A 72089-nucleotide genomic window follows, 5' to 3' on the forward strand; every position below is an offset into this window, starting at 1 on the left:
CAAGTTTGCCAAACAACGCACCATATAGATTGACACCTGCAGAGAATAAAGAACTTAATAGACAAGTGCATGAGTTGTTGCAGAAAGGTTTAATCAGAGAAAGCTTGAGTCCATGTGCTCTACCTGCTATATTAGCATCTAAAAAAATGGAGAATGGAGAATGCGTATTGATTCCAGAGCCATTAACAAGATAACAGTGAAATATAGGTTTCCTATGCCAAGGATGGATGACATAATGGATTGTTTAAGTGGAGCAAAGCATTTTACCAAGATTGATTTGAAGAGTGGCTATCATTAGATCAGAATCAGAGAAGGTGATGAATTGAAGATTGCTTTCAAGACAAAAGATGGTTTGTATGAATGGTTGGTTATGCCTTTTGGTTTGACTAATGCACCTAGTACTTTCATGAGGTTAATAAATGAAGTTCTGAAAAGATTTTTGGGTAAGTTTGTGATTGTTTATTTGGATGATATTCTGATATTCAGTAAGACTAAGGAAGAACATCTTGAGCATATTAGACAAGTATTGCAGAGGTTGAAAGAGGAAAAGTTGCTGATTAATCTGAAAAAGTGTTCTTTTATGCAAGAGGAGATTGTGTATCTGGGATTTGTGATTTCAGCTGATGGTTTGAAGATGGATCCTCAGAAGGTTAAAGCAATTTTGGAATGGCCTACACTTGAGAATGTGAGTGAGGTAAGATCATTTCATGGTTTAGCTAGTTTTTATAGAAAGTTTATAAAGAATTTTAGTGCTATTTGCAATGCTATGTCTGAGACAATGAGGGGAGATAAAAAGGAATTCAAGTGGACACATGGAGCTGATAAGAGTTTTGAGATTGTGAAACAAAAGGTTGCAGAATTACTCATATTGTCTTTGCCTGATTTCAACAAAGTATTTCAAGTTGAATGTGATGCAAGTGGTAATGCAATAGGAGCTGTATTAAGTCAAGAAAGTAAGCCAGTTGCTTTCTTTAGTGAAAAGTTGAATGATGCGAGAAGGAAATATTTTGTGTATGATCAAGAGTTTTATGCTATTGTTCAAGCATTGAAGAAGTGGAGACATTACTTGATGCCTAAGGAGTTTGTGTTGTATACTGATCATAAAGCTTTACAATACTTGGGAAGTCAACATAAATTGAATCAAAGACATATGAAGTGGGTTGAATATTTGCAGAGTTTTACATTTGTGATTAAGCATAAGAGTGGAGTTACTAACAAAGTTGTTGCTGCATTGAGTAGAAGAAATTCTTTGTTGACTGAAATGAAAGTTGAAGTTCTTGGTTTTGATGAGATGAAAGAGTTATATGATGTTGATCTTGATTTTTTTGAGGCATGGAGAGAGTGCAGAGCACCAAATCTGACAGATCACATAAGTAAGTATGATGAGTATTTCATTCAGGAAGGTATGTTGTTCAAAGGCATTCAGTTGTGTATTCCTAGAAGTTCTATGAGGTTGAATCTAATTAAGGAAAAGCATAGTGGTGGATTAGCTGGACATTTTGGAATTGATAAGACATTGGGTTTGCTGAAAGAAAAATATTATTGGCCACAAATGTATAAGGATGTTCAAAAATTTGTAAAGAATTGTGGAGTTTTTCAAGTTGCAAAAGGAGTGAGTCAAAATACTGGTTTGTGTACACCTATTACTGTTCCTGAGAAACCTTAGACTGACATTAGTATGGATTTTGTTCTTGGATTGCCTAAGACAATGAAAGGGTATGATTCCATATTTGTGGTAGTGGACAGATTTTCTAAGATGGCTCATTTTATACCATGTAAGAAGACATCAGATGCTGAGCATGTTGTTGAACTTTTTTTTAAAGAGATTGTGAAATTGCATGGATTACCAAGAAGTATTATTTCTGACAGAGACAATAAGTTTGTTAGATATTTTTGGAAGACTTTGTGGAAGAAGATGGGTACTGAGTTGAAGTTTAGTTCTACATTCCATCCACAAACAGATGGACAGATAGAGGTTGTGAATAGAAGCTTGGGTAATTTGCTAAGATATTTGGTTGGGAATAAGCCAAGTAATTGGGAGATGGTATTGGCACAAGCTAAATTTGCATATAACAATTCTGTGAATAGAAGTACATGGAAGAAACCTTTTGAGATTGTTACTGGAATGCATCCTAGAGGCATATCAGATTTGAGAGATGTTGTTGGTGAAGAAAAGAGAAGTGCTGTAGGAGAAGAATTTGCTGATTTTATGGAGTCTTTGCATAAGGAAGTGAAGTTGAGATTGGAACAAAGTAATCAGAAGTATAAAGAGAAAGCTGATCAGTCTAGAAGACACCATGATTTTCAGGTTGGTGATGAGGTGATGGTTCATCTGAAGAAATGAAGATTCCCAGCTAGAACATACAGTAAGCTGAAGATGAAGAAATTTGGACCTTGTAAGATCTTGAAGAAGTTTGATAGTGGTAATGCTTATGAAGTTGAGTTACTTGATGCCATGGATATATCTCCTATATTCAATATTGCTGATTTGTATAAGTATCATGAGTCAGAGGATGAAATTGTTGTACCTGATGATTATCCTAAGAAGCAAATTGAAGAGGTTGAACAGATATTAGATCAAAGAGTTGGTAAGAGCACAAGAGGAAAAGATTACTATGAATATTTGGTGAAGTGGAAGAATAGACCAGTTGAAGATGCTACATGGATTTCTCAGTCTGAGTTGGATTCAGCTTAGGGTGTGACACTTGCATGATTTAGGAGAATCATTTTTTTCCCAACCCTAGTTGTCTGATGCGGGAGCATCCTGGGTTTCTTTGTAATCCTGCACATTAGTTCATTTTGCCTAGTTCCAATTTGGCCAACTTTGCTCACATTTAATTTTGGTATAGTTAATTATATTTGATGAGGGCCGACTTGTGGTTTCTCTATGTTCTAGAATTATCCATAAGCCATTTTGGCAAGTATAAGTAGGGTGTTTAGGTTTAGGGTTAGGGCAGATTTTTGGTGGGAGAGTTCAAAAGAAAAGAGATATGTGGATTTAAAAAGCTGATTTGGAGATCTGGAAGTTGTACATTTGTAATTGGCCGTAACCCAGAAGGCCTTACAGCTGGGCATGTCTGCTGAATATTTGATGAATCAATAAATATATCCTTGTTCTCTCTTTCCTTGGTGCTGCTCCTCATGTTTGCTTCCGTTGTGTTAACTCTTGTAGGGTGGTTTGGATAGCTGGGTGTGCCTTTGGCCTAGTTATTCATCCCTTGCCTGCATCACTAAATATAGCTATAAAACCATCAATTTTAATCACTCTAGAAATAAATGAGAGATCTTGAAATTAAAATTAGTGATGAGCATAAAATCTTTCTTGGTTGGAATGTTTAATGATTAACTTACCTTAAAATTACAATCAATGCTTGACAAAAAAGAAAACTCTTTAATAATTAAGATTAACAAAAAAAACTGTTTAATGATCTATGTAAATCTTATTTCCTTTGATGATCCCCATTAATAAAATATTAAATAGGACTATACAACCATCAAATTCAATGGCATTAGAAATTTTTTTTTCAAATTACAAAGTTTAATTATCAACTAGTGATGAAATTATAATCAAATGGTTGCAAAAAAAGCTTTGTTTATCATTTTTTTTTATAGATCCACATATCGAAAAAAATTACATAAAGATAACCATACAACCATCAAATTTAGTCCTTAATACAATCTTTTTAGATAACCATACAACCATCAAATTTAGTCCTTAATACAATCTTCTTCACAATAGCTTGCAATTTCTTCTTTTATAAATAGAACTGTACAGCCATCAGATTTAATCCTGCACTCAACCTTGAGAATAATTTACTAAAAAAATACATAAATATAACTATACAACCATCAAATTTAGTCCCCTCATAAAAGGTTTGCCTCACACCTTTGTATGGAAGATTATTCAAAGGAAGAAAAATGCGAACATTGTCAGAGCGAATGAACATGAGTTAGCCTAGGTATTCAAAAAGAAAACAGAAACAATGGTAGATGAGATCTTATTTTGACTCCACAAGCCAAGAGTAGAGTAGGAAAACCAAAATATATATAGCGATTTCAATCAAAATCCACGGTTCAAGACATGTTATGCTTTACTTGTAAAGCAAATTGCAATCGGATGGTGGGAATACAAAATCCGCCATAATCAGGAGGGGGAAGAAATTGACTGGTTCACTTTAATTTGAAAAATGAAAAGAGGTCAACCATAGCTTGTCTTTCACTTTACTTAAACTGTTCGAAGTTCCGAGTGGGACAATCTTTCTCTGACAACTCCACAGCAACTTGCGTTGACGTTCTTCGTCTGGCGTCAATTTCGAGCGAATTGCATTTCCCCCATATTTACGAGCAATTTGGGTTTCATTTGGGTAGTTTGGGCTTCATCGAATTCGGGGGTGAATGCCAAGGGAAATGGGTGGAGTTGCAGAGGCAGCGGCCTGATTTCCGTGCCGCTTTTCATCCACAATGACCCCGTGTGTCTAGCTCTGCTTTCTCGGAATTGCTCTATTTTTGGGCAGTTGTGCACAGGTAAGTAGGATATAAACGGGCGTTTGATTCCAGTCCAGGGATTTGTGGTTTGTTGGATTGAATTGTTTTTCAGGGAGAATGAAGCGGCAAAGATCGTACAGCGATGATTTGATGGAGGGAGATGGGAGCGGGAATAGTAAGGAATGGGGGCGCAGAGAACAGGAGGGTACCAAGATGCGATCGCTCAAGGGTTTGGACTCCACGGCGAGTACTTGTTATAAGAAGAGTTACAGCAGCCGGGGGTTCAACTATGAGAAAGATGAAGCGAGGGTGTCGTCGAGGAAGAGAATGGAAGTCGAGGCCGAGGGTTTTGAGAGAGCGAGAGATGGGTATGCTAGGGTTTCATCCAGGAGGGATTCAAACCCTAGAAGGACAGAGGTTCCGCGATCGAGCCGTGAGAGCGGCGGCGGGTATAGGGATGGTGGGGATTCTAGTAAGGGGAGGCTTGAGCGCAGTCGTAGATCTAGCAGCTTTTCGGCGGGTTCAGGGTCTAAGAGAGAGAGTTACGAGAATCTGAAGTTTGGGGCTAAGGGGTTTAGGTCGGAAAGGGAGAGGCCTAAGCGGGATGATCTACGGTCTTATGGAATCGAGGGGTCTGGTAGCCTATGGAAGAGAACTAGTGAGGATTATTACCATAGGAGAGGGAACGGGACTGGGAATGAGACAAGCGGCGAGGATAGAAGCAACGGGTGGTCACATGGTGTTGGGCTTGCGAAGTCGCCGCAGGGGTCTAAGGAGACCGTGGATTCGTTTAAGGAGTCAAGGAAAGGTGAACGGGCTATCAGTCAGAGTAATAGTAATAGTACTAGTGAGATGGAGGAAGGGGAACTGGAGCCAGAATTGGAACCCGAGCCAGAGTCTAGTGGCTGGCAACACCATCAACACGAACAAGAGCAACAAACTGGACAACTTAAACCAGAGACAGAGACAGAGGGAGAGGCAGAGGCAGAGGCAGAGGGAGAGGCAGAGGTGGAGCAGCACCATGAAGAGCTAAGCTCCAAGGGGATCCAGGAAGAACACGGCAATATATCTGCTGCTGAGGCAGATGAGGGGATGGCCACACAAATGGATGCCTCTAAGCATGCAGATGGGAAAGTGGACAAAAGAGATGCCTTGTTTGGAAATGGTATCCGAGACGGGAACAGAGAAGAAGTAGGAAACAGAGAGGAGGTGAAGCCATTGCTGGACCTCGATAAGACCAATGAAGACGGCGGGGAAACAAATGATTTGGAGATTTCCCCGAGAGTGGATATTTGTTCGGATTCAGTAGTGCGGCATCCAGATTCGGCAGGGAACAATGTGACCGTTGATGAGGTACCGCAAGAACTTAACCAGAAGGAGATAGAGCAGCAACCTGCAGCACGGTGGGGGATCGAAGAGAGAAAGGGTGTAGATCTTGAAGTAGAAGTGAAGATGGAAACAATGGAAGATGCTTCGGATGAGATTGAGAAAGCTGAAGAGAAATCAAATCGCAAGGAATTGACTTTCAGTTTTATGTGCGACACACCAAAGGCTCTTGGGGATGTTCAGGATAAGACAGATGCAGGATCTAGAGGAGATCCTACATTGAAATCTTTGAACAGCCTATTGCCGCAGGTAGGAGAAGAAATGGGCAAAGATAAAGATCAGAGATTGTCTCTTTCTCTCTCAAATGGTCCTGATGTCTATAGCAAGTGGGATGAAAGAGCTTTGCTGTTGAGCAGTGAGAGGAAGAAAAAGGCCCCTTTGGAAGAGGACCTTGGCGTTGGAGGTAGCAGCAGATTTCCGAAGGAACCCCAAAGCAGCACTAAAATAGAGGAAGGCAGGTCGGAACTATCCAACGAAAAACAAAGACAAAAGAAGGCTAAGCTGGAGCCACTGCAGCTCTCTCTGGGTTTGCCAGATGTTTCACTGACTCTGGCTTCTCCTAGCATAAATGTGGCTCCAGCTTCTCCTTCTCGGGGAAGAAGCTACCAGTCCTTAAGTCATACAGCCCATACAATTCATACAGCTCACACGCAAACGGGTTCAGATGCATTCACTACGTCCATATCGTTCTCAGGTTCTCATCCATTTGTTCATAATCCGAGCTGCTCTCTTACTCAAAACTCCATGGAGAATTATGAGTTTTCTGTTGGTAGTCATCCTGCTTTTCAAGCAAGTAGTGATCAGGTATCCCATGGCAATTGGAATGGAACTTATCCGAATGAGCAGACTTCCTATGACAATAATAGTTTAACTGGGGTTGCATCTCAGGATGTGTTAAAACAACGTAGGGAAGCACCTCTGTATCAGAGGATATTACAGAATGGGAACTTGCAGGCTTCTCAATTTTCTCAAGGCATGTTTGGGGGAAATAGCAGAGGACAGCCTTCAAAAGACAGGGATCCGGCAGCATATGAAAGAGGTGCAACTGATACTAACTTTCAAGGAACCTTTGCAATGACACAAATACAGCATGGAAGAAGCTCAGAAGGAAGCCTAGGTAAAAGCAACAGTATAGAAAGGCACGCTAAATTTTTAATGGCTCAAGGCAAGCAAGCAAGGAGTTCAGATGGAAATTTAGGCAGATTCAGTAATGGCCCTGAAAAAAATGCTATATTCCCAAGGGAATTACCAGAACAGTGGAGAGAGGTCAAGTCCTCTCCTACACAGAGTGTGGGTTCACGAGACAAAGGATCTGACCAGTGGAAGCAAATTATAAGGGATGGCAATAAGTCGGACAGAGAGAGGGCATCTATGCCTCAAAGAGGCTTTACTGGACGGGGTATGGAGCATTCGATTCCGGGAGCTGTTCCAAGTATCGAGAGGGTTCTCTTTGACATTATTTCTGAACCTATTCCAGTTATGTGTCAAAAACTCAAGGGAATGCCAGCCAAAGCTTTAGATCATTTGAGGCAGTGCTCGGGGGAATTGATTGGTAAGAATGAAAAGGCTGAAGAGTTTTTCACTTTGCAGAAAATGTTGCAGAATAGGACAGATCTAACATCGGAGATACTAATGCAAGCTCATAAGGTTCAGCTGGAGATCTTAGTTGCTGTAAAGACTGGGATAAAGGGATTTATACTAAATAACCTTCCACCTTCGGAGCTTGTTGAAGTCTTTTTACAAGTAAGATGCAGAAATATAGCATGTAAAAGTGCTCTTCCTGTGGATGACTGTGAATGTAAAATTTGTTCCCAGAGGAATGGGTTTTGCAGTGCGTGCATGTGTCTTGTTTGCTCAAAATTTGACTTTGCTAACAATACTTGCAGCTGGATTGGCTGTGATGTTTGCTTGCACTGGTGTCATACAGATTGTGGCATACGCATGTCATATGTTAGAAATGGTCCAAGTGTAAATGGTGCGCCAGGGACAACAGAGATGCAGTTCCACTGCATTGGTTGTGAGCATGCTTCTGAGATGTTTGGTTTTGTTAAGGAGGTATTCAGGACTTGTGTTGAGGGTTGGGATGTCGAAACTCTTGCAAAAGAGTTGGATTGTGTGAGGAGGATTTTCCAAAGAAGTGAGGACTCAAGAGGAAAGCAATTATGGAACAAGGCAGGGCAGATGTTAGGAAAGCTGGAAAGTAAGGCTGATCCAGCAGAGGTCTGTAACAGCTTCATGCTATTTTTGTCTGGTAAGCATTCATTATTTATTCTGTTCAATTTTGACGCATTTTTGTTTGTAAATATTTACCAAGTTGCAAACCTTGGTCTCTAACAATGTTAAGCTGAGATATAGGGGGTATTTGAATTCTTTGATTACTGTTTGTTCACCATTTCATTATTACACTGTCATTATAGTAGGAATTTGTTGGACATTGATTTCAAGTTGCTTCAGATTGCATGTGAAGACACCACTCCCATTTCAGCTTCGTCCTGATGATTGAGCACAGGATGTGATCTGATGAAATACCGATGTAAACAAAACCTACACACTAAAATTTAAAAGCAGTTCGATCAGGCATGGTCTGTGGGAAAATCATACTTGCTATCAATCTCTTTTGTTTTTGACATAATATATTTTTTTTCCCAAAAATCATAGTTGTTATCATTTTGGTTCTTCTGTATGAACAACTCTTGTTATTGTTTGCGCTCTTGTACCTGTGTAAGATTTTTGCGTCAATGTTTCAGATCACATGGCCCAATCCATAGCATTTATGCAAAAAATCTTACAATGTTACAACCAGAAGTATTGACCTGTCTAGTGTTTCCAATTCATCATGATGTCTGATAGAAGATTCTGGTGGCATTTTTCTAATACCATAGAATACAAGAGCCACAAGTAGGTGGCCAATGTAATACTCAGTTATGGTTCCCTAGCATCTTATCTTTTAGCTAATTCAGAATAAGTAGAATTTCAAGGACAAGTTCCAGCAACTGCCACATCTATTTTATTAAATTCACTATAACAAAGCTTGATTATCCATCATACTTCAATGAAAGTTTAATTGATTAACCGACCAACCAAAGTAGAGAGGTGGATAGGGGATGGGTGATCAACTGATAGTTCTTTAATTCCTCTAAGCTGCTGGTTGAGTAATTCTGTCACTATTTCAGAAGCATGGTCATACTGTTTCATGCTAAGATTAGCATTCAAAGAAGAAGACGAAGAAGAAGAAGAAGATGAGGAAGAAGAAGAATCACAACTGCCAGAAAATCCAAGAGGAATGGTAGTGGTATGGAAGGGGTTTCAAATACATCAAGTATGAAATAAAAACAAGGGGAAAAACATAAGATGTATATAATCAGAAGCATGGTCATACTGTTTCATGCTAAGATTAGGATTCATCCTCCTGAAATGTGTATTCATGTATTCTAGCAAACACATTCCTTGTTAAGTAATTTGCAACAAGTCTACTCTTTGCCTGGTACTTCTTGGAATGACAGAAACTAGTTTCAACAACATGAAATGGATACAAAATTACAAATACAATTAATGAAAATGGAAAGCTTACTCATTGATTGTATGTAAGGCCTAGGAAGCATCTGTTGGCTGTTTTATGAATGTTTCTAAGTTCAATCTCAATATTTTGTGCAGTTGTTTTCGCCATTGCACACCACTCAATTACCTGATTTGTTCCAAGTCAGGTCTCAAACTTGTGCAGATATTGCCTTCATTCGTGTTCAACATCTGTAAAAAACAGAATCTTGAATGAATATACAAGGTGAGAGAGTCAAATATGCCAATGAAATATAAATACTAGATATATTTAGTTAAAAAAGAAAAATCCATTGCAATTGTCATCTTTTAGTTTAGATGGATTGTTATCGAAGTGCTTCCTGTATCTCTGGAGAGGAAACACCTTAAGCATCCAAGTTCATTAAAGAACCTGGCCAGCATTTTATTTTTGGCTGATCAATGAGGGCTCATCAGTAAATCTGTCAGCCTCAGAGACACAAATGTCAGTCCCCAGTTCTTGCGTATGTGGAACACACTTTTAAGAAGGCCTACACTTTTGTTGAGATGGTCCATTGGTTCTTAGACGAGTTTTGAATCTTTGTCTCAATTGTAGTAATTTTCCACTGGACAATCTGATTGTCACTTCATGCTATCCCATTATATGTTTTTATTTATAACAGTATGTTATGTGCTCTTGTCAAATTTGTAACTGTTAAATCTAAGTGGCACTTGAGTTTTCTAACTACTTGGTAGTTTCTTTAGATCAGTATTTCTTATGAAGGGTGGCAGCATGCTAGGAGAGGCTGGACCTCCGTATAGAGATCAAACTCTTCTCATGACTGATTTTTTAATAATTAGTAAATACTGGACTAAATTTCTACTTTTCAAGCTTCTTTTGTCTTCTTTGAACTGTTATTTTTGTTTCTGGATTTACTATCTTGTTCTGCCAATAGCTCGGATTATTTTCAGTTTCTATTCTGCACAGCAACCAGGTTTGTTACTTCAGATAGGAACTCAAAATATTATTTTTATTCTTTGTGGTATTAATTCACACGCTTTTGACTTTTGGTTCTTTTTTAAGGTTTTTGCTTGGTACCGACGATACTTATATTGCTGCATAAGTACTGTTGATGCGAGTTTTGTATCACTTACATAACATATTAGTAATTGAATATCCGATACGGAGTATCAAACATACAATTCCTAGGTTTTTGCTTGGTACCAACGATACTTATATTGCTGCATAAGTACGGTTGATGCGAGTTTTGTATCACTTACATAACATATTAGTAATTGAATATCCGATACGAAGTATCAAACATACAATTCCTCTCTTGAAAAGTTATTGCTCATGGGATATGAGAACAACTTCAATGTTCCTTACTCTTGTGGATACTCGCTCAGTTTTATTGATGTGATTTGCAGGTAATCACGTAGGCAGCCTTACGCAAATTGTTGAGGATGACTTGGAATTTGGTGGGATGATGGAGATGGTGGTTTGGTGTGAATGCTAGAGGATGTTGATGGAAAGTGATGGTGGTGGAGGGTGAATGATTCTTACGACTAGTGTTTTTCTAACTCTCTTCTCCTAAATTCCAAGTCCTAAATTACTTGCTACCTTACTCCTACTCCTATGGATGGAAGACGAGCAAATGGACTGGGATCGAACTTAATGAAAGTTAACCAGCGGCCTCACTTCCACAGGTGCAATGATTTAAAGGAAAAATACACTAGTTTGCCACGCAAGGCTTCCTAACAAGCCACTAGGATGCTAGTGGTCTAGTATTGATCCCTATCAAACATCTACTACTGCTACCATACAACTATCCATCTACTTTACTCCTACTTAGCAAATTAATTTGCTTCAACAACTTGAAAAGAAATCTACTCTTAACTTTTTGGAAGTAGAAACCATGCAATAATACCAAAGGCCCTTAATCACCATGTAAGTCACAACAATGAGAAAGAAATAGTGAATTTTGGTATTATCTTATGCAACAATTTTCTTCAACCCTTACAAATGAGAGCAAATGGCCTTTTATAGGTGCCAAAATTACAACCAACGGTGGAGATCAAATGCAAAACCGACAATCCAGATTGAATTCTAGAAACCCTAATTAGGGTTGCTACCCCATTGGCCAATGAGAAGACGCCACCTCGTCAATGGACCAATAAAAAAGTGTAAAAGTGGCAACCAATTAGAAGGCACCAAAATGGCGGCCATTCAGAAAGCGACACTTGTCTTATCTTTAGAAGAAAGAGAAATTGCCACTTGGGCTTACATTAAATGATCGTCTAATATAACTCTTCCTTTTTCTTTCATTCTTTTAGCTAAGGCAATGAACCTAGCTAGCCTTTCATTGACTTCTTCAATAGGAGAAGAAGGTGTATGCTTTATGTTGAGCTCAACCGATTTTATCATGCTGCTTACTACCTGTAGTGTCTTCTTATGGTCCTTCTCATACTCTTTTGCAAATCCGATGAAAGCATTTAAGGAGGAAAGGGTGTTCAAATGTTTCTTCTTGATGGCAACCCTTCCTAGCTCATCCAATCTCGATCGAAGTCTTGTCTCATTGATGTCCTCTTCTCTGATGTTTTCAAAATCAAGTGCCACACCAGCGTCGCTCATCATGGTTGAAATGAAAGTGTCGACGCTTGGTTTGTGATGTGCAATTGCCTTCTGCATATCTTCTTTGCCAAGAGGGATTGTCCTTCCTTTAGTCTGTCCATTAGCTGTATCCTGTTTATTGTACCGACATTGGTATCGGTTATTCGTCTCATTTTCGAGAAGAAAGTTGTTTTGGGCATCATATCCTCTTTGTCTTTCTTAGTGTTTGTTCCCTTAAGATTCTTGCTTGTACCAACATCTTCCATCTCGTCGACCTATTACGGGATGGTAAAGTGGTGGACAATTAGACAAGTGGAACCAAGGGAGGCAATCTTTAGACTAGAACGAAAGAAGGAAGTCAGCTTAAGGACCCCTTTCAACTCTAAATGATCAAAAGTCACCTCTACCTATAATCGGATCTTGACTCTTCTGGAATTTAGGATCAGACTTTGAGAATTTCAAATCCCTTGAAAATCAGATTTTTACTCCTTTGGAATTGTCCACCTTTGGCTTCAAAAATTAGACTTTCACCATGTATCTCCTCTCCAACAAAAATTGCCCAAAAGAAAGAGCCAATCTGCCCTAGGAAAATCGCTTATGAAGGAGAAATCTGCACTTGCAAGAAAAATCGCCCAACAATGGAGAGCTGCTCCAAGAAAAAAATTCGCCCAAAACAAGAGAAGATTGCCCTTGCCAAAAATCACCAAACACCAAAGAGGAGAAGATGAGAAGTGAGGAGAAAATGGGAGAGAGGCCTCCTCTTATACCCAACTTTCCTACTCCCTCCAAGCTGGCCGACTTGGACCCTAGGAGCAAAAAAAAAAGCAGCAATAATTATTGCAAAATTATGGCCCACAATTAAATACTTTGCTAAAAATTAACTTTGCCAAAATGAAAATTGCTTTTTTAAATTGCTAATTAGTTTCAAATTGCAAAAAGAAATTAAACAATGCCTTGGGGGTGTTAAATATTTCCATTTAATGAGGATTTAGTAATTAATACATCACTAAAAATGGATTTTGGCTATCCAAAAGCCATTTTTCAATATTAAATTACCAATTTCATTAAAGGCTAAAAAGTTTTCAATGCAATTTTAATCCATTAAAGCCAATTTTTTGCAATTTTTTTTGTCGAAATTGATTTTGCTATGCCATTAAATTTTTTTTTTTTTGACAAAAATAAAACCGCTTCTAGTGTCTAAAATCGATTTTGTAATTTGACTTCATCTCCACAAAATTAATTATTTTTGACCAAAGAAAAATTTAAGGTTTTCCAAAACTCAAGTCTAACAAAATTTCCCTTTTGGAAATTATTCAAATTTACACAGGTATATCCATATTTTCAAAAGAAAACGTCGAAGTACAAATTTACAATTTTATCGTGCCAAATGTTGCCTCTTGAATTTTGTTTGGCATTGAGGATGAAATTGGTTGCTTTGGAAAATAAGTGAAATTAGGTGAAAATAAGCCAAGTCTCTTGCACCAGACTAAAGGTGTCTAAGACTCAAAATTTTCAAAAAAATCAAAATTGTTGGACAATCCAAAAATTTGCCAAGGCGATTGAAAAAAAGGGGTGTCCCCATAATTTTGGGGCGATGGTGTGAGAACCTCACAACATCTGGCGACTCCATGGGTGAAATGTTCCTGAATGTTTCAAGAATAAGATAACTTAGAACAAAATTCTCAGGATGGCCTATCTGCAAATCTTCTTAAGGACGAGCACTCAACAAGGGCAAAACTCTCAAGTTGAAACTGAGCATCCTGACCATAAGTTACTCACGTGTGTGCAAATGATTTATTCGCTGCTCGACAAGGACTTGTTAATCTTTCAGATCCATTAAACTTAGTTATTATAATATCCTTACTTCAAAAGCAACTTGGATAGAGCCTCGCTGCCAGTCAGGCGTCTATAGCCTGGATGGAGTTATCGTTGTGGCACCACAATCATGATTCTACCTTTAGTGATTATTTTTTATAGCACCAGTAGAGATGATTGCACACCCTTGAACCAAATCTCATCTTTATTTTCACTTTGATATAGCTTTTTCTCTTTTTTGATGATATTTTCTCTTTTTCTCTTCTTTTCAATCTTTTGTTTGGTTTGCAAGCAATGAAGCTTGCAGAGGGTTTGGAAGACCACAGTGGCGCTGAAGCAGGTGTATGATTTTTACTAAGTCCAACTTCTCTTCGAGACACCAAGAACTCAGAGCAATTAAGTGTGAGTAGAATGTTGTAAACATGCCAGAGATAACTCAAGAACCTCTATCGAGTTAAACCCAAATTTAGTACAAGTCTTACCATAGACCAACGACTAAACACATCCTTTAGCCTTTGAACCTCGTCAAATGTATTCGAGAAATGAACAAGACAGACTCCGTTTTGTTACCAAAAATGTAAAATCTACACACCTCGCCCATGAGTGATAACATGGACCCCCCTTTTGCACTTGCAAAGGCCCAAAACCAAACTTGCCACTGACTGAGGGAAACTAAAAGATCTCAAGTCAAAAGACTTGATGCAAATCAAACTCAAGCTCACTCACAAACCTAAACTAAACAACTGCAAGAAAACTACTCTAGCAAATTGAAAGGGAAACTTTAATATATCCAACTGAAAGGGAAACTACTCTAAACTTTGGGCCAAATGGTCCAAAACAAACTCTACTCTAAAGAACAGAAAAACAAACTAACTACTGACTGAAAGCAAACCTACTCTAGCTATGTACAAAAGGGCTCCGAGTGGAGTCCTAGGCTTGGAAATAATGCTTGAGGAATTGCCCATTGACAGGCAATGGGACATCCTCGCCAGTGAGTGTCTTAAGTCTAAATGCATTATCTCCGATGATCTCAGATATCTGGAAAGGACCTTTCCATAGTTTATCAAATTTGTCATGTTGTCCTTTCCTCTCATGGGCTTTGTCCCAATATAAGAACATGTTAGAGATCGTGAAGGCCTTACTTTGTGCTCTCGTATCGAACCAACGTTTCACTACCCCTTGGTGTTTTGCAAATTTATCTAGGGCTTCATCTCTTTTCTCATTCAATTGCATCAGTTGAGCCAACCTAACTTCTACTCGGTCTTCGTTCTCATCATAGTATTCCTATATAAACCTCAAGGTTGGAATTTTCAATTGAATTGGGAATATAGGATCTTGTCCATAAACCAAATGATAAGGTGTGATTCCTATGGACTCTTTCACTCTAGTTTTGTTCACCTACAAGACGTATCTCAGTTGTGTGTGGGCAATCTCTTGGGTTCCTATCTAAGAGTTTTCCAATCACGGTCAAAAGGTTCTTTTTTGTAGATTCTGCTAGGCCATTTCCTTGGGGATAGTATCTTGATGAAAATTTTAAAATAATCCCGTGGTCAAATGCCCAAGTATGCAATTTCAAAGAAGTGAAAGCAAAACCATTATCACATACAAAAGCCGAAGGACAACCAAACCTGGTGGTGATCTTTTCTTCTAAGAACTTAATGACAATCTCAGCAGTGTAATTCTTGAAAGCTTGGGCTTTTGACCGTCGAGTACAGTAGTCAGTTGCGGTTAGAATATATTTGTGTTGTATTGAGGAAGGTAGGTTGATGGGACCGATGAAGTCTAGCCCCCACATTGCGAAAGGTCTCACCTCAATAATTGGCCGCAAAGGCATTGTTGGGTTCCTTTGTCTCTTAGCCGCAGTTTGGCAAACATGACAAGTCTTTACATGCTCATGAGTGTCTTTGAACAAAGTTGGCCAGTAGTATCCGGTTCTTAGTATCCAGTGTGCTGTGGCCAAATCTGATCCATGCCCTGTTCCCCATTTATCATGAAAATGCTCCAAAATGTTCCTGGCTTCTTCCTTTCCAACGCATCGCAAATAAACCCCTTCATGATTTTGCTTGTACAACACTGCTCCTTGTAGCATATATCTTCTACTCTTGAATCTCAGTGCTCGCTTTTGCATTGGGTTCAAATGTGAAGGACATTGGTGCTTTAAAAGATAGTTGATTATGTCCTGATACCATTCATTAGGATGTACCTCTTCCAATTTATAAACCTGCTGTGCAAGTCCGAGTCCCTCTGATGCCATGGTCTGCGCCAATTGTTGTCTCTGACCAATTTCATCAGTTGGATCTCTATGTCATATTCTTGAATAGTGGCAACCCACTTGCCTCTTCTTTCTCCAAGCTCACTTTGCATCAAGAGAGTCTTCACTGCTATGTCAGGCACAATTGCATGTACTTTGCTTCTCAAGATATAATGCTTGAATTTCTTTATCGCTTTCACCAAGGCATATGCTTGTTTCTCCACATTTGGGTGGTTCAATTCGGCCTCCCTGAAAGGTGCACTTATGAATGCAATCGAATGTTCTTCACCTTCCTTATTCTTCTGTGTTAGAATGCCCGCACACGCATGATCAGAGGCAAAAGAATATATGTTGAATGGCCTTTCATAATCCGGGTTTAGTAGGACTATTGCATTGATGATGGCATGTTTTATCTCCTCAAATGCCCTTTTTGCTGCTGGAGTCCAATCCACTTTTGCATCCTTCTTTAGCATTTCATTCATTGGTTTCACAATCTCAACAAATGCTGATATGAACTTCCTTACAAAGTTGATTTTTCCAAAGAATGATTTGAGCTTCTTTTTGCTACTTGGTATGCCAATATGGAAATTGCTTTCACTCTCTCTGGATCTATCATTATACCCTTCGCTGAAATCACATGTCCTAGACGCTATCCTTTGGTAACTCCAAACATACATTTCTTTGGATTCAAAGAGACTTCGAACCTTCTACATCTTGTGAAAACTTTCCTCAAGTCCGTTATGTGATCCTCTTTGTTCTTTGAAAATATCGTTATGTCATCCATGTAAACGATAATGCATTTGTCTTTTGAGTCCTTGAAAGCATAATCCATGGCCCTTTGAAATGTTGCACCTGCATTGATCAAGCCAAAAGGCATCCTTCTGTATGCAAAAGTTCCCCACTTTGTGGTGAAGGCCGTTTTCAATCTGTCTTCTTCTTCGACCATCACTTGATTGTATCTCGAGTATCCATCCATAAATGACATCATTTTAGCTCCATTTACATTTTGCAAAACCTCGTCCGATGATGGCAATGGGTAATTGTCCTTTTCTAATGCTCTATTCAGATTTCTGAAATCAACACACAACCTTATCTCTCCGTTCTTCTTCTTGACTGGGACAAGATTGACGACCCACGTTGAGTGTCTTACTGGGAAGATGATTCGCGCATCGAGCAGTTTCTTCACTTCTTGACATATCAATGGTTCTAAAAAAGGGTTGACTGGCCTTTGTCGCTACCTGAATGGCTTACTCCCTTTAGCAGAATTGTGTGTGTAATGATGGCAGGATCATCATCCTCATGTCCCCAAGCAATCACATCAGGGAATTCCCTCATCAAATTCAATATGTCTGCCTTCTCTTTAGGTGTACAAACTTTCTCAATGTGGACAATCTTGGGACAATCCTCTGTTCCCAAATTAACTTTTTCACACTCATCGCCTCTTGTAGCTTGATACTATGTTTTGTGGAATTGGTCCATGTTGAATATTCTTTCCAATCCAATCATTCCCTTTGGAATAGTGTTGGTCTTTAGGCTCATCACTCCTTCTATGTCGATTTCTACTTCTTCATCCACTTCACCATCAATGATTTGTGCAATGAAGACATTTGAGTTAGTCAAGAACTTGAGGATATGTCTATCGTATTCGAACACCTGGAAGTTCTTGACATTGTCTGGTACTGATGGGATCGATGCCAATTCAACTCTAAACTTCTTTAAGCCATCCAACTTAATTGGTGCTAGTGAGCTTGCAGTCTATGCGAGGGCATTTGCCACTTGATTGTTTGCTCTATAGTTGAACTTGATATATAAGGCATCAAAGCTCTCTATCAAATCCTAGACTCGGTTTCTATATCTCTTCAACCTTTTGTCATGGCAAGCGAACTTTTGCTTTATCTGCTCAATTACTAGATATGAGTCCTCAAGCACATGAAGTATTTTGGCACCTTTCTTGATAGCACACAACAAGCTTAGAATTAACGCTTCATACTCTGCCATGTTGTTGGTGCATGGGAATTTTAATCTGTGTGCCTCCAAATATGTTGCCCTTGTTGGGTTGATTAACTTAAATCCGGCTTTGGCTCCTTGCTTAGTTTCGGAGCCATCGAACCTTAGAGTCCATACTCCATTGCTTTCTTGATACTTCTCGTGGAAATTCTTCGACTCATTTGTTTCATCATCTTCTTTTATTTTCGCATTAGCTGGTGTAATTTGGTTCTTCGTTTCACCCATCATGCTACTTTCTGCTTCATCGACTTTTTGAATCTTAACCTTCTGTTTTCCATGTTGATCTTCTTGTTCTAGGGCCCTTGGGATTCTCTTTTCAACTTGTTCTAAGGCCATTGTACACAAGGAGCAAGATAACTCCGAATGGAAAGCATTGTGAATTTTGCACCAGCTGTGTAATAATAAGTTCTTCACTGGTGTTCGGTTACTCGACTCCTTTCCTTGTTGCACAGTTGTAATCACAAAGTTCTTGAAGCTCTCAAACATGCCTTCACCCTCATTGGATGAAGCATCTAGATCTGACTCAATTAGGATCTCAGTGGAATCCTTTCCTTTGCTTATGATGTTCATAGTCAACACTTCTGCCTTCTTGGGTTTGTAGGTGCCCATATTCATTTCTACAAACAATACTTAGTTTGGTTTCCCCTTTTCTGTGATTGTCAATCTTAATCTTGGGGTGCTGTCGATTCTGATTTGATTGGCTAGTCCTTTCCATGGGAGCCACATGTGAGAGAAGTCCGTTGCCATATATCCATTCAGTCTTTTAGCCCAATCTCGACCTAGGATCAACCCATAAGTATTGGCCACATCTACTACTGAAATGTCTACCATATGCTCCATTCTTGGATCGGATGCCAGAGGCATGTGTATATTGTGTAGCTCACCCACTACCGACACTTTTGTCTTATCCAGTTGAGTAACCCTTCTGTTTGATCCCAAATGCATGATTCCTAATCTTCTGCAAATGTTCAAAGGCATGACGTTACTTGATGCTCTTGAATCTATCAAGCAATTGTGAAGCAGCTTCTTGAACATCCTTACTGATAGCAAGAATGAGGCTGGGTCATCTTTTCCTTGAGAATACACTACGGGCATCTTATGCACTTGCTTTGGCTTCACTTGGAAATCTGTTGGTTGAGCAACCTCTTCTTTCTTCACCTTTTCTTTATTGTTCATTGTATCATGACTCCTTTGAGTTTGTTGCTCCGTTGGCGTTGATCCTTGAGCTACGTAAATTGGTTGAGGTCTTGGCTGTCTGTTGAATTCACTGATATCGCCATATGCAATCTCTTGTGTAGAACTTCCTATTTCTCCTTATGAAATGTCTTGAGACGAGTTTGTCATATTCACTCTTGGAGTGTCTTGGATTACATGCACCGAATTAGGAGGAGGCCTCCCTTGAGTGTGTGTTATTGCACCTTGAGTGTGAGATCCTTGTGATTTGTTATCTTTCAAACTGTCAAGAAATGTATCTCTAACCTCTGCTACCTCCAATAATTCGAACAAAGGGAGACTAATTTTGACCACCTTCATCTCGTTTGTCACACTTTGTCCTAATATCTTCAACTCTTCATTGTTCACGGCGTTGTTTCCAGGTCTTCCTCTATTTGCCTCTTGTGTTGATTGGACATTTTGCGTTCTTTGAGTACCTTGATTGTTCTGTTGTGTGTTCTGTTGAAAGCTCGGTTGTCCATTTCCATTGCCATGGTTACCTCTTTTGTATTTGGGTGAATCACTTGAAGCATTCAGTATATTACTCACATTGGGGTGTGGAGGCGTATTGAAATTATTTGGGGGTATGGAGGATGTGAAGGGTCCATCATTTCTCTTGTTGTTCCTTTGATAGAACGTTGCATTGCTAGCATGTTGTTGAAATGTTTGGTTCTCACTTGTCCCTTGAACTAGAACAATATCTTCCAAAGGTGGGAAAGAAAAATCCAACCCATCGTTATATCCCTTCTGATATACTACCTCATCAACTGGTCCGTTTGTTGAGTCGGGAGGAAATCTCCCTTAGTGTTCTTCATAAGCTTCAAATTCTAGTGGGAATGAAAACTCCTCAAAAGTTAGACACTGATTATATCTTGGGGATGGGACAATCTCATACCTTGTAACCTTAACATCTTCCTAGTTATTCAACTCATCTATTATGTTTTGAAATAGGTTAGATTGCTCTCTTGAATTCTACACATCCTAATTCCGAATGTTGATCAGTCTCATGGAATCTGCAATACTTGGACATGGCGGACTTAGCCAAGAATAGTCGGTCCATTGGTCTACTCTCTGTTGAAGCTTGATTATCAAGTGGCGACAACACATTTCCATTGTTTGGGCCTGTATTCCAAGTTGTCCTCTGGTTAGACTGATTGTTGTATCCTTGGTCTTGTGACTGGTTATTACCTTGATAGTTATTGTTTTGATAGCCCCTTTGATAACCGCTTCCTTGGTTATTTCTTTGGTAGTCTCTATCTTGATAATTCCTTTGGTATCCTCCTTCTTGATGGTTTCTTTGATATCCTCCTTGATAACCTCCACCTTGATTCTGGTAATTATTCCCTTGATTATTTCTTTGGGAACTTTGGAGTTGATTGTTTTGGTTTCTCAAATAGGTGACTTTCGTAGAGAACTTCTTGACTTGGTCAATCAACTCTTTCATCTCATCCTTTTCTTCTTGCGTCCTTGTGGAGGAACTTGCACTTTGTAGATAAACTGGCAATGATGGCGGTGCTTGAGATAATGGAGGCCCCATATGTACTATTAACTGATTTGCAGGTGCCTGGTATGCAAGCTGTGGAACTGGATTATTTGGATATCTTGCACCTTGGGGCTCCATTCCTTGTTGGCCCAATTGCTTTCCTATCTCAATTGCTTTAGTGTAGGTCTCGGTTAACGTTGTAGGAGTAGGATTTGCCATTCTTGTGAACATAGCAGTCTGGTTGTCTAAGGCGCTGTAGTATGCTTGCAATGCACCGGCCTCCGTCATGGTGTAAGGGGCTTGCAATCTCGTGTAAGCCTTATGGAAACAATCATTGAAAGAACTTATTGTCTCTTTATCGTGTCTCCTTATGTCCACAAACTTTCTATGCAACTCCAGTGGTGTGATGGACATACCAAACTTTGCAATAAAGGCCTCTTTGAGCTGGACCCATCCCGTTATTGATGATGCCAGTAAATTGACAAACTAGTAATAAGGTTCTTCCCTCAATGAATAAGGGAAAAGCCTACATGCTACATCCTCCTCTTGAATTCTTCTATTGCACAATGCCTCTTCAAACACCTTGATATGCTCCTTTGTTGTATGAATAGGGTCATTGATGAAAAACTTGGAGCAGAATACCGTCGGATCCTTTGCTAGATCATGGTATTGTTGGAATGAAATAGGTGAGGCATTGTTTTGAATCCATGGTGGTTGAGCCATCATTGGTTGATTGATTTGAGCCTGAACTGGTTGATTGACTTGGGCTTGAATTGGTGGATTAACTTGAGCATGAATTGGTGGACTACTTGAGGGGCTAGCTAAATTTGAGGTATCAGCTACCCAACGATTCCTTGATTTCTTGTGAAATTCTACTACAAGTAAGTCCTCTTCTTGGTGTGGTGTATTTCTCAGTATCCTCTGTCTCTTATCGGATATCAGTCTCTCAAATCTTTCGAGGGAAAAAGACCCAATCTTTCTATCCAACTTGAAGATAATCCCAACTTGATTGACTCTCTAATTTGAGTTCTCTTCAACAATAGCTTGAGCTTGTCTTTGTGCTTTCCTTTCTCTCTCAAGCTTCCTTTCCAATTCTCTTTGACGTTCTAATCTCTTTTGAATTCTCCTTTCAATAGCTCTTGCTTTCCTTTCTTCTTGATTTAGCACGTCAGCGGTGTCTAGGTACTCTTTAGTGTTCTTACTTTCTTCCCAAGCAGTTAAGCATAAACTAGCTACAATGTGATCTTGAAGTGTTCTCCAAGATGCTCTAGGCTAATTTGATCTAGGAAGCACCATTCTTCTTCATAATTGAATGCCAACAAATGCTCAAAATAAAATTTTTAGGCCCTCTTTCTAGCGCCAGATAATGTTGATGCTTGTTTTGTATCACTTACATAACATATTAGTAATTGAATATCCGATACGGAGTATCAAACATACAATTACTCTCTTGAAAAGTTATTGCTCATGGGATATGAGAACAACTCCAATGTTCCTTACTCTTGTGGATACTCGCTCAGTTTTATCGATGTGATTTGCTGGTAATCACGTAGGCAGCCTTACGTAAATTGTTGAGGATGACTTGGACTTTGGTGGGATGATGTAGATGGTGGTTCAGTGTGAATGCTAGATGATGTTGATGGAAAGTGATGGTGGTGGAGGGTGAATGGTTCTTAGGACTAGTTTTTTGTTTTTTTAACTCTCTTCTCCTAAATTCTAAGTCCTAAATTACTTGCTACCTTACTCCTCCTATCGATGGAAGACTAGCAAATGGACTGGGATCGAACTTAATGAAAGTTAACCAGCGGCCTCACTTCCACAGGTGCAATGATTCAAAGGAAAAATAAACTAGTTTGCTATGCAAGGCTTCCCAACAAGCCACTAGGATGCTAGTGGTCTAGTATTGATCCCTATCAAACATCTACTACTGCTACCATACAACTATCCATCTACTTTACTCCTACTTAGCAATTTGAAATCAAATTTGCTTCAATAACTTGAAAAGAAATCTACTCTAACTTTTTGAAAGTAGAAACCATGTAATAATACCAAAGGCCCTTAATCACCATGCAAGTCACAACAATGAGAAAGAAATAGCAAATTTTGGTATTATCTTATGCAACAATTTTCTTCGACCCTTACAAATGAGAGCAAATGGCCTTTTATAGATGCCAAAATTACAACCGATTGTGGAGATCAAAGGCAAAACCGACGATCCAGATTGAATCCTAGAAACCCTAATTAGGGTTGCCACTCCATCGGCCAAATGAGAAGATGCCACCTCGTCAATGGACCAATGAAAAAAGTGTAAAAGTGGCAACTAATGAGAAGACACCAAAATGGCGGCCAATCAGAAAACGACACTTGTCCTATCCTAGAAGAAGGAGAAATTGCCACCTGGACTTACATTAAATGATCTTCTAATATAACTCTTCCTTTTTCTTTCATTCTTTTAGCTAAGGCAATGAACCTTAGCTAGCCTTTCATTGACTTCTTCAATAGGAGGACGAGGTGTATGCTTTATGTTGAGCTCAACCGATTTTATCATGCTGCTTGCTGCCTGTAGTGTCTTCTTATGGTCCTTCTCATACTCTTTTGCAAATCCGATGAAATCATTTAGGGAGGAAAGGGTGTTCAAATGTTTCTTCTTGATGGCAACCCTTCCTGGCTCATCCAATCTCGATCCAAGTCTTGTCTCATTGATTTCCTCTTCTCTGATGTCTTCAAAATCAAGTGCCACCCCAATGTCACTCATCATGGTTTAAATGGAAGTGTTGACGCTTGGGCTGTGATGTGCAATTGCCTTCTGTATATCTTCTTTGCCAAGGGGGATTGTCCTTCCTTTAGTCTGTCCTTTATCTGTATTCTGTTTATTGTACCGACATTGGTATTGGTTATTCGCCTCATTTTCGAGAAGAAAGTTGTTTTGGGCATCATATCCTCTTTGTATTTCTTAGTGTTTGTTCCCGTAGAAATCTTGCTTGTACTATCATCCTCCATCTCGTCACCCTATTATGGGATGGTAAAGTGGTGGACAATTAGAGAAGCAGAACCAAGGAAGGCAATCCTTAGACTAGAACGAAAGAAGGAAGTCAACTTAAGGACCCCTTTCAACTCTAAATGATTAAAAGTCACTTCTACCAATAATCAGATCTTGACTCTTTTGGAATTTAGGATCAGACTTTGAGAATTTAGGATCTTGACTCTTCTGGAATTTAGGATCAGACTTTGAGAATTTCAAGTCCCTTGAAAATCAGAATTTTACTCCTTTGGAATTGTCCACCTTTGGCTTCAAAAATTAGACTTTCACCATGTATCTCCTCTCCAACAAAAATCGCCCAAAAGAAAGAGCCAATCTACCCTAGGAAAATCGCTTATGAAGGAGAAATCTGCACTTGCAAGAAAAATTGCCCAACAATGGAGAGCTGCTCCAAGAAAAAAATTCGCCCGAAACAAGAGAAGACTGCCCTTGCCAAAAATCGCCAAACACCAAAGAGGAGAAGATGAGAAGTGAGGAGAAAATGGGAGAGAGGCCTCCTCTTATACCCAACTTTCCTACTCCCTCCAAGCTGGCCAACTTGGACCCTGGGAGCAAAATAAATAAATAATAATTAATGCAAAATTATGGCCCACAATTAAATACTTTGCTAAAAATTAACTTTGCTAAAATGAAAATTGCTTTTTTAAATTGCCAATTAGTCTCAAATTGCAAAAAGAAATTAAACAATGCCTTGTGGGTGTTAAATATTTCCATTTAATGAGGAAGGATTTAGTAATTAATACATCATTAAAAATGGATTTTGGCTATCCAAAAGCCATTTTCCAATAATAAATTACCAATTTCATTAAAGGCTAAAAGGTTTTCAAGGCAATTTTAATCCATTAAAGCCAATTTTTGCAATTTTTTTGTTGAAATTGATTTTGCTATGCCATTAATTTTTTTTTTTTGACAAAAATGAAACCACTTCTAAGTCTAAAATCGATTTTGCAATTTGACTTCATCGCCACAAAATTAATTTATCTTCACCAAGGAAAAATTTAAGGTTTTCCAAAACTCAAGTCTAACAAAATTTCCCTTTTGAAAATTATTCAAATTTACATAGTTATATCCAGATTTTCAAAAGAAAACGTCTAAGTACAAACTTACAATTTTATCTTGCCAATCGTTGCCTCTTGAATTTTGTCCGGCTTTGAGGATGAAATTGGTTACTTTGGAAAATCAAGTGAAACTGGGTGAAAATAAGCTAAGTCTCTCCCACCGTTCTGAAGGTGTCTAAGACTCAAAATTTTCAAAAAAATCAAAATTGTTGGACAATCCAAAAATTTGCCAAGGTGATTGAAAAAAAGGGGGGTCCCCAAAATTTTGAGGCGATGGTGTGAGAACCTCACAACAAGTACTAACGAATTCTCATCTCTCTTTCTATTCTAGAATCTATTTTTGGCCTCTGCATTTATGTCATTAAATATATTTCAGTAAAATGTTGTTTGTCAATTGTAAGTGCTTCTAAGTTTTAAGCTCGCAAAGGTGATTTACAGCCTATTAAACAAAATTGAACAATAAGTTTGCTGAAAGACTCTTTTTTAACTTTTAAATCTTTAAGTGAGGTTGCATAGTTTATAAAATGTTATTTGGGCTAACAGCTTTGTGAACAACGTCAATCTGGTGAATAATACAAATTATAAAGTAACAATGCATGGAATGATGCCACTACTTCAATAAATTCTAGGCTATACTGGGTTCAGGTGTGGGGGTTCAAGATGTGAATATTGTGTATTTTTCTAAGTTTGAGTTCATATACAGGTTTTAAGAACTGGTTTTCTGGTACGGCACAATTTTTAAATGGGGTTTGGCTCCACAAGTGTGTATATATGTGTGTGTGTGTATTAGATCAGAATGTCACATAATCTCATATAAACAACAAGCATACCATGAACTTGTAATCGTAGCATCATAGTATCATATAGTTCAAGTTACACTTCAAAATATTAAAATAGTCAAATGATAAAATCAAGTATCATTGTGTCAACTTGTAAAAATTGAAACTTTGTACCAAGTTTCAATCATCTAATGGATTATTAATTTATTCTTCATCATCTTCTTCTTCAATGGCATTAGTTGATTCACAAAGAGTGCTAAGGCCAATGAACCAGCTGCACCAATAACATGCTCACTGTCCAAGTCCTTTAGGGTCTGTTTGGTTTGTGGAATTAAAAAAATCAGGATTTCTACAAACCTTGGTTTAGCCAAATCAAGGTTTTGCAAATCTTCATTCTGATTTTTTGGGATTTTACTTAAACCGTTTGTTTCACTTGGAAGATGTGTGTGAAGACACATTTTTATGCGTAAGCTTGGAGTTGAAGGCAAATTTCGAAAAGTAGTCCAATCTATTGTTTTTACACTCTTTAAAAAACATAACCGGGTTTTGATTTTCAATTCCTACTTGCTACTAGGAAGTTGGAAAACTTGGTTTTGAGGCAAAATTGGAAGTCCAGTATGCTAATTCCATTTTGCCGATTTTGAAACAAACACAAAAATTTTCAAATCTGGATTTTGAAAAAGCCAATTCTTGTCATCTTCCAAGAACCAAACGGACCCTTAATGCATCAATTGCAAGCTGAGAAGTGGAAGCATCCAACTCTGTATGCTTTTCATTTAACTCTCACTTCTCATTCTGCTTGTTTGAAAGGAAACACAAGTTGGAATACACATATACTAAGTAATCCACTCTTTTTGATTGCAACTGCTTTACTAAGTGGATGAAAGAGTACATGCTCCAATATCTTTTTGATGGAGATGAAATAGCAACCTATGAAGACAAGACAATGTAAACATTTAGAATAAAATTATTAAAATAATAAAGTTATTAATCTATAAAGATAAAATAAATTAAATTTTAAATAAAAATTACTTGGGATATAATTTTGATTGCAAGGGGCTGTAACAATTGGAATTGTTGGCCATGGAGGTATCACTAACTATGAGCATCCTTCTTAAACCGATGACGAAGGACATCGTTACTTGGACCTCTTTTGCATTCACAAACTCCATGAACTCATTTGCAATCAAATCTTGTATATCATCATCAAACAAGAGTGTAAGCAATGCTGCTTTGTACCCATTAGACACTTCTAAATCTCTATATGGTGGAAGCCTTCTTGACATATTAAGATGTTGGTTGCTATAATATTTTGGTGTCAATGCACGGTCAAGAAAATGTAGAGGAGTGGTCATCTTGTTCCATTGTTTTACAATAATTGCTTGCAATTGTTTAAAAGAGGTCTCCTCAGGGTCTTCTCTTTGTCATTTATGATTTTCTTCATCTTCTCAAACATTTAGTTGATGCTGTCATACGCTTCTCCAAGGTAGGACCTGTTCATGTCAATGTATCATGGCAAACTCACAATTGGCTTGGTGAAGCAAAGGAGTTACTCAAACATGTTTCCACCATGATTCATCCAATATTCTTTGCTTATTTTTTTGTTGCCCTCTCAATGCTGCTTTGCCTCCATATAGACCATTTATGCTGATCACCATACTGCAAAGTGCCACTCTTACTTTCACAAGTAGTCTAAAGATTAAGTTTGGTGCAAAATGGCTCTCAACAACCTGTAATAGAAATTAAAGCAAAAATATACAACTAAATATGACACATTTTAAAATAGAATACACATTATACAATCAAATAATGGAAATCAGAAAATATAAAATACTAATTATAATTTAAAAAAATTCTACGTCAAGTTCAATTTCTTTTAACTTAAATAACTCTAAGTTTGAGAATAATCTGAAAATTCGTTGAGATGTGGTGGTGTGTGATGAACTTTTGTATGTCGTTAGCCTCTATATACACCTCTATTATCTACTCAATTTTATTCCCAATATTTTGTATTCATAAGCTTGAGCATGTTGACTGTACAAGGTGTCCAAAAGATATACTGATATCACTCTTCAGCCAACAAACCAAATAATTTTTTTTGTTGCCCGTTATGATGAGAACAGTGTTTTTAGATCCACTGATCCAATGACAAAGATGATAATTTTAGCAATAAATTGCCCATCTTTTACTTGCTCCTCAATCCATGGATTTAAAAAGCATCACCCCTTTAGGGACACCGCTATGACATTGAATAAGGGACGGTTTCTTGCATATTTCTACCCATCTGAAACAATTAATACTCTTGTCTCAATCTTATGATTCCCTTATGAGCTTCAATGCATTTTCCTCAACTCTCTTGACCTCTCTTTCCAACGAGCTATTGTGTATTTTCTCATATTCAGGGCTCTATAACCTCTTGGAGCTTCATTGCCACTTTTCAACATCTTCTTCCAGTATGTGGAGTGAACAACACTAATAGGCAACCCATTTTCATAATGCATTTTTTGTGTATTTTCATAACCAAGGCCCTTAGACCCTCTTGGAGCATTGACACTTTCCAATATCTTCCATTATAGGGAGCAAACAACACTGAAAGGCAATCTGTCTTGAAGCTTCATTCATACACCCCTCTTGGGAGCTTTATTGACACCTCTATCTGAATAGGGAGTAAACAACACTGGAAGACAAGCCATTTTCATAATGAAATGTCATGACTCATTTTGAAATGAAGTTTCCAAAGATCCCTTTCTTTTGTGTGGAATGGGTGCTTGAGTTTCAGCTTCAAGCTCAACTGTGGTAGTATAAAAGGGGTGGTCCCTTTCTTTTGCATGGAATGGGTCCTCAAGTTTCAATTTCAAGCTCAACTATGGTAGTATAAAAGGGGTGGTCTTCTATCACATAATTTGAAGATGGGGGATACACTTTGGCACATTTGTAGAATTACACACGCACAAATATATATACATATGTACATTATACATACATACATAGATAACATAATATTTTAGCCTAATAAAAATTAAGTTATATAATAGCATTTAGACTTGAATCTTAAAGCTGTAATCCCCTTTTGACTGGACACTTAAAAGACACTAAAGTAAATTGTGCTGTTATTAATAACGCAGGCGAGTAATTCTTGCTTTTTACTCCAAGAATGTAAAAGTTCCATCACCCTGCCCATTGATCAATTCCTTCCAATTTATATCAGAAGCAGGATACACAGTCATGTGAGATGCACAATGGGTTGGAAATCCTCAGCTTAGCAAGAACAAACAGAAAGCAATAGGGAAAAGTTGAAAACCCACACTAGTGCTTGAAAAAAAAATTGTACTGCTAATCCAGTACAAGCTGTGCATGTCCAAATTCTGTGAAATAGTAGCATTATCAATTTGAATTTGTTTTGAGAAACAACAAAGGTTCTGTATTATATTCTTTTGAATTTTTGATGAAACTTTTATGGGAACAAAGATAGAATGCAAAAAAGAGCAAAATAATGCAAATAGAAAGAAAATAAAACTGGAAAAAAAAGCCTCTGCATGTCACCACCTGGACTGGACTTTAAGCGTGGACCTTGATACAAGAGTCATTCTGGGTGGTTAGGCCCCGCTCGGAAATCCTTGGAAACAAGGATTAGACATAAACTAACATATTTTTTATTTGTTAAATAAAGCATAAAAACATACATACATCATACATAATAATTGCAAGCGGAAGACTGAACTAACTAATCAAAGATTCCCAACATAATCATTACTTTCTTACAAATTCATTTTGTTAACCATCATTGCATTTGAGACGAGGTTCATTTTAATGCCCAAGTACAAGTTCCTAAATGATTAGTCAAACAAGTTCATTTCCAACTTAAGACATAAAGGTAACAAAACATTTCTATCCATCCCATAAGAACCTGATATTTGATTTGTTTTGACCTTGGAAGATACAACTTCCTAAAGGGTACCCAAAAAACTAAATTGCAAAATCTGAAAAGGTTTCAAAGTGCCCATCATCTAAGGTCCGATGAATTGCAATTAGTATTGTGTGATAAAGCTCCTTTAGAAGTGCGATAAAATACTTTATCACACAATACGATGCACAAAAGGGGAGAAATTTCACCAGAACTCGGTGTGATGAAATGCTACTACAATGCGTGATGAAATGCATTTTTGCAGTTCATTGTCGATAAGATGCTACTACTTGGCGCGATAAAACATTGACATTGTGCAATGAAAATGGCCTTCACTTTGGAAGCTATTCAAAAAGCACCGAAAAACTCTTGATGAGCTCTACGACATGGAGAACCTAAAACTATCATAGGACAAAACCATATTTTACGCCACACAAAAGAATCAAACATGGCCTAAAATAGGTAATCATAGTTGCAAAAACATGTAATGGGCAAGATGCTTTGAACAACGAAAGACAGGACATGCCAACACCAACGTACAACATCAAATGAAAGCTAACTCCACATTGGGGAGCATCGAATACATGAATATCGAGGCATCAACCACTCAATTACAAAATAAATACATAAAAGTAAAACATCTTGGTGATCCATCAAGATACAAGAATAACTTAATACAAGAAGAATCCGCACCAAGAGTGCAAGTACGAAAGTGAAGTCAAGGACAAGAGGAGGAATAAGTCAACAATATCTTGCATCTGGAAGATCGCTGTCCCTGTTCTCCAATCCCCAACAATGGTATAGGTAGCAACGCCTCCCAACCACGTGGAAAGGTAGGCTCACCCCACCATGCTCATGGAGATAGTGACTCGACCAGAAAAACACAAGACAAGAGCATCCAAGGCTTACACATACGCCAATATAGTATGACACCAACACATAGATCCTTAAAGCAATGCAGTACTTCAGGTCCCTTGTCAGACACGCTATAGGATAACTATGTAGGGGCTCTAGTGGAGTGTAGTCGCTTGGAACATGGTAACTCAACTCCGTTCAAAGGCCTCATACCGTGTTCTCACTCTAGCTCGTGCAAGAGATTGGCTACCTTTCAGACACCACACCCTTGCATCAACTCTTTCGGCATGCTCAACTACCATACATGTGTTCTCTTATCTTTCATTAAGTTTTATTATTTGTGCGTTTAATTGGTTATTACTGTATTAAAATCTCTTCACATTACCTTGTTGGCCACTTCTGGGCTAGGGTACTTTTGAGAAGCCTCTTCACATGTCTACCTATACATACCCTTTCTCGTTTTACCAGTGCCATAAGGAAATACAATTTCCCAACTTAACCCCCAAATGAACAACACTCAATTGGCCTTAGTCCAAGAGTTCGGGTCTCACAAGATCCCACCATGTACACATGCACATGCTCATGGGTGGGCACAACTAACTCCATGGGAAACCATGATAAAACTAATGCAAGGTTTGGATTCTTCAAGAAGTGCACCATCACAAGAAAAGCATAAACACACTCGAGGAAGCATTGAGTGGAAATCATAAGTAGATATAGTAGTAACACATAGCTCAATTGATCACTTTGTCGAGAGTGTGGATTCCCCTGAAATCCTTAAATCATCTCATAGCATATGAGAATGACATACAACGCCCAAACAAAACCAAAACTCAAATTTTGGGAAAAACCAACAAGGAAACAAAATTATCAATTTAACTTGAGAAGGCACTTTCGGATTGGAATATAAAATCCATTAAAATTTCCTCTATCCATTTTGACTCTTTTGACTCCACGATTCTACTCTATGTAACAAAGACTACTAACATCAAATTCAAGTCAAGCCACACGAGGATACAAACAGTTACTTGTTGGCACACACAAAACAAGGTGACAACAAAAACACCCAAAATTCAAACATCTTGAAATTCAACGAAATTGAAAACCCATTTCCAAATCATTTGCCCAAACGCCCAAAAATCAAATAAAATTTAAGTTTTGGACACATGCAAAATCCAAAAACATAACTAGGTAAGAACTTTTATTTTCTAATCAAGAATTCACATAAATAATCATGCCTGTCCGACTGGGTTATGGAATTGCATAAAAAGGAAGGGGAATAATAGTTCTCAACCTCCAAACATTTAGCAATTAAAAGGAAGAGAAAAAATTAAAATGAGGAAGCCCTACCTCAAGCCAAAGCTCCAAAACCGGGAATGAGAAGAAGAAAATAAAGGAAACATCAAACAGGCTGAAAATCATAGTGGAGATAAGGAATTGTGCGATGAATCCAAAGATCAGTTGAGCCGATCTCCCACAAAGAGAAAATTACTGAATTGCTCCAAAGGGGTTTGGAGAGCAGAACTCAATTCTCAAAACGTAACAATTTGAAGTGAGAGTGAAAACTCACTTTTTGCCAATATAATGGGTTTTAATATAAAGTCACTTGTAATTTAGAATATTACTCAATAACTTAACTGGCCTTTTCCCAAATTAAATAAAACAATTACAGATATTTGGAAAGTAACAATGACAAATTAATTGGTAAATAAAATAAATAATTAAAATCTCCCAACATTTTAATTAAATCGGCATTTTAAACAGCATTTTTTGTGTCAACTGATAAAACCCCAAGTGCATAGACATGCTCACTGGTCTAATCACATAATGCATAATGAATTTGAATTTACCAATTACTGGAGGGTTAATAATAACAATAATAACAATAATATGGATATGTCACCCATACTTGGACAACATTGACTCAACATGGAAGGTCAGAGTCACTATCTCCTAGTGCCAACTACTGGGGATATAGGTACCTGTAATTAGGATGAATTTACATGGTACTTGTTTAGTAAATAACAAACATCAAGTGTGGATGCTCTCTCTCTCTAAAATCAAATACCAAGAGTCCTCAATGTCTCAGCTCTCATCAGATACTCCCCCATATTGGAAGCATCAACATTCAGTCCAGTCTAACAATAGTGCTCTGTGCCACTGGACTGATGCAATCTCTGCATCATCTACCCAGAAGTAAGCAGGGGCATGACCCCAAGTATAATGCTCAAGTACTCAAATGTATCTTTAGGTAAGGGCTTCGTAAAGATATCTGCAATCTGATCTTTAGCACTCACATATTCCAATCTAATCTCTTTTTCTGTTGCCTTCTCTCTCAAGACATTATATATATATATATATATAGCTGAAACTCAAACAGACAAGTAGTCACGTGAAGGAGAATGAGACATTGTGTAGATCTCGCGAGTGACTATGACAGCATTCCCGTTTTGTACTAGCACCAAATGAGAAATCCATGCACAGCAGTGGTGCAATACAACACAACAACATATAATCGTATGATAAAGCATTTAAATAAATCATTTAATTACTCATTTTCAATCATGAGCATAAAAACACAGATATCTGCAACATTTACTAAAGGTAAAAGATAGATATCCACAACATAAAAACACAACAGAAATGAATCCAATAACATCCATTTGATAAATAACCAATCACCCAAACCCGAATATAATCAACCATTTCCGGATTATTCTAAGCATATACCAATGGAATAACAACTGAATTACTTAACAACATATATGTCTAAATACTTTATAAAAGCCTGGACAGTCATCCTGGAGAAACATCAATAATCTCAAATGCTAAATACACCAGATAACATCATAAGACACCATCATACAGATACAGTCAAAATACTACTAACAACATAATCAACAAATCAGTCAACACTAGTGCAGGAACTAGATATAGGTGCACTAGTCAAATGCATCATACAGTGCTACGACTGTTCATATCTCAAGGGTACTCACGGAATAACATTGTAGTACCATTCCAATTCAGGTAACCACTGATACATATCTCAGTGAAACCATCAAATACATCATAAACCTCACAAGTTAGACATAAAGCATAATCAGTCTGCTGATACAACAACATAAGTCAAATCACCTCAAGGGTGTAGATTTTAGACCACTCGGTCCCAAAATGATCACTCGATAAGAAGAACAACAAGGTCACATCCAACAGGATGATATGTAGAACGCAAATGGGAGAGGCACTACATAAGTGTACAAGTAAATTAGGTAGGGAAACAACAATAACATGGCATGGCCACTGTGGTTCCTTTTATCAATCTACACTCAACTTAGAGACAAAAATCAACTTCATTTCATCTCATGCTGTGCACCAATATTTAGAAAGTAAATACATGGATTAAAACCTACGAAACCTGATTTTCCCCCTGCATCTACATGCTTGGACTGATTTCAAATTGGCTCCCACTCCTGGGCAGGTACTTAAAGGACTTGGGTTCACCCTTTCTATGCTCCCTTTAGAGGGTGTGCTCACAGGGTAATTTTTGGGTTTGTCTGAGATGAATGAGGGAGTGCCTCCCCTTGTCAAGACCATTTTCTAAACTACCAAATGTAAAGGCTTGGAATCATGGAATCATACAATCTATGGACCACGTGTCATATTGCTGGGTTTCATATAGAAGATCAATCCTTCCACAATAGTTGTATTTCATCTTAAGCAAACATGGTGCCATGCATCTGAATTCAGTACTCACCAAGATCCTCTTACATGACTGAATCTTTCTCTTCAGTTGTTGCAAGGAGCTAATAAAACTCAGACTAGACTTTATCTCCGTCAAATAGTTGGACATAATAATATAATCTTTTAGTTCTCTATTTTTTTTATTGAGCTGGAAATCACTGACATAATGATGGTTTAAATCTAACACTTTTTTGGTAGGAACTTTATCACATCCTGTTGAAGGTTGATTGTTGTCTTGAACATAACATGATTGATTGATATCTTCTAGTTTGTAATTCTGCTTTGATGTTTGGAACAATTTTTTGAAGTGTCTTAAGTCATTGCCACAGAGGTTGTACACCAAAACTGTCAAAGTTTTAATGTTTGCACCTTTTCTTGCAGTCATTGCTACCGAGGTTGTAGCCCAAAACTGTCAATATTTTAATGTTTGTACCTCTTCTTCCAGTTATCAACTGATATTATTGAATCCAAATTTCAGCAAATACCCAAGTCTTAGGCAACATGTTAAAATAATAAATATACTAGTTAATGCAAATTTTGTGGAGTCTCAGATGAAAAATGTCTGGATAAGATAGTGAGGGAGTTCAAAGCATTGGTTATTTAAGAGGAACTAAAAATAAGAATTTGGCTGAAGTCTCTAATATTAACATTTTTTTCCCACAACTGGTGCATATGAGTCCTTTAGAATATTCCTCCGTTGCTATTGCCAGAAAAGGACCAGCTTGCACATTTAATCATAAATTGACCACAGAAAGGCATTCTCAGCCATACAACTTTTGATGAGTGAAAGATGATTGTTACTGATCAAGATCAACATGTGTTGATAAAGCTTGTAAAATTATATTTACCGTAGAATGTTTCATTGGTCTAACATACAATCTTTGATAGTGACACAACATCTACAAACCATTGCAAGTATGATCATGTCTAGCAGTTGTTAAGAAGTACCCTCGTCTCTGGCAAGGCAATAACTAAGTCGAACAAACATTTATAAGTAATTTTCCACTTTCTAAAGAACTTACCAATTTAAAAAAAGTGAGAGAATTCTTGGGTATTTACTTCAATAATATAATGTCTTTTTTGAGCCTAAGGGTCTTCCTTCTCCACAGCTAGTTAGAGCTACAATGCAAACAGTTTGATAGAGGCTTAGAAGAGCAATGACATAAATCACAGTTCCCCAGCATTTCAGGGACAGGTACATGAGGGATGAGTCCAAACCAAGGGAATTTTTTTGGGGATGGCAGGAGAATACTGGATGTGTCCTTGCTCATGACTTTATTTCTGGAATTAAGCCAGTCCTGTAATTCTGGCAGCTCCAGGCACTTGTTGGTGGCCTGGCGGGGATGGTCCTGCAAAGTGCACAAGGGACTCTCCGAGGAGGTGCAGTGGGTTGGGTGGTCATAGTCAGAGCTGTACTGTTGTCCCCAGCAGCTTTCTTCATATCAGTCTGTTCAGGTGCTTCTGGTGCTGGTTCTACGACCAGAGTCATCAGAGGCAGAGGTGGTGTAGGTTGCACTGGAGTAAAGATCAATTGAAGGGTTTCACCACACACATGGAATTTTTTAAAAATGTTTGTGTGTGCATGTGTGTATGTGTGTGTGTGAGAGAGAGAGAGAAAGAGAGAGAGGTCATACGTAAATAAGTTATGACAGTATAAAATTAATAAGTTCTTTTCACAAAATATAATTTAATTTCACAATCATATAGTTTTAGGTTGGGAATTAATTAAAGATACCAAAATACTCAGTTTTTTGTTCTCTTTTTTAATTCATTATTTTTTTGTGAGATATAAAAAAAAACTAAAAATACAGTCCCATGTAAAAACTTCTATCATAAATGAAAAGACAAAATGTTTATTTGAAAGATTGAACTTTTTGTTATTTAAAAATAAAAATTAATTAGTATATTAAACATTATAATAATATAAATATAGGGCAAAAGAATAGAAACTTGTTTGGCCCATTGTAATGCCCCCTTGTACGATTTTTTGGGGCTTTGTCTAATTTCTTAAATTCAAATTGCAAGAGACTTCTTTCTATCTAATTAGTATATTAAACATTATAATAATATAAATATAGGGCAAAAGAATAGAAACTTGTTTGGCCCATTGTAATGCCCCCTTGTACGATTTTTTGGGGCTTTGTATAATTTCTTAAATTCAAATTGCAAGAGACTTCTTTCTATCTAATTTGTAAGTATCTGAGTTCTTAAATTCAAATTGCAAGAGACTCCTTTCCTTATTTTTTGTAAGTATCCAAGTTCTTAAATTCAAATTGCAAGAGACTCCTTTCCTTATTTTCTGTGGACTTGACAAAGGAGAGATTGATCAAGGCAAATATTTTCTATCTTCGATTTTATGCAAGGTTTTTGTTGCCAAACAACAATTCAGCTTTGATTCTTGATGATGGCATAATTGATAATTGCAATGGAGATTGACTTCGATTAACAAAGATTGCCTTTCTATCCTTAATGCTAATAATGCAAGATAAACTTAGGCTCCTTGATATCATATTGATTCAGCTTTCATCTTGATGTCTTCCATAATATAAACTGGTTCTGTCTACTGTGAGCTATCATCCTTCACCAAGGCAATAAAAGCCTAACTGATTGTACCTACTTGATGCTATGTAAAACCATTGCTTCTATTGCTAACTAACTTGGAGGTGTCCTAGGTCTGTCACAGTTTGACTTAAACTTGTATCTTATACTTGATAGGTTTCATGGATAGGATGGGGACATCACATCCATGATAAGTCAAGCAGACATCCCGTGCCACAGAAGGACTGATCAGTTTTAAAACAATGCTTTTAAAATTAAAAAAATAAATAAATTGGCATTTGTTTTGTGTGAAACTATGTGAAATATTAACCAACTTGCAAAAAATGGTCTATATAAAAAAACACTTCTGTGAAGGTGGGGTGTGATCATATGAAGACGAGCCTCAAACTTGAAGAAGACTATTAAATATTACGTTCCAAGTTTTGTATAATTTTATATTTGTGGTTTATGCTCTAGATTGTTCTCATTGGATATTCAATCTCAGACCCATTTCTGCAATTTAATCATTCATTGAAAGGATCAAGCATACATTGGAGATCTTATAGTTGCCTTCCCAGCAGAAAGGATGGTAATTATGAGTCTTAGGATTTGTATATTTGTCCTTATAGAATGATTTACAATTTTAGACTTTGAAGAGAAATCAATAAATGACCAATTTTTTTATAGTTATGCTTATTATTATGTTTATTTTAAGACACAACTGTTTACCCTCCGTAACCGTCCAAATGACGATTCTATTATAAATAATTGTGTTGCTCTCCAAGTGACAATTCTACTATTAATAATTGTGTATGTCTACGAGTTTTCCAATTTTTATTATTTTTCTTGTGTATTTCGTAATTCTCCTTTCCATGTAAACATGCATGCATGTATATCCATTTCTATTCATTCCTACTCTTGAATCATTAAATATGTGCATGCATAGATGCGCAACATTTATCCATTTTTTATATGCTGGATTTAGCACAAGGATGGTTCAAATGTCTGTGGTAGTTGTTCCGCTGTTCTGTAAGTCAGGTTTAATCTATTTAATTGGAAATGCTCATTGTCAGCTATTAGTCAAAGTTGTGTATATGATAACTAACAGATCCTGCTGCAATAAATACAGAATGTGATACCAAGGGTTCTGGAACGTCTTGCGTTACAGCCAAGGATACTGTTCAGCCAAAACAAACTGATACTAACAGTCGAGTGGCTACTGCTGTTCGAGAAGCTGTCTACAACATACCATCTGGTTCAGGTGAGAAGATTGGGACGTCTGGGACTTCAGAGAGAGCTCGGGTTGGTCTTCAAAACTATGAGCGGGAAGCTGAAGGCAAGAGGATAGAAGCTACAGAGATGCAATATAATAAGACTAGGAATAAGGCCGAGATAGATGAGTTGGAGAGTATTGTGAGGATTAAGCAAGCTGAGGCAAAGATGTTTCAAGTTCGTGCCGATGATGCTCGTAGAGAAGCAGAAGGACTTCAGCGGATCGCAATTGCTAAGAATGAAAAGATAGAAGAAGAGTATGCATGCAAGCTAGCAAAACTATGTCTTGCTGAGGTTGAGGAAAGGCGTAAAGCCAAGCTTGAAGAGTTACAAATTATAGAAAGGGACCAGCGGGAATATTATAGCATGAAAATTAGGATGGAAGCAGACATCAAAGATCTACTGATGAAGATGGAAGCAGCAAAGAGGCGGTTTTAGATGGATGGCATTTGGGAGGACAATCAGAGAGCATCATGAGAGCCAGAACCCAATGCGTTTCCCTATGCATAATTTGTTTATTCTTAGTGTATAGAAAAGCATGGCTGAAATATGCCAAGCCCTTGTACTATTATCGTCATTTTATTAAAACTTTTGTAAACAAGGAAAAGTTAGCATGCACTGTAACTAGTTAATATCTATTTCTTTCCTAGTCAGCAAACCTTGTTAAAGCCTGTGCAACGAGAAGTTACAATCTGTCAAATCCCCATATAAAGAAAAGCTAATTTCGCAAATGTTACATTGTTGCAGGATACAACCTACCACTTTTCCCATTAATCTTCGTTGCCAAGTTTACATTCAATTGTAAATTTCTCAGCTGGAGGCTATTCCCATACAACTTAGAAGTTGGCTTGAATAAATTATATTATTTGCGAGAAAGAAAGCACAATCACATGGGTGAAATTGTAAATATTGAGTTGGAGGCATAATCATGGAATTGGTAAACATGTTTCAATATTATATTCTATGTCCACGAACATAAAGTTTTAGTATACTATAAAACAACATAATCTTTATCATATAATGTAAGAAACCAAACATAAAATTTGAGCATATTGTAGAACAACATAATCTCTACCATATAATGTAGGAAATTGTGGACATAAGCATCAAGTCTTTAACATGCTTTCATATTATATTTCATATCTATGGATATTGTTGACCAATAAGTGTAGTATGCTGCAAAACAACAAAATCTGTGATAAAATGCACCTACAAGTCTTACAAATAGTTTTTAGAAAGATGTCAGTCATGTTTTGTCTAGTGTGGCTGTTGTATGTGTTTTGAAAATAATCTTATATTTCATTAATAAACATATATCTAATAACCTAATATGATTCCATTATTAGATACTCTATTTAAAATAAAAATAAAAATGATAATTATTTATTTATCAATAATTGAAATCAACCGTTAAGTTTCAATCTTAACTTCTTCATAAACTAAGACATAACTACTCATATTTTTTAGTAACATGTTATATTTATCTCATTCATTAAAAAAAATTTTCTTTTTTAAAATATTATAAATAAAACAAAAAATTAAGTATTTATTTCAAATTCAATAAATTTATAATATAATAAGAGTTAATATTTTTGTAAAGAAAGTGTGAAGTACTAAATTATCATCATTAGTAATAATAATAATAAAAAATTTTATATTCATTTTTTTTATCGGTAAATGGCCAAGGCCTTGATTATATTGATTAATAAAAATTAATAAATTACAATAGGGTACCTATGTTCAAACGGGCACTGTTAGGAAAGAACAGAAAAGAAAACTTCCAGTCTAGCCTAGGACTTTGGTCTTTTATTATTACATCATAAAAAAGACATACCCTAGTCAAATTACCTCAATTGCTATTATTACAATAGACAAGATTGTAATTCAATTGAATACAATGATCAAATGACTTTTAAATGCAGTTGAGACCTATTGTAGATGAACCATTACAACCACTGCATTTTACATCCTTCCATCGTCAAGCAATACAATCATCCTTGCCTTATTGACTTGATAATCAGATTGGTTAGTGATAGTATTGCAATTATCTTTCTAAACATAAAGGATACCTAGGAGAGAGTAACTATTTCCCTTTTCTTTAGATTTATTAATACTACCTCTTGCAATACTTAAGGTAAGGCTTATTGACTCATCAAAATAATTATTTTCCTTTTCTTTATTAACTAGATCCATAAAGTTATCAACAAAATTGTTAGTATTCAATACTTGCCATAAAAATACATATATAATTGTATTTGAAAATAATAACACTATCTTAAATCTTCCTTGCTGAACTAAGCTATATTAAAATTCAGTAATCTCATTATAGTTCCTATAGTTTCCAAGGACAAAAACTAAACCTCAGCTTCCTCTAAAGAGCCAAATGAATTAGTCTCAATCTACCATAGCAACATAGCTAACACCTTAAGCTAATAAAGAAAGAGTACTAGAGATCGAACATAGCTAACTGGACTAACCATTGCTAGATACCAATCGGTACCTCAAATACCTATTTCCTCAGCCCAATATATCAATCTCAATCATTAGACAACTGAAATAAAATGAAGTTGAATCCTAATCCATCGAGCCCTTCAAATTAGGGATTTAAAAATAGTGTGCCCTACTAAGTGCGAATAATTTTCTTCCCATAATGATAATTAGTTTTTGGGCGGAATTCATTAAACTACTCATCTAAAAAATAGACTGCCATTTCTAAATCTCCAAAACAACTCTAAATGATTAAAGCAAGATACATTGCTCAAATAACTCATAACGAATTGGAAATCTTAATAAACATATCACAAAAATTGTAACCATCAAATTTGTAAAATAAAACATACTATTCATTATTATCTATGTTCATACTAAGTGTAGAAAATTACAAGTATGAACGAACATCTTTACATCCAAAGGCACCTAAACTACTTGTTCCCTGACCACATTCCGATATCGACCTTCTAAAACTTTACATCCAAACCAAAACCTTAATGTAGACTAACAGAAACCTATCTAGGTTACTATGATAAAAGAAACATAAACTTATAGGCTGATACCACTTTTGAAACAAAAAAACCTTTTACAAAACTCCCAAATTTTGAGGGAGACTATACATCATAGCCCAACTGTCTTACTAGAATAGAGCAGACTGAAATCCTAAACCAACAAATCCTTGACACACCTTACTTCTTCCAGAACACCATGATTACTTCCGCAATATCATTGGGGTTTTCTGATTGAAAGTAGGGAGAAAATTCAAAAGAAGACCTTTCTCTGTTGGACTTCTCAATATTGGGGGTGTAGAAATCTAGCATGCCCAGATTACCAAATCCCACTCTCGGGTGAATATAAGCCTTAAAAAGGCCAAGGTAATTGCTGAGCCATTCATGTCCAACATCCATCGCGATCCTTCTACAACGAAGGAGGAAGTGAAAACAAGATTCCATCTTGGGCCAAACCATATTGAAAGCTGCCATATCCCTTATTATTAAGGCAAGCCTCCTGGGTATATTTGCCACAACAAGGCTCCCCGGAGGATGATTCATGTACATCTCAGGAAGGGGCACTCTTAAATTTTCGTCCAAACTCATGATGGCTTCTATTACTCCTTGACACTAAGTGGAATCGAAAATATTCAAACAAAGTCTTACCATGGCCCATTTGTTGATCCTAGCTTTGGCCATACATCCGATTAATGTGCCTATGATGTCACTGTTCATCCTCCAAGTGTACTCATAATTGCAAAAACTTTCACCAATTGCCCTGCTAACCGCAATGTAGGTCCTCTCATCAATTGACCTGAGAACTCGGTTCCATATTTCAGGTTTGATATTGCCTCGAAAGGCCATATGAAGGCCTCGGCGATATGAAAAACGCAGATGTTTGTGTCCATATCTATAAAATGGCAAACCGAATGACAAAGATAGGGCACTTTCATAAGTAGGAATAAATCCAAATAGCGAAGTCTCTAGAAGCTCCTCGACTATCTTGCACTATCTAAGAAGCTTGACGTCGCCTAAGAATTATGACGCAGACTAGCTTCAGCTAAGAGACAATACATACATCATTAAAAGGAACGATATAAACCTAAATATCTATTTCAATCCTAATCATAATCTATTGCTTCATAGCCAATAACATATTAAAAGAGCCCCGATAACTCATTTAAATGCCACGGTGTCTTTAAAGTACCAACCCTTAACCACCTAATTGCTATGTAACCCACGGGAAGTATATAAAGCAAGATGTACTATAATTTGCTAATATCCCCATATAACCTATCCTTATATATGGTATGCCCAATCTAGCTATCCTAAGTAAAATCTATATCGAGATATCGGGTGCACCTTTCATATTGATGAGACTTAAAGCTAATAGTAATAGTTGAAACTTAAAATTCATAGTCCATTTCTGAGTTCCAAGAGGTTAACACCATCATCTCCTTTGTTAGCCAAAAGGTCTGCCTTCTGGTTACCTTCTCGAAAGATGTGGTAGATCCTAATATCCTCAAACCTATCTATCAAATTAATAACTTCTTCTAACTTGGAATTAAGGAACCAATTTGGAGTAGCTCTATTCCTTATTGCATTTAAAACAACTTGAGAATCACCTTCGATGAAGATTTTTGATAATCCTAAATATTGACAGAGTTTCAACCCTTCTTCCAGTGCTCTGAGCTCTGCCAGGTTATTAGATGTAGGGCTAATGGACTTGGCTTTTTTAGCAATCCACTGACCTGTGTCATCATTGATGATGCATCCAATTCTTGTGATCCCTGGATTACCTCTAGCTATTACATCAAAATAAAGCTTTGCCCATCCCTTTGGGGGGGGGGGGGGGGGGGGGGGGGTCCATTTGCACATTTTCCTTGCCTCCTTGCTTTTCTTAAAATAAACGAGAGGAGGTTTTATGAAATTAGGCCATACCTTTTTAATTTGGCCATCTCGGATAGAAAAGGAGCCTTCTTCTATTCTAGATTTCCTAAGATGGGAGTTAGTTGTTTCAACTATGCTAGCTCTTATTTTTTGGACTAGCTCTTCTAATTTCAACTCTATATCACAAAAAATTCTTCTATTCCTTTCTTTCCAAACTTACCACACAAGGATGGAGGGACAAATATTCCATAGTTTACTATAGATGCCCTTGCATAGGTTGGTGGGCCAACCTTTGAGAAAATCAATTAATGATTTAGGTGACAGAGAGTACCAACCTAACCTCTGACTAAGCTAGTCCTAACAAACTTGAGAGTATGGGCAACTATATAGTAGATGGTCAGCATTCTCATTGTGATGCTTACAAATAACACACCTCAAAGGGCCTTTGATACCTAGTTTACAGAGTTTGTCTACCGTCAAAATCCTATTTTGAAATGCCAACCATAAGAAAAATCCTACCTTCAACAAACAAGCAGGATCCCATCAAAGTTTAAGTGGGATTTCCACTTCATCCCATCTCTTTGAGTTTATCAGTGCTTTGTATTTGATTTCCACACTATACTTGCCATCATTTGATGTTGCCCAAATGAGCTTGTCATTTCTCTCAAGTTGCTTAACTTTCCTGTCTTGTATGATCTTTTCATATGCCTTAATAGTGGCTGAATCCATCTCTATATCTTTCAGAGGTTTCGAAATCCATCTAGAATATTCTTCTGTAGTTATTTTGTTTTGTAGTCACTCACTTTACTACCCCATAGATTAATTAGCTTTTCTTTAAGGTCTCCTGGGATTAGATTGCTATCTATCGGTGGGTGCCCATCCCAAGAGTCTTCCCAAAAAAGGGCTTCATCACCCTTACCAACATCGCAAGTTAGGTATTTGCCAACAAGGTGGCGACACTTAACCATGAAGTTCCAACTTTTCGATCCTTTAGGAAGGGTCTTCATTCTAAAAATTGAAATAGGGTCTTCTGCATTTAGGTACTTATTATACATAATCTTGACCCATTTATGTTCTCTTTCCATGTATAGTCGCCATATTAATTTAGCCCCTAGCGTTTCATTTTGCCATTGTAGGTTCTTAATTTCTAACCCTCCACAATCCTTGGGTTTGCAAATATTGTCCCATTTTATGAGGGCCCATTTTTTGGGTTCCTCGCAATCATTCCAAAGGAAATTTCTAAGTTTTGACTCTAACTTATGATGAAGATGCTTGGGGAGAGGGAGGTAGAAGAGCAGGTACGTTGGGATGGCCGATAAAATTGAACTTATCTTGATACTCTTTCCTGCTTTTGTGAGAGCCACTTAGCTTTTCAACAACCAATCCTTGCTTCCAATTTCTCCAGTATATTATACCAAACCTTATTGGACTTCACACCCTTCTCTAACTCAATGGCAAGGTACTTACATGGGAACGAACCTTTTTGTATCCCATAATATGGTAGATCTGGTTTTCCACCTTAGAATCCATATTAATAAAATATATCTTTGATTTCGACTCATTCACTTTCTGGCCAGATGCATTCATGTATCACTTTATGATGGATTTTAATACAATTGCCTCTTTCACTATGTTTTCACCTGGAAAAATTGTGTCATCTGCATATTTTTGATGAGTTATATTAGGGATATTTCTAGTGATAGTAATACCTTTAATCTCCTTTTTGTTATAAGCCTCAGTAAGAGATCTCCTTGTCTTATGCCCCTCGAGATTTCAAAAAAACCTTTGGGGGACCCATTAATAAGGACATAAATTTTGGTAGAGGAGATGCATTTGTAAATAAGGTTAATCCATTGACGGGAGAAACCAAAAGCTTCTAGGGTTTTGCAGAGGAACCGCCAATCCACCATATCATAGGCTTTTTGAATGTCAAGCTTCATGAACATATATGCCTCTTTATTCTTTTGGGCTGAGTGAATAGTTTCTTGAATGGTGAGAATGCCATCCGTAATAGATCTACTCGGTGCGAAACCTGTTTGTTCCTCAGATTTAATCTTTGGAAGAATTAATTTTAGTCTGTTTGCAAATATCTTTGAAAATATTTTATAAATGGTATTACGGAGCGCAATGGGCCTAAAGTCTCTTGGACTCTCAGGCTCTGGCTTGTTGGGAATTAGAGTGAGAAAGAAATAATTAATTTTGGATAACAAAGATCCACCTTTCCTGGATGCTTCAATAGCTTCCCAGAGATCTATACCAATAATATCCCAGCATTTCTAAAAGAAAAATGCTTGAAATCCATCCGGACCTAATGATTTATTTGGATTCATGTTGAACACCATCGTTCTGACTTCTTCTAACGTTATGGGTTTATTTAATGCTTTATTGTCCTCCATTGTGACCAATTTAAGGATCACTTCAAGCAAGCTAGCTAGAGCCTCTATGTTTGACCCTTCAATATTATTTAATATTTTCTAAAAATGATCCACAAAAATGTTTGAAATTTTGTTTGATTTATCAGTTGAGATACCCAAATGATTTCTAATACTCGATATTTTACTTTTAGCTCTGTTATAGAGGGTAGAGTTATGGAAAAATTTAGTGTTCCGATCTCCCTCATCTAGCCACCTTTCTCGTGACTTTTGTCTCCAAAAAATTTCTTCTTTGGATAGTATATCCTCTTGTTTAGCGAGTAATTCTTTTTCTAAAAGATAGCTATCATTATTCATACCATTTTTAATAATTTCTAGATTTAATTCCTTTAATCTATCTTCGATGTCCAATTTTTCTTTAAAAATGTTGTTGAAGTGTTTTTTGTTCCATCTGAGAATCTTTTCTTTGAGCATCTTCATTTTAGACACAAAAATAAACATCCTAGATCCTTCAAAATTACCTTGTGACCACCACTCTTTGATATTATCTAAAAAACTAGAGTCTAAAAGCCACATCTTTTCGCATTTAAACAAATTCCTAATAGATTTATGAGGCTCAGAAAATTTCATTTTGACTGGGAAGTGGTCAGAAATAGCAATCGGTAGAATCAAAGATTGAATATTTAAATTATTTGCATCTAGATCTCCTTTAATAAAAAAACCTATCTAAATTTTTAGCTACATACACAAAATCCTTCCATTTGTTGTTCCACGTAAAATTCCCATTATTAAATGGGATATCAATTAGATTATGGAAATTACGCCATTTTAAAAAATCTTTAGAAGATTGAGGGATATGTTGAGATCCCCCTATTTTTTCATTCAGGTTTAAAATAGTATTGAAATCTCCTCCTAGTAAGATTAGACTATTCTGATGATCCTTCATGAATTGGCTGATTTCTTCTTAGACTAATTTTTTCTCTAGATTTCTAGTTGGACCATAAATGTTAATTAGAATAAGCTTGAGGTTAGGTTTCAAGCTTTTGACTGTACCACTGATCCAATTATTGTTTGATCTTAAAATATCTAAGGTTACTTTCCTATGATTCCAAATGAAACCTAAACCCCCGGATGCACCTATAGATTCTTGCATAGTAATACTCCAATTGCCTAACTTCTTACCTAATTTAATTCCTTCTGTCTTAGTTTAGTTTCTTGTAATAAAATAATTTCGGATTCAAATAATTTAATATTTTGTTTTAGTAATCTTTCTTTGCTAGGGGCATTTGCATTCCATGTGGTGATCTTCATGGTTCCTTGGGAAGGATCTTCCCCTTCCCTATGTTAAAAAGTTGATTGATTTTTTGCTGCTCTCGGGCCTAACCATCTGCTTCTCTGAGTTCCTTGAGTGATTTTCTTCCTCTTCGAGAATTTATACTTCCAAAATTAGGGGATTTAACCCCTTCTTGATTCATTGTTATGCCCAACAGTTCCAGGCTCTCTTGTGCACTTTTTACTGTATTGATTATTCTCCTTGACCTCCTTTTCTTCATTACCCAGCTCTTGTAGTATCTGTTCTATTATGTTTTGGTGATCCAAGGTGGCTCTATCCTCAATCTCACATAACCTTCTGGCTACCATGTCATCAATGTTTTTGTTTGGCTTATTTTCTTCTTCGAAAGATAATAGGTCCCTTTTGAGATCTTCAAAAGTATAATTATCTCCTCCCAACTATAGTACTTGCTACAACAGTTCTTCTTTCTGTGGGATACTCTAGTTGTCTTCATTTTTGAAGTCAAATACCCAGATCAGTTCCTCTGAGAGCCTTTATATATTTTTCTTTTCCTCCTCTTTTAGAGCTTTTGCTTCAATGTCTTCATTCTCCTCCAACTCCTTATTTAAAAAATCTTGGAAGTCTTGCACTGGGATATCTTTAGGCCTGTTTCCTTCTGATATGCTTATATTGAGTTTTTCTTTAGAGGACTCTCTCCTTGGGGTGGGGGTCTACCATAATTTGGTTAGTCGCTTCAAAGTCTTGTTGTCATAAGTTAAGGTCACCAGAGAGGGCTCTTCAACTTGCTGCCTTTGTACCTTCGTATTGTTTTCAATATGTTTAATTTTTCCATTTGGTGAACCTTCTCCATATAAAGATGAGTATTCCATTTCATCAATATTTTTGAGTGAATTAGTTGGGCTCTTATTACCCGCCATATTAGTTTTTGAAAAATTCTCTTGTTCATTGACTAACTTCGTAGGACCTTTTCTTTCCTTGGCTTTCTTTTCTTTCGTTTTAGATTTTTTTTTTGTAAACAATCATGCTTTGTATTTTGGACCGCTTATCTGATTAGGGGGACTTTTCCAAGCTGAGGATGAGATCTTTCTGCTCCACCATATCTAATGAATACAATTTATCTTTGCTCTTGTCTGTGCTTTTGGGCATTCCCAATTGAAGAATTCCTTTGCTATTCTCTTCTGATGTTATGATTCTTTCCTTCTAATTTCCATTAATTTGAAGTGTTAGGCTATTGTCATTTTTTTCTTTAGCCTTATTTGACTTTTCTACCATTCCATTTCCTGAGTTATCTTTTTTGCTTGTTAAAACAACTCCCTCAGCTGAACACTCCTTTTGCTTCATTGTTTGATGCCTTATTCTAATCATGGGAAGGGAGGCATTGAGATCTGATGTAGCTTGCAAAGTTCTGAAGGAGAACTTCCGCTTGTCATCTAGCCTGATTATCTCTATAATTTTTCCTTCATACTTTGAAAGTTTAGATTGTATGTCGATCTGTTGGTAATAATTTTGATTGGTTTGAGAGTCCTATTGTTTGCTCTACATTTGATTAGGAGTTTTATGTTGTTACAACACTCAAAGGAGGCATCTAATCCAATCAAGTCTCCTATTGAGCGTCCTATCCTTTTAATAATACCTATTTGTTTTAACTCCGGAGGGATAGGGTTTATGGAAAACTACGTTGGAATTAAAAAATTTAAGTTATCTTCATTACAGTTTGGTATCCATTCAAAAAATTCAACCGCATGACCTTTGAAAAAATAATCAGAATCAAATAGAAAGTCTTTTTTCACATCCTGCTCACTACAATGTATAGAAACTAATCTATTAGTATAGTGAGAATACTTACCTGATAGCCACATACGTCCTCCAACTAGCTAATTAGATTATGCAGCTCTACTTTGGGGCCATTCCAGAAAGTGAACATTCTGACCTCCTGGCGTTCTTGCCAACAATCTTCACTATCTTAGTCACTAATAATTAGGACCTTATCTCCTTGGTTTGATGGTGCGAAGCTGTGGAGTTGAGGGGGTAAAGTAGTCAAATGAAGAGAAGGGCAAAAGGGTGACGACTTGCGATGAGGAGGAACGTAGGCTTTCAAAGTATTTAGAGCTAGGGATTCCTAAATAGGGATTGCTTGACCAAAAGATGGTTTAATGGAAAAACCTGTTTGTTGGGTATAAATGGGGTTTAGGTTGGAGCTTGCATATTTAGTTAGGTTAAAAAAATAAATCTACTTATCTAAGCTAAAAGTCGAATGAATCATGGGTAGATCTTTTCCTGGGAGCTGATGAGGATGGGGGTGGCTGCAACAAACATCGACTCCCCATTTAGGGCCAAATTCCTGAACCTCATTTGCCTCCGGATCTTGCAAGCAAGCTAATGTGGTGAAATAGTTCAAAGTCTTTACTACAAAGGTTGGAATTGCTTGAAGATTGTTGACCAAAGGTTTTGGTGTCTGTTTGCTTCTAAATGTGGAATTATTTGATCTATTGGCTGGTAGAGGCTTAAGGAAATATTTTGAAAGCCCTAGTTTTTTAGGGTATACATGTCTGCAATTATATTGACAAACTGTTTTTGAACAAAAAGTTTTTGCATTTTTTCCTTTTCTACTTTTCATTCTACTTGCCATTTTTTTGATTATTTTATATTCATTTTTATATTGTCCTCTCAGAGGAAAAAAATTTAAAATGTTAAACTAAAATTACAGTTAAATTAGCGAACCAAAAAAAATTTAAAATGTTAAACTAAAATTACAACTAAATTGGTGGACCAAAAAAAATTAACAGTGGTAATTTATTTGATAAATGAAGCTAAAGACACTAAGCACAATTGTGATAGTAGTTGGGTTTTTGCTTGGGGAAGAATACTTGTTATCTCTCGAGAGTCTTCAGAGGCTCCTAGATAGTTTGGGTTCCTTCTATGAGTTGTGGCAGTTGACTATGACCTTGAGTAAGACTTGGGTTATGGTATTCAACTAATTGAAGAGCTCTGATATGCACTTTTCCTTTCAAGGATAGGAGATTGAGATTACCTCTTCTTACACATACCTTGGTGTCAAGTTCTTGGGACATTGCTTCAGTATGAAGTTGGCCATCCAACCTAGCGTTAACAAGGGGATGTGCTCCCTTGCTATGTTAGAGAGACAATGCTTCAGAAACCACTTCCAAGACATAATGTCCAAGTTGTCCCTTTTGGAATCCTTGGTTAGACCAACATTGCTTTATGGCTCAATGGTATGGGGACCGTCTTTTCTCAACTCAAATTGGGCCTCTATTGAGCATATTTAGATTCTTCTTCTCTGACTCATTATTAGATGCCATAGATTCACCCCCTATGACATTATTATGGCAGAATTCAGAGCTCATCCTTTCAGACTGGGTGCCATTTTTGATCTAGTTTGGTTTCTTCACCGGCTTCGTGGCTTTGCGAATTCTGTGGATGGTCATCATAGATAAGCTTACTTGGCCTATTGCTCCTTTGTTTCTATTATTGCCTTGGATCCCTCCTCTAAAGGTTGAAGCTGGTACGCCTAGGTGACCTCTTTGTTGAGATCAATAGGGATTGATATAGACCACCTCCCTCCCGTCTAGTTTTCATTAGGTGCTCCTGCTTATCTCCTCCCATCACAACAGGAGCTAAATGGGCATGTCAAGATAGACATTTACATACAATATATTATTGCGTCTTGGAGTAACTCGGTTGGGGGGTTGCATCCTAAGATGGCCTTCTACGCTGAGCACTTCTTGTAATCGCTGATGGGATTATCACACAACCTAGCTACTTATCATGACGTTGGTGTCAAGCCTTAGGTATCTTCCTTGGATCTTTTAGAGTCGGCTCTCACTAGTTATGGATCCAGACTAATCATCATATGAGCAGAGAGGAACGAATCTGTTGCTTATGCTCCTTGTCTGAGGCTAAGGCTGAGACCCATTTCATCTTCTGCTACTCATCCTACTATGAGATCAGAGGGAGATTCTATTGTCTATTCAGAGAGTGTAGTTCCCTTGCGACTTTATTTATGTATATAGATCATAGATTTTTGGTACTCTATCTTAGGTTGGCGATGCAGTTTTAGGACCACACTTTACAATGCTTGACCCGAGAAGGCCTTAGATCAGTGCCTCATCACCACCTTCTTCTCCACCTTCTTCTCCCCCTTGTCTTTGATGCAAAGGGTGAAGTGGACCTCCAGTGCCTCTAGAACCCCCATGGCTGGCCACTTCAGATTAGTGAGACCCCACATCGGGTTTAATACTATTACTACTCTTACTCTTTAGTGGCGCCACTCCTGCAACTTGCAACGATGGACTAGAGGTCCTTCCTATTCAAATTCGTCTTGTTTGGTGTTGGATTTCTTTTAGTGGAGGAAGGATCCCTAGTTTTTGCCTCCTGGTTGGCTCCTTTGTTATGTTGTTTCCTTTGTTGCTCACTTGCTCTTTCCCAGACACTGTTTGGTGGCTTGTTGTTCATTTTTAGAGGATTTGTCCTATGTAGAGAATTTGTAAATGCAACTACTTGATTCAAGCACAAATTTCCATTGTTGAAACACAAAATATAACTTCTATATGACTAACACTTTGATAGAAGTGGATAATATTTTCACAATTGAGATATTTTACACTAATGGGGTTGACCAAAATTCTTTACAAGTGTAATACATCACATAATAAGGTGGTATCCTTGCTAATATGCATATGATCATCCATTTATTGAACTTAAAACATATTGATTCATATATTTCTTTTATTGCACTTCCACATTTAAACTTTTTGGATGAAAGATCTATTTAGGTTATTTTTGGGTGGAATTCTTATGAATATTTTCATTAGCATAGGTTTTTTATTGATAACAATTGAAACAAGGACACTCTCACCTTATAGAATGACAAAATGAGGGGGTAGAGTGATCAACACATTACAAAAGGTGTTGGTTATTACGAGTTAAGGTCATAAAGGGAACATCAATAGTAAATAAGGTGTCTTTTTTAAAAAGTCGCTATAGATTAAAGGGCCACTTATAATAAAAATAATAATTTGTAAAATACTTGTAGCAGAGTGACCACTTATCGTACACTTAGTAACAACACAATGCCTAATAGAGGCCATTAATGATTAATAACTAACAACCTAACATGTGGGTTGAATAAACTGAGGGATTTTGAAAGGTGGCCCCAAACCATCACATAGTAGAAAAATTGTATTAGGAATCATCTTGTAGTAAAGGAAAACACCTATCCAATCACAACACATATCCCCATCTAGAAAACTCCTTTCCATAATAGCAAATTAGGAACCCACCTCAATAGAAGTAGAAAAGGAAGAGAATAACACATTGGAGAGTCAACTAAAAATCCATTCCATGTCTAAGAAACCATAGAAATGAGAAGACCTCTCAAAGTTAGAAAATTCATATGCACAACAAATACCCACCTCTATAGGAGACTTGTACACCTTGATATGAACAAAAAAAGAGGAAGAAATAAACTGAGTGTACCAACTAATTACCATTGCTAACAATAAACACCCTACCATAATTGGGTCCATCATAGCCCCATTGTCAGCTAGAAATTTTAATTGAAACTAATAAAAGACTAGAGTAGATCATTGAAAACTATTAGTGGTCAACTGGTTAGAAGAAAATAGAGATGCTCTTATCCAATAGTATGGACGATTTGGAAAATGATACACACAAAAATGAAAAGAAAAAGAAACCAGGTATTAACAATCACATCCATTATGAACCAATTACAAAGGGAAAAGAAAATCAATCCCAAAACCCATGCAAGGTATAGGGAGAAATAAAGAAGACACATAAACATCCCCCAACTCCTTAATATATTGGAGTTTCACCTTTCCTTCAATTAGAACACAACCCACCACACCTCCAATCATCACAAGAGCCTTCTTTTCATTAGTAGACAAGACCAATGTACCTTGATAGAAGCTAAATTAATTAAGGATTATTATTATAGGTGCAAGAAACACCATATCCCTTTAGTATTACTTCAACACTTAAGCACCACACTCCCTTGCAATACTTAAATACTTTCAAGCACACAATAAAAATCAACCCCACTAGTCACACCATAAGGAAGAGTAGTGCAAAAAAATAGAAGGCAATATATGCAAAAAACACATACAAAGACAATATCTCCATGAAATCTAAAATCCACAAGATATGGAAGGTTATAAATAATTGTGTCAAAAGCACAAAAACTAGGCACAACCTCCCTAATACAAATTACCTACTCATTTTGTCAAGTAGGATAGAGCACCAAATACACTATACAAACACTCCAGTTTGGTAGGAAAATCCTTTGAAAATAATACAAAACCATGAGCATGGACCTTCTTAGGTAAATAATGCCATACTTGAGCCAACATAGAAAAATATGCATAAGGAGAAGAAATTGGTTCCCCTTCATAGGAGCCTCAAATCAAAGGCTGAAATCCCCTTCACATAGTGGCCACAATCGTAAAGCATTGCTCCACATTTTTATATCTAAACCCATGGATCATTACATAAGAAATACAAACAAATAGAAGATAAAATAAACAATAGGTTACAAAAATAATAGGGCCACCTAGAAAGTCAGAGTCCCAACTACTCCAACCACCCCAACAAAAAATCAAGCTGTGTAAAGCTAGACTTGTAGAAATGAAACAATGTTATATGCAAGAAGATGACATATATTAGAATGAAAGCATCCAAAATCATGTGAAAACCCTAGATCAATGGCGATAAAGTAGTCACTAACCACACGACAATTGTACAAACAAAGGACTAGCATATATTCCCACAAACAAAGGGTTTTACAAATGTTAACTCACCAAGACTAAATCTTCAAAAAAGGAAGAATTCTTCATGGTAAAATTCAAAAATGTGAAAACAGGTTTGAGTTTCCCACAAACCCTTCGACAACCAAGTTACAGCTAGGATGGTGCCAATGCAAAAGGTAGAAAAACCATAAGGACAAAAGGCTAGATTTTCTTCACACAAGAATATTGACTTCTAAAAAAAGTCACCAGAACATAGAAAATCCAAGAGCCATCTAAAGTACCATTGGTCTTATAGTTTACTACAACAAATAGAGTCTTAACATTCGCATAGACCAAAATAACCCGAACTCAACATAACCAACCAACACCCTCCAATAGAGGTACACAAAACAAAAAATAAGCATGCAATACAAAAATTGAATCTCCCATAGCCAAAACACAACTATAGACAACAAGAGATTCATCATCTACAACATATATGGCGATAGAGCCCATAAGAGCCACATGGGATCCATCCATACACAACATACCAAACAACTGCCACCAAAGGGAAGATCTCTCCATGGCTACCAGGATCATCTTCATCATCACTATCCCCCCTCTACAACCTTAGGTTTTGGAAAGCCTTCCCTACACCCCTTCCCACTCCAATCCATTACTATGATGCATCTTCATTAGCATAGTATTATAATAGCCAATTCATTTTATAATTTAGTGTACTAATAATAAGATCAATCTAGTCAGCTTATATTATTTTCCCACTCAAAAATGCATATATAAGGAGACTTGGAGGCTTCATTTTGATATCTTATCTCAATCATTGTTCAGACACTCAAGCTCTTTCTCTATAGTGAATATTTCTTCCTTTTGCATTCAAGGAGTTCAAGTATTCAAATATTTTTCAAGCATTCAAGCAAGGAGATTTTATCTAGCATTGGAGAATCCTTTGTGAGCATTTTCTCTTCAAGATCTAGCATATTGTTGGCCATAAAGGGAGGAGATCCACATTGAAGCATTCATTCTCTTCATTGATGCATATCCATATCCATGACACCATGATAAAGTGATGATAGGTCCATTGCAAAGTGTGAAGATATCCAACATCCCTAATTCAAGATGTATATTACATAAACATTACATACATGTGGGAAAGGTGAATCCTAACATTTATCTTGTTCTTTACAGTCATTTACATTTACATTTCTTATTTACAATTAGCTCCTTAACATAAGGATTGACCAAGGAAAGACCTCATCAAACCCAACCCCCAAACCTTTCTTTCTGTGGTGATTTTCTCATTGGGAGTGAAAAGAGTTACAGATTTGGAACCTATAGTTCACAAGCTTTCTAGAGTCTTTAGTTTTGGAGCTATGAACTATGTTAACCTAGTTGTAAGACATCCTTCCATGTTGACCTATTCCTCTAGTATCATATTTTGGGGTGATTTTTGCACTAGTACATTTTGACTCATTTTTTGACAAAAAATTGTCAAATTTTTGACTCATATTGGTTGAATTTTTTGACAAACTATCTTGTTGCTATTTTTGTCATCAAAAATTTGACCAATTTTTTCTTTGGTCAAAATTTTGACCAAATTGTCAATGATCACTATATGTTATAGTGCTAAGCCTCCTTTATCGCTCACCAAAAATACTCATCGCCATGACTTATAATGATATCTCCTCCTTTTTGATAGAAGAGTTCGCTATTTCTATAGCGATATCTCCTCCTTTTCGATCACTAAAAACACTCATCGCCATGAATTATAGCGATATCTCCTCCTTTTCAATAGAAGAGTTTGCTATATTCTATAGCAATATCTCCTCCTTTTTGATCACCGAAAATAGTCATCACCATGACTTATAGCAATATCTCCTCCTTTTTGATAGAAGAGTTTGCTATATTCTATAGTGATATCTCCTCTTTTTCGATCACTAAAAAAACTCATCGCCATGACTTATAGTGATATCTCCTCCTTTTTGATAGAAGAGTTTGCTATATTCTATAGCGATATCTCCTCCTTTTCAATCACTGAAAATACTCATCACCATGACTTATAGTGATACAACATCTCTATCGCTCATCAGTGTAAAGATTATATTTGTTTTTTGTTTGCCGATGATCGCTATATGTTATAGCAATAAGCCTCCTTATCGCTCATCGCTATATTGTTTTTGTAGTTTCTTCACATAGTGATAAAAGGGATCACTATATGTCATAGCGATATACTTTCCTCATCGCTCATTACTATGTCAAGATTAGGCCTTCTCCATATAGTGATAGAAGAGTTCGCTATATTCTATAGCGATATCTCCTCCTTTTTGATCGCAAAAAATTCTCATCGCTATGACTTATAGTGATACAACATCTCTAACACTCATCTCTATAATGATTATATTTGTTTTTTGTTTTTCGATAATCGCTATATGTTATAGCGATAAGCCTCCTTTATCATTCATCACTATATTTTTTTGGCAGTTTCTTCACATAGCAACAAAAGGGATCGCTATATGTCATAGTGATACACTTTCCTCATCATTCATCGCTATGCCAAGATTAGGCCTTCTTCGTATAGTGATAGAAGAGTTCTCTATATTCTAAAGTGATATCTCCTCCTTTTTGATCACTAAAAATACTCATCATTATGACTTATAGTGATACAACATCTCTATTGCTCATTTTTGTAATGATTATATTTGTTTTCCATTTGCCGATGATTGCTATATGTTATAGCAATAAGCCTCCTTTATCACTCATCGCTATATTATTTTTGTAGTTTCTTCATATAACGATAAAAAGGATCACTATATGTCATAGCGATATACTTTCCTCATCGCTCATTGCTATGTCAAGATTAGGCCTTCTCCGTATAGCGATAAAAGAGTTCACTATATTCTATAGCGATATCTCCTCCTTTTCGATCACTGAAAGCACTCATTGCCATGACTTATAGCGATACAACATCTCTATCACTCATCATTGTAATGATTATATATTTTTTCCATTTAATGATGATCACTATATGTTATAGCGATAAGCCTCCTTTATCTCTCATCACTATATTATTTTTGTAGTTTCTTTGCATAGTGATAAAAGGGATCGCTATATGTCATAGCGATATACTTTCCTCATCACTCATCGGTATGTCAAGATTAGGCTTTCTCCTTATAGTGATAGAAGAGTTTGCTATATTCTATAGTGATATAGTACCCAAAATCTCCTCTGACCATACTATGATCTCTATACTGTATCTTGATCCATGAATCCTAATCATTGTAATTGTAGCGATATATGAAACATCAAATGAAGAAACAACATTTCTATCGATTGAGGTTTCTAACACTCGTGTACAAAATAAATCTCATTAACTATTAAATAAAGTGTTGAATGACGAATTCCAATGCTTACTCAATGGTTTGAGTGAGGTGGGGTGTCAAAGAAATATATAGAGAAGTCAAGGTAGGGTTTCATAGCATCCACTAAATGTTTGATGGAATTAGTGTGGCCAATGGTTACACAATTTCTAAACACAAAATCTAGGTGAGTTATGCCATCCACTCCTAAAGATATAACAATAAAACTAAACCCAACATTTTGTATGAACCCACCAATATTTTTTCAAATGAGGGTTACAATGTTTGCGCCTTCAGATATAACAATAAAACTAAACCCAACATTTTGTATGAACCCACCAATATTTTTTCAAATGAGGGTTACAATGTTTGCGCCTTCAATGCTTCAGTTAACATGACCTATACAAGGAAACGATTGTGTGAAACACAACTACTCTTGCATTCTTTGGCTCTCTTTATGTTATCAAGAAAGAGTCCATTGAAACATATTGAGGAGAAAAGACAAAGAAATTTAAAAAATAAATAAATAAAATCTATATATATATATATATATATATATGATTAGAGGAAAATTATCAATTACATATTTGAAGAATTCATAACCTAGCACACATTGAGTGAAGAGTGTACATGACCCATCTATGACCAGAATAAGCATACACTAGTATTGTGATATTATATTAGACAAATCATCAGTAGGCCACCGCAAAATATAGAGGTTTAACTAGAAAAAAATAATTAGATAAGTACTATCTTATACACATCAAAATATATCCAGAACAACAAGTTCATACTCTTGTCAACTCTCAATATTGAACTAGTGCTCAAAATAGATTACCTTAAATCATATCAGACTTGGGTGTGGATAATATTATCTATTACCTTCCTCTAACAATGTATAAGGTGTTTATTAATAAATTCTAGTGTAAAGGAGTTCAAATTTGAATAAAACCAAGGGTGCCAACTTGGCTGTGGATAATATTATCTATTACCTTCCTCTATCAACATATAAGGTGTTCATTAATAAATTATAGTATAAAGGAGTTCAGATTTGAATAAAACCAAGGGTGAACTAGCAAATTTCTATAACCAATTATATAATTTTATATAACCTTGTTAAAAAGGAAATGTTATCTTGAAGAAAAAAACTATGGGGAATAACCTAATAAAATAATTTGATTGGTTTTTACTACCAGATTGACTAATTTTCACAATATTCACCCAAGCATTAATGTATAATGCGTCAAAGCCATAATTGTCTTTCATAATGGAAGATGAATTGAGCTCATAGAACTAGAAAAAAATCCAACAGAGTGCACACAAATAAAATCTTGAATCCACTACACTGCTATAACTTAGCCATATTGAAATAGTAGGAGTAAACTATGAAAAAAAAAAATGAAAAATAATATAAAACTTATTGATATTTGGAGCCCATAGCAGAATGGAATTGATTGAGTGAATTGAAAAAGAGATCACGATTGACAACTGCATCATCATGTTTAATGGAAGGCAGGCGAGAAGGTCCTATTTCCTGAGGCACACAATCAATCACTGCCACATGCACATCCATAGCCTCAATCTCAACTTCGGCCTCCTCTCTCTCTTTCTCCTTCTCTAATTGATTGGGACTGAAACCTTGTATATGGTTTGAGACTTGTCACAACAACATTTTCTATATAAATACTACCATTGTTCCCTTGATACAATTCAAAGTGTTCATCACTCCTTTCTGTACTAACACTGCCTTGAATTCTAGCATCTCTAGTTATGCAAAGAAATATTAACACATATAATAATAACAAAAACAAAAATGTACCCATTAAAAAAATTGGACATTAATCTTTTACCCTTATCTAGAAGAAATAAGCTTTCAAGGAAAATTGACACAAAGGAAATTTATGATTAGAATGGTGAAAATACATACAAGTCCTTTACCCTTATCTTTGGGCCCAACTTGATTACAACCATAAATGCAATGGTCAACTTATAAGTGGCATAATTGTGTGTGAAATTGGCTGGCATCCCATATTAAATCCCTTTTTTCATTGATCCCCAAATTATCATTCCAAATCTCTTGATACATTGTTGCACACATTGGATCAAATCCTCAACTTCTAAACTCATATTTCATAAGACATGTCCACACAATGAAAGGTCCATGCATATGTTTAGAGCCACATAAGCATTTTTGACACCTAAACGTAATTTTGCAAAAAGTAACATAGCTAAGTACTCTTGTAATAAATACATTTCTCTTCTTGCATTTAATTTAGAAGATAATTTTAATATTTTGAATTTTTGGTCCCTGCTAGTTAATCTAAGTTGATTTCTCTTTGGATGCATTTCTTTAATTAGCCTTGGATTTAATGAACAACTATCAAAAGCATCTAAGTTCCTATTAGCTATCCAGAGTAATGAACCAAATTATCAAATTAATATCAACTGGAGTTCACTGGTAACAAATAAATTCAATAACGAAGGGGTTTTTATATAACAAATCGTTGCTATCATTGTAAAGAAAAGGAAGAAAGTATCTCCCATCTCTTCTTAGAATGCTAGTATGCTTTAGGAATTTGGACTAAGGTTTGGGAAATATTTGGATTAGATTGGGTTATGAATGATAATCTGGGACAGTTTGTGGAGAATTGGTGCTGTCCCTTTTATCACCCTAGATTAGTTTTTCTATGGAAAATTGTGTTTGCTGGCACATATGGAAAGAAAGAAATAATAGATTATTTAGGGAGGAGAGTAAAACGAAGGAAGTGTTTTTTGGAATTATGGACAAATTATTGAAGGAAAATTTAAGAGTGGCTAAATGTAAAATGCCAAAGGAGGAACCAGTTAGACATAAAGGCTTAGTTGTTGAAAGATGGGGTTGTCATGAGGATTTTTTCCTCTTTGAAAACTCAAAAATGATAATGAGATAGCAGACAAGATGGAGACCCCCCACCCTAATGCAGTATAAACTAAACTTCAATGGTGCTGCTAAAGGAGGTTTAGGAGCGGCGGGAGGAGTGCTACAGGATAGGAGTGGTGATGTGCTATTGGTGTATGTAGGAAAGGTGGGAAATGGAAGCAATAACTTGGCTGAGGCCATCACACTATTATGGGGCCTTCAATTGACTAGAGAAATGAAAATTAAGGAGCTAACCATTGAGGGGGACTCCAAGTTAATCATTGACTTGGTTAACGGAGTGGCTAGACCGAGCTGGAATATTCAAAACATCATTATGGACATCAAGTAAGTCTTGAATGGAATGGAAAGTGTACACCTACAACACATCTACAGGGAAGGTGATAAGGTGGCAGATGCGACAGCTACCATGGGGTTTAATACTATGGCTATCATGTGTTGGAAGAATTGGGTTGATCTCAATGAAGATATCAAGTCATTGATAATCAAGGAAAGAGGCAGGAATAATATATGATGATGACTATAAATTTTAAAAGTAGGGCAAAATTTGGCAACGTGGTGATAATGTTTGCTAAATTTAACAATGGCTTTTTGGAAATAAAAGGAAGACGTGGCTGTACAAATGGAAATAAGAGTGATTACGAATTAAGAGAGATGTCATTTCACAATTATGGTAACCCATTGTGAGTTTCAAATTACTTCCCAATTGGAAGTATGAAAGATATCATTAATCAGGCTGTCAGAAAATGTCAAGGTGCAAAAATTATGATTTTATAATTCACGAATCCCATAATTATCTTGCATGGGATTTTGGAGCTTATCAAGCATGAGTCTGCAAATTTTATTTTCTTGTTGTTAAAGGGTTTAAGGCAGCGAGTAGTTGCAGAGAGTTTGTAATTGGGAAAGTTCAGATGCGTATTACTGAAGAAGGGGAGCCAGAAATTGGTGAATTAGAGATGGGTGGGGACTTGAATAGGTTGGAACCCACAAAAAATGGAGAATTTTAAAGATAGGATGGCCACCTGGGTTCTTCTAAAGGAAGTGTTTTTTTCCCTACATGTAGTCAATGGCGGGGTACGAAGAGAACTGTGCGCTCCAATTTGTTAATGGATGAAATGATAGAAAGGTCACCATTAATGGAATCACCTTCCAAGTCACTGAGGAAGTGATTTCCATGGCGACTAGCCTCTCAATGAAAGGGAAAAAATGGAGAAAGGTTTACAAATTTTTTGATGAGGCCAGTATGAGTAGCTTCTTTGTAGAAGATGAGGAGCCGATTCGTTACCGAGGAGGGTTTAAAAGAGACAAGATGCCTGCCCCTTGGAATGATGTATGCTTGGTCCTTATGAGGTATTTGACACTGGAGGGCAGGTTTGATGTTTTCTATTACTATCATTTCCCTTTGTTAAATCATTTTAGGAATAGGGATTTCATTTCTATCTCTTTTTATCTTTTGCATTCTCTTGAGGATATGGTTGTTGATGTTAGAGAAAAAAGGAGTAAAGGTTTAAATTTGACCATAATTCATCAAGGTTTAATCTTCTGCCTCTATCAGTTTCACCTTGCCCTATGCCCCCCTAGGGTGGTGGTGGTGGATAACCAACGCCACCACCAAAATTCACCCTTGAGCTCTAGTACGAGTACTAAAATTCACACCCCCCAACCCTCCCCTAGTAGGGAAAACAAGAAAAAGAAAAAATCCGATATAATAGTGGAACAAAAGGGAAACAAGAAGATAAAAATTGAAAAATTGGTTGAGGTTGATGGAGAGGACTCAAAGGAGGAGACTGGGGGTAAGGCTAGGAGGAGATTTGGTAGGCTTGCACAATCTCAGGCTAGGTGCAAACAAAAATCCATCAAAAATTCGGTTGAGGAGGTTAAGGAAGATAGTTCTAAAAACAATAATGAAGGAAGGGAGGAGGAAGATATTTCCAACCCCAAGAAGGATGATGGAAAGGAGGAGGGAGAGAAAATTTTTAATTTGGGGGATAATTCAATGGATAATACTTAGACCTAGGCGTCTGATGGTAATGCTGTGAATACAGAGATCACCCATGTGTCTGCCAATTTTTCCCTCAAACCCATTACCTTCTATGAAGAGAGAAACAAGATGGACACCTCGCCCATAACTATTTCCTCCCAGGTTAAGGATAATTCTAAGGTTTCCTCTAACCCAAGGGTTTTGTAAGATGATATCTACGTGCAGAAAGCCAAGGAGGAAGCACTAAAGGTGGAAGCCAAGACTAAAGAAGGGACTAAGGTGCTGCAAGACCAGTATGCTAATCTAGAAAGGAGGGTTAAAACTTTGGAGGAAGGGTTTTTTACCTTCTCCAAATTTGGCCTCAAAGTCACACATTCTGTGGCTACCACCCTGCAGTTGCTGGCATAGGAAAAGGAGGACACAGGTATGGATATGGAGGACCAAAAGTTGCTCTTCAAGTTCCTTGCAGATGATTGGGCCCGGATCTTGCTGGATGCGAAAGGGAAGGGGAAAAAATATAATTATGTTTCTTAGTTTACTGGGATCCTTGGATCCAAGACTTTTTATGTCTTACTATTGGTTAAGGTTTTGCTGGTATACAACTGTTATTAAGACTTAGGTTGGCCTGTTATGCCAATTTTGGTTATGTTGAGCTGTTGTAGTTTGCTAGCTATCTCTATTTGGTTTTAGCTTAGTTGCTCTTAAACTCTGTTGGTTTTTTGCAGACATTTGGAACTATGTTGATGTTTAGTTAGTCTTTTGTCTGCTGGTGGTTACTACTGGTAATGTGCTGGTTACTAGCTTTTTGCTTGTATGGGCTGACCCCATCGTTTTGGTCACTTTTAATTTCAAAAAAAAAATAAATTTAATGAAGAAGGCATCTCTCAAACATGTAAAAATATATTCACACATATCATAATATAAAGTATACATGTGTATAATTTAATTAGTAAAAGTTGACATAAAATGTCAAGATTGCAATATACCTCTTTTGTACCAAGTGTCCTTGAAGTATGAGTTGTGCCTTGTGCTATATAAATGATTCTCTGTAAAATTTGAAATTCATATATTGCAAGAATTATTATGATATCAATAGATTTTTGTTATGAATCCACAATTAAAAACTTTACTTCATTTTGAAAGTAAATTAAACTAGAACATGTTGAGCAATTCAACAAGCTGCTAGACTACTTTAACATGTAGAGAAAAATACAGTAAATAGTCTCTAGGATAAATGAATTGATCAATCTTTTCCTAGGTTTATAAATTATTGACTTTAATCTTATCGTGCCTTCAAAGAACAAGTTCAAATACTTATTTATGAGAAAAGAAAGAAAGAAAATTACTTGTGCTATAGTAATTAAGAGTCAAAATGAAACATGAGAAAAGTAAGAATGAGGAACCCCTATACAATTGCACAAAAGAATCAAACAAGTAGTCACCATTAAAATGGAGGTAATAATTTTTAGATTTAGTAAGACATTCACTCACAATCCTATGTATAATGGTCTTGTCTCTTATCTTGTCCCCTTCCTTAGCGTAATCTTTTTGGTGGCACATTTAGCCTATTATACATCCCAATATGCTAATGTTTGGTCAAAAGGGATGTTGGATGGTAAGATTATGTGTTTTGATATTGGAAAAATTATGTTAATTTATTCTGGGCAAGTTACTTAACACCAAGTTCCTAATGTTTTTTATACAAGGTTGCAACCTCTATATTTAACAAGTCCACTTTATTTCTTAACATGAGGTATCTTTTCCTTGTTTCCACCCACTAGTACCTATTTTTAATGTAGCGTACATTCTTGCATGTATAGTGGTTTTTAAAAGGCATCACTGCTGGAAGGAGATCATGTTGGAAAAATTCTCTAGGAACACACTCTTTTTACATTCCCTATTACTGAAAGTTCCTTAAAGACACAAACCTTGAAGGAAAAGATATGACGTAGCTCCAGTCTCTTGGTGTGATTCTTCTTATAGGTTCATCGTTGAGCCCACTGGTTGTTTGGAGAATTTGGGATGAATGAAATGGAATAATTCTAGGTGTTCAAATGTGAGGTTGTGTTTGCAATCTCAGTGACTATTTCTTTTCAAATATATGATCATTTTTTCTTGCTAAGAAACATCGTCTAGGTGAAAGGTTATGTTGTTTTTGTGAGCTTAGCCATGTCTTTTTCAGTGAGTTTGAGATGCTTTGAATAATTTCTACCATCAAGAGTCAACCCCTTCACCTTAGCATTGAGTTGGTTCTTAGTGCATAGTTGGGCCCAAGTTGTATACATGCACTAGATGCTTGCTATGGTAAATTGATGTTGTTGTAGTTGTATCAAACAAAGGAAATGAAAGCTTTGACTTTGATACTTTGGTTTAGCCCAGATGTTGGAGCACAATAATTTGTCTAAGATTACAATTGCAGCTGGAACCCTTGGTTACTTGGCTCCCCAGTGTGTGATGACAAGACAAGCTATGAATCATATGGTTATAGTTTTGGGGTTGTAGCCTTGGAAATTGCTATAGGAAAGAGGGCAGTAGATGTGAGCTTGCAAGAGCATTGTATGAGGCTTGCGGAGTGGGTATGGGATCTCTATGGTTAATGAAAAGTTTTGAATGCTGTAGATATAAAGTTAAACGGGGAGTTTGAGAAGGCTAAAATGGAATAATTGGTAGGGATAGGGTTGTGGTGCTCCCATCCATATCCATCTGCAAGACACAAAATGAGGCAAGTGGTAAAGCTATTTAAGCCAGAAAATAGAGTACTTAATCTTCCTCTAGAGATTCATACCAATACCATAGAGTATCATTCCATCATTCTAGACCTACAATGAATCAAATTGATTAATTAATAAAGGTATGTTAGTTTGAGCTTCACTTGGTTTCGAGAATACTTTAATATTCTCTACTTAATAAGGCCAACCACGTGAAGGCGAAAGCTCATTTGGCCTCATCCCCCTCCCCCTAACATCAATCTAAATTCCCCATTTATATCTAATTACATACACATCATTCATTCATTCATCCATTTATGAACTATAACATTCAATCAATACAATCACATAACATTCATTAATATGATATAAAATTCATTAATACACAATACTAATCAAGACTTCATTAACATATAAAAATATTCATTAACATGACATAAAAACCAATATTAATATGCAAAATTCATAGATAATTTCTTAAAACAACATTCTTTCATTATCCAACAAAGTTCATCAAACAAGGTTTATCAAAGAGCATTTTTAAAAAATCATTTATTCGTTTTGTTTTTCTTAGCTTTCTTAAGGAAAAGGCTGATAGGAGCATCAATATCTTTCTCATTCTCCTCCTCTTGTGGCACATGTAATATCAAATTATGATGTCTCCTCCTGTTTTGAGGAACACGAGGCTGGACTAAAGGGGGCTCATTTGCAATAACAAGTAAATGGGTTGAATTGGCATACTCCTTTTTTCAATTTTTAATTTTTTAAATGTTACAAGTATTTGAATAACCAGTAGAACATAAAATGCATTTTTCTTACCTGACAATGCCACATCATGCATAATAACATTTATATCCACAACCACCTCCACATTCACCAATCGATGAAAATTGTGGCCCCCTTCAATGTGACCATGTTTCCTACAATAACTTTGGGCTGCTGTGATTATAATTCTTTGAATCTTTAAGCCCTTACACTTTTTGCAAGGACAATTACATTTATCAACTTTTATTTAGAACTGAGACCACAATCTAGTATTTGTCTCATTATTTTGTTCTTGGTTCATATTGCCAGGTGTGGTCTTTCTTCACAGGAAAATATATCTGTAAAATTATTGGACATGTTGTACTTAATGTTTATATTTGTACATATGGTTTTGAAAGAAAAATTTGGTGTAATTAATGTGTATATCTGCAACAATATTGGACACTTTGTACTTAATGTTTATATCTGTACATATGGTTTTGAAAGAAAAAATTGGTCTAATTAATATGTATCTACAATAATATTGGACATATTATACTTAATGTTTATATCTGCACATATGGTTTTGAAAGAAAAATTTGGTCACCTCGCTCAAATTCACCCATATTATAATCAATGAAAAATTGTCTGCTTACAATGCTCTTTGTTAATATCCTCCTTTGTGTCACTTCCTTCTTAATTCTTCTTGAAGATGTAAATTCTTAAATATTTTTTATTTCATTGGTTTTTGAACTTTATCCTTCAAACACCTAATTCTTGGTTTTTGAGTGTTTTGGTGTTCAATAATGGAAAACATGTTTGTTTCACCTTAGACATGCATTTCCTACCATTTTTAAAGGTTTGGGATCAGTTGGTGTCCATTAGGATTAAAAATACAAAAAGTTGTCATATCTGACAAGAAATTGCAAATATGCAATTTTGGAAAAGTTGTAAAAAATGTCTTCTTGACCTCCCAATGTTCATAACCATAAAAATTTGGTTTGAACTAATTGGATGAAGGTATTTATGACTCACTATGTCCATTTCATAACTGATCATCAAGTTGTATGGAATAATCAACATTTTATGAAGGGAAAAACCTAAGATTAAATTTTGATTCAACCAAAAAATCAAAAGGTACATCACTCATACTTCACTCATACTTATTTGGATTTGTGATGCCCTCATTGTTAACTTCAGAAAAATATAGCAACGAAACACATATGTGGTAAAGGAGTGGTAGACCTTGAGCACCTCAAGATACTAAATAGAAATTGGCAAATTGTACATAGTAATTAGAAGTTCAAGAAGGTAATTTGTATGCTCTTTCAATAAATTCAATAGCATCAAGGTCTTATCAAGGAAAATAGTGAAGTCTTATATATAAATTTTTTTTTCTATCTAGCTTCAAGTAAGTGCACAAGAGAATTGAGATCAAGTGATGTGAGCTAGGGTTGAAGCTATCAAGTACCTTCGTCAGCATAGAACCTAAGTATGATCTAATCATTGAGCTCACATGTTATCAAGTATAACAATCATTTCGATGCCTGACACCCACCTTATCAATATGTGAATCATGAATTTAGTAATAAATGATAATTCCATATTCTATCATGTCCTTAAGATGACATCCTTTATCAATCATCATCAGGAAAACATAAAATATGATTCCTAATGAAGATATGTTTATCACATCATAACATCCATCCATTAATCATATATGAATACAAATCCTTATCATTAATCATACAAAGATGAGATAATAAAGTTAGCAAGCAACATGATAAGACAAGCAACATGATCATCCAATAATTATTATCACTAAGGAGATAACCAAATAGAGCATCAATTACCAAACCAATCTTCAATAAATGGTAATTTTAACCATGAAATATCAGTTAGCAAGCATTTCAATATTATCACCTTATGTATTGCCCAAATGATCATCATAATCACCCACCAATTATAACCATTACAAGAGGTATTGATTAGGAATATTGAACATTAAAGGACAAATTTTGTCACATCGTTCAAGTGTTCCCATGTTCACATCAAACAAAATTAATTGTACCCATAGTTGTGTGTGTGTGTGTGTGTGTGTGTGTACATATGTATGTAGTTTCCTATCAACAAATAGACAATCACATTATTAACAATCAACATGATATTGTCTTTATCAATACCTATGGAAGATTAATCAAATAATGACAAATGATGATAGATAAATTTAACTTAAACAGGTCTAGTGAACTTACTCTAATTAAAAATCCAGAGATTTTCCCTAATAGTATTGGCATCCATTTAATAACATCTCTATAAACTAAAGAAAGTTCAATTGGCAAGATAATGTATGGGATAGTTAAAGAGAATTTATTTGAAGATAATGTATGAGATTAAGAAAACATACACTTCATATCAGAGAATAAATTATGCACATACTTTCATAGTTTACAAGAAGCTTGTCCCCAAAAAAATGTTTTCCAATGGAGGCAAAAATTATGGGGGACATCATTATGGTAGAGTAGTTTCTACCTATTTCTAAGTAAATTTAAGATTATTGAACTTGCTACAATAATTTTTGATCATATATGGGAATATTGAATAGTCCCAAACTCACTAAGATCTAGCCTACATTATCTATCTCAAAATTAAATAAATTGATTTATGGTTCTCCTGCAATCATTTGAGCGTTGTATATATATGATAGGATTATTAACCCATCTATACAATTGGGAATAGATAAAAAAGTATACAAACTCAATTCCTCCTTGCAAACAACTTTGATGAAACAACTGCAAGATTTGGAAAACAATCACTTACTATTTAGACAAAAGCCACATTTTCTTACAGATCTTCATATCCAAAATTGAAATGCAATTTGATAATATCCAAAATTCAAATAATGATATAAAATAAAATAAAACCAAGATAAAACAAAACAAAAGAAGATTTCTATTATGAATGTGGCCTAAAACTTGCTCAACACTGAAATGCTAGTAGGAGCTCCTAAAATGAAAAATCATATGAGATCTAGCATAAGAATCAAAATAGATAAGAGGCACTAATCCACAGGTATGGGCTAGTAAATCTGTAGGGTTTTAGTTATTTTCCCTCAATCTCTCTTTCTTTTCATTTCATGACTGCCAAGGTTTGGCTCTGGCTAAAAATGAGGGTTTTATGCATTCACTTTCTTTCTACCATTCACTTGAGGGTTTGGCATTCACTTTTTTCCAACCTCCTACAACTTATAACCCCACCCTAGCCGACCCACCCCACTATTTTAAGGGTAAGGGTAAGGGCCCCCAAATAAATTATTGTAAGGGAAAATTATTGTCCCTATTATTCCCCCCTATATTTTAAGGGCCCACCTAGAAAAAAATGGGAAACACAATATAGGGCCAATGCATTCCCCCAAGATATAGATGCCCTATTATTCTAAGGTGATAAAGATTGAGATCACTAAGCAAAGGAAGCATTTGAGTAGTAGATAGAAGCATAGGTGGAAGCAATGGTCGATGTTCAGTCACCGCAAGTAGCCAAGCAGTCACCTATCACCTATCATTGTGAAAGTAGAGGTAAGGGCACCTACAATAGAAGTAGATATAGTTTCATATCCTACAACAGTAGCAGATCTAGTAGCAACAACAATAGTAGCAGCAATAGGAGACCATATAATCTCCTACAACTTATAACCCCCTTTTGCATTTACTTTTTTTCTACCATTACTAAAAACAAAAATGAGCTAAATTTCTTTGTGATTCGATCACTCGCATTCAAAATCTTGCATCTGTTTGCATTCACTTGCATTCAAAATGGCATGGGGTTAATAACTTACCAGAGAAACTGATGATGCACTTGTAGCTCAATACCTCCTCCTGTGCATTCTTTTTTCAATAATCCATGTTGGTCAAAATTTTGACCAAATAAACTCATGTTTGTCAAATTTTCGACCAACTTGGGAACTTAACAAAAAAAAAGTTAAAATCAAATGGAAAATGACATAAGGTAAAAAATTAACATCAAATCTACTAGTGTTTGGTTTTGTTCCTTTTGTCATTTCATTCCAAGATTCACAAATGAAACTTCAAAAAAGATTCAAATCTGAAAGTTATCAAGCAAAAATATATCTTCCTCTACGCATGTCAAGGTGTGTGTTTTACATTTCATTTCATTTCATATCTTTACCCTATATTTACATCTTAATTGGGCTAATTGTCTCTACATAGCATCTAGATACACATTTCCTAAGTAATTAGTTCAATTTTATATTTACATTGTCTTATTAAGGGCCTAAGAGAGTGTATTTCTTAGTATGGCATTCCTCTTTACAACCCATATTTAGTATTAGCACCCTTCTTCCTTTCGGTCCTAGCTAATCTATTTTGGATCATAAATGGAATCATACTTCAAAATTTTCCTCTTTCCCTCACACACACATATTTGAATGGAGCCATTGCATGTAAAATAGAGGCCTACATCCCATTAAAGTGCTTCCATTTTACCACCAAACACTTTGGTGAACCTGATGTGAAACCCTTGTCTTTTTGGCGTTGGATTATTTTTTATATATTTTCCTCTTATATTGAATTTTCTTTACTTTGGTTAGATCTTAATAGGTTGTTTGTGATTGGTTCTTTGTTTGAGCCAACTTATATAATTAATTTGGATCTTGAATCTAATGATCAGATCTTGTCTTGGGATGCATGCAAAACATTTTAAGGCTAGCCTTTCTATTATGTAATGTTTGAGAATCTTCTATAATAAATTTTGGAAAGTATAAATAAGGGTGTTTAGGTTTAGGTTAGGTAATAACTTATTGAGTGGAGAACATATGTTTTAGGAAGAGAAGATTTAAGGCTGGATCGTGGATCTTGAAGTTGTATTTTGTTGGCCATAACCTAGAAGGCCTTACATCTAGGCATGTATATTGATAATTGGATGAATCAATAAAAAATTTCAAAGTTCTTTCTCTCCTTGGTGTTCTTTATTTTGTTTGCTTCCACTGTGTTACTCAACAAGATGATTGGATAGTTGGGTGTGCTTCTAGCCCTAGCTTTTTGATCTCTCCTTGCATCACAAATAAGGATACTTGGAGGCTTCATTTTGATATCTCATCTCATCTCATCTCAATCATTGTTCATGCACTCAAGATCTTTCTCTCTAGTGAATAATTTTTCCTTTTGCATTTAAGGAATTCAAGAATTCAAGAACTTTTCAAGCATTCAAGCAAGGGGATTTTATCTAGTATTGGAGAATCCTTTATGAGCATTTCCTCTTCAAGATCTAGTGTATTAGTAGCCATCAGGGGATTTGCATTGAATAATTCATCCTCTTCATTGATGCATATCCATATCTATAGTACCATGAAAAAGTTATGATAGATCCATTGAAAAGCATGGAGATATCCTACATCCTTAATTCAAGATCTACATTACATACAAAGTACATACACACGGGGAAGGTAAATCCTAACATTTATCTTATTATTTATATTCATTTACATTTACAATTCTCATTTATGGTTAATTACTTAACCTAGTTCTTAATCAAGGAAATCCCTCATCAAAACCCAACCTCCAAACCTTTCTTTCTATAGTGATTTGCAGGTTGGGAGCAAAAAGAATTACAGTTCTGGAACCCACAATTCACAATATTTTTGGGGTTGATAGTTTCAGAGAAGTGAACTATGTCAAACTAGTTATAGGACATCCTTCCATGTTTACCTAGTCCTTTAGTCTCAAATTTCAAGTAGAATTCTGGGTTTTGTTCCTTTCATCGTTTCATTCCAAGACTTGTGGATGAAAGTTCAAAAAAGATTTAAATATGAAAGCTATCAAGAAAAAACATATCTTCCTCTTCGCATTTCAAGGTGAGTGTTTTAAATTTTATTTTATTTTATATCTTTACCCTAGATTCACATCTTAATTGGGCTAATTGTCTTTACATAGCACCTAGACTTACGTTTCTTAAGCAATTAGTTCAATTTAACATTCACATTGTCCTATTAAGGGCCCAAGAGAGTGTATTTCTTGATATTGCATTTCTCTTTACAATCTAGATTTAGTGATATCATCCTTCTTCCTTTCATTCCTAGCTAATCTAATTCAAATCATAAGTGGAATAATACTTATAAATTCTCCTCTTTTTCTCACTCACATATTTGAATGGCTCAATGCTATGTAAAGCAGAGGTCTACATCATATTAAAGTGCTTCCATTTTATCACCGAACACTAGGAAAGGTAAAATTGAAGAAAAAAGTGATGAAGGCATATTCCACAAAGAGAAAGATATTCATGTTTAAGTTCTAACACTAACAAGATTTTGGAAAGTACACATGTTCGAGTTGATGAATTTGTAGAAAATAATGAAGCTGAATGGGAGAAGGAAATTGAAGATTATATAAATTTTGTACATGTATATGAAGGAGAACCTAGTACCTACCTAAACCTAAGAAATCAATTGAAAAGATGTAGTTTGAGGGAACTATCGAGTCTCAGTAGAGGAGTGCTGTCGATCAACAACAACCTTTTGTGTGTCATGTTGTAAAAGCCGAGCAATAGGTAGTGACTTCTGACCATAAGATGGATGAACCTATGATACTACTAGATATACAAAAAAGGGAAAAGAGGAGATTGAACTTGTTGAACCAACTAAATTACCATAAGTAAGAAGATCTAAACCCATTCTATCAAAATATGTAAGAAGACATCATGCACTAGATCAAATCATTGGAGACAAATATTCAAGAGTTATGAAAAGAAACAAATTGAAGAATGATACATGTTTTTTATGTGAGTTTGAACCCATAACAATTAATAATGCACTTGAGAATGAAGACTATATAAGCGCTATTAATGAGAAAATCAATCAGAATGAAAAGAATAAGACATGGACACTAGTACCTAGACCAAAGAACAAGAATGTGATAGGACAAATTGGGTATTTAGAATCAAGCTGAATGAGAAAGGTGAATTCACAAGGAACAAGACAAGATTAGTTTGTAAGGGATTTTCACAAGAAGAAGGAATTGACTATGGAGAGAATTTTTCTCTAATTAAAAGGTTGGAAGGAATAAGAACTTTGCTTGCATATGCTGCTTACAAAGGTTTCAAAGTT

At 36.2% G+C, this 72089-nt stretch overlaps 1 protein-coding gene across 1 annotated transcript; it reads left to right on the forward strand.

The window, feature by feature from the left end:
- Positions 1-4082: 4082 nt before the first annotated feature.
- Positions 4083-38681, forward strand: LOC149562353 (uncharacterized). Its single transcript, XM_089825875.1, has 2 exons — positions 4083-8122; positions 37808-38681. The coding sequence occupies exons 1-2, from the start codon at positions 4603-4605 to the stop codon at positions 38386-38388; spliced, it is 4101 nt and encodes a 1366-aa protein (XP_089682001.1). The 5' UTR covers positions 4083-4602; the 3' UTR covers positions 38389-38681.
- The last annotated feature ends 33408 nt before the right edge of the window (positions 38682-72089 follow it).

Source organism: Cupressus sempervirens, chromosome 4 (assembly GCF_028749045.1).
Source record: "Cupressus sempervirens isolate cs-2001-9-10 chromosome 4, ASM2874904v1, whole genome shotgun sequence".
Lineage (NCBI taxonomy): Eukaryota > Viridiplantae > Streptophyta > Pinopsida > Cupressales > Cupressaceae > Cupressus > Cupressus sempervirens.

Bases quoted from the DNA above. Each gene is read 5' to 3' on its own strand.
- LOC149562353 (XM_089825875.1), top strand. From the start codon at position 4,603: ATGAAGCGGCAAAGATCGTACAGCGATGATTTGATGGAGGGAGATGGG. The intron at 8,123-37,807 runs GTAAGCATTCAT...CAATAAATACAG, and splicing joins CTTCATGCTATTTTTGTCTG to AATGTGATACCAAGGGTTCT.